Here is a 72089-nt window from a genome sequence, read left to right on the forward strand (position 1 = left end):
CATCTAGTACTTCAAATCTTCTGCAAATCTCTCATTCACTCTCATAACAGTCAAGCCCACTCTCTTAAGAGACCCAAATTTAAATTGCAACACACATATTTCACTTGTAAATGATATCTTCCAACATACAACATAAGGATCACACAAACTTCAGAACACCCGCAAGGGATAACCCACCTGCTTCGCCTCAAACTAACATCTCTTTATACCCTTCTACCATCATAAACATTACGTAGTCACTTAATATTCTTGAGTCTGAACTCATATTACAACATGAAATTTACTTCACTCCCCAACTAGAAAACATGAAAAGATTCTTCACACTTCCATAACTCGGGGCTATACATCAAATAAAGATGGAAATCGAGCACCAAATAGTTCTTTCTGTCCCCAGGGAGACCCTTCTCGTCTCATTCAATTCACATGAACACATCTTGCAGTCACATCATACTCATCGCATAGCTACCCAGTCATCACTTCCACTAATAGGGACACTATCGGACATACAAATCCACAAGCATGTGCTCACACAATCAACTCCTCAGTGCTCAAGCTGTAGGCAAGAACCCAGCCTCAAGTCCTCCAGACTTGCCCAAAATCAGCATACAGAGATCACATCTTGCCCCTCGATCAGGGAATCACAAGCCATCGATGCATATCTGATATCAAGCGCTCATGTGCGCATACAAATGCGTGGAAGGAATTCAAAGAGTTACATTTCAAGCTGAATCAAGGACGCACGATAAGAATTCAAGAATCTGAAGTTTTTCCTAAAAGTTTTTGCAGCCTCCTGAGGATAATTACATACGTCTCCGTACTGATCCACAAGACTCTACTAAACCTGCTTATGGCTCGTGATACCTATGTAATCAAGGCTCTGATACCAACTTGTCACGATCTTAAAACTGACCCAGTCATGATGGCGCCTGTCGTGAAACTACGCCAGCTGACACAACTCCCGAATCAACCATTATTCAATAAACGTTATTTTTATACCATTTGATAACCAATAATCTCATGATGTAAGTTTAAATGAATAGTGCAAAATAAATACACAAGCTCGGCACTATTGATGTCGCACCCCCTTTTTCTCGCGAAATCGGGTTTATGACATTTGAGAGGACAACTCGTTCCCTTTTGGGAATTGGGTTTGGATTGAAGAGTCTCCACCTAATGATTAAATTGCATTAGGACACTAAGAAGGATTTTGATTTAGAAAACTAGAGATTGGGTAAGGGCTAGAAATTATCTCGAGAGGTAGGTGTTAGGCATCCCTCGAAATCCACTAGTATGATTCCCGGCCATGCTACAACTGTGACTTTAAGTGTGAACAACAAATAGAAACGTAAGGGTTTCCAATACAAAGAGGGTTTACACATAATGGTTGCAAGTAGTTGAGGTTGAGAGAAAATAGAGAAAAGCTGAAGTTGATGTAGTTAAAAGAGTTCAGAAAATAAAGCAAACAAGTAAGAAAAAAGGAGGGGGGGTCCTATATTTACAAATAATATGGATCACATCAATGCAATACCCGATAATCCCTCCTCAAAAGTGGGGTTACACGTGGTATTAGCGCACCGATCATCATATGATATCTACCCTTTCCCACCCCGTTAAGGTAGCGCGGAATGGTTTCGTTACTTATTGGATGATATTACCCGCCCCGATACTATCAGTCCCGGAGGGATTTGGGACTACTAGTCCTAAAGGGAAGGGAGATTTGGGCTTTTGGGTTTAAAAGGACAAAATCTAAGGCGACAATCAAAAACATGTAGAGCAATTATGGGGAAACATATAACAGTTAAAGGCTCAAACAGGCCTCCTCAACTTAAATACAGATTGTTTAGCTTGTCTTGCACGTACTGATTATGGTCTAATTAAACTAAAAAGGGTGAGGCAGACAGATTTATTACATACTTCAAATAAGAAATCTGAATCGGACCTACCTGCTGGTTGTAAATAACGAAGTCTGATTCAGCTAGATAATTTACCTTATGGCTTGCTTAGGTGAAACCTATAGACATGATATCTATTATTGCAGAAGTATACTGATTCTAGAGAAGAGGACTTATTAATTATAGAAAACATAGGTTCTGCAAATATTAAGCAATGCTACTACTGATTTTTAGACTTATAAGCGAGATAGACTATTTAGATTTGGTCGATTACTCCTATAGGCATGCTTTCTAGGCGTTATTGATTTTTAAACGTTTATAGAAGTGCAGAAGTCCTATAGGCATGGTATTTAGAATGTTGATTGTTATTTAAACCTATAAACCGTTTTCCTAGTGATAGATGCATATGCAGAATTCAGGAAGTCTTATAGGCATGTTATCTATATGATATGCAACATTTGGGAATGCAGAACCTATAGACATGTTTTCTATATAAAATGCAGAACCTATGGACATGGTTTCTACGTGAAAATGCAGATCCTATAGACATAGAATCTATATGAAATGCAAAACCTATAGACATGATTTCTATGAAATGTAGAAGAGCAGAAACCTATAGACATGGTTTCTACATATGAAATACAGAAGCGACAGCTGTAAGCACGATATGAGTGCAGAAATATAACAACTCTATATGAACATGATATCTACCCCTTTTGCATGCATGATTGACCCTCCCATTTTCACTAAAACCCCCATAAGTTATTACAAATTATTACAGCCCAAGAAAATGAATAAAAATTACATCAGAAACTTAAAATTCCAACTAAGGAGAGCCTGATTCAGACTTCTGTCGGAAGCATGAAGTAAACCAACTCCGAAGATCAAATTTCCAAAGCCTTTCTCTTATTTGGGATGTGTCAGAGTTCCCTAAGAGTCTCAAGTGGACTCCGGGCAGTGCTTACACCCAAATATATTGCAGAATTGAGTTATAGTGCAGTGTGGAAGGGCCATCCCTCGAATGTCCAAGTTCAGGGGGAACTCAAGGTCCCAAGGCAAGGCTCATAGGAGGGGGCAGAACATAGAATCTAAGAGAGAGTGTAAGTGCAGAGAGGGGATTCTGGGGGAAAGCCAAGACAAGCTAGTGGTCATACCTAGCAATTGGAGTGTCGGCACACCCCAACCAGCTTGTTAGCCATATTGTTTGCGAGCTAGGATCCCCTAAGGGATCAAGTCCATACATGAGCAACAACTTGGATGTTGCCATGTTCTGAACTTCAACTCAAACACATAGAAGGGAACCGGGGTGCAGGGATTCATTGTAGAAACATATGCTAATTAACATTAAACATAGGCAGTAAGTAGACAGCGGTGTAAAAGCTGTAAAATAAACACATTGGGATGAGGTTGAAAATCAAACTAGAACATACCAGTTTTAGGGAAACAAGAAAAGAAAACAGTAGTCTTGTGAAGCCAAAGTGCAAGCAAATAGTCAGAATGCTATGATTAGAGAACTATGATACTTGAGTAGTATAAAAGTGTTAAATTGAGAGTGTCTCGTGAGAAAGGAGTCGTGCCCCTTTTATAGTGTAAAAGGCAAGCGGAATAAGGTATGAGAATAGTTTTAAAATCAATTACAAAAGTTCCCCTTTAATTGAGGGATTCTGATTTCAAACCGGTAAAATAATTAAGGAAAGCGATTGATCAAATCCTTTTTCCAAAGCAGTACAAGAAGGGTAAATACACAGAGATTTATTTAAGGCAAAAGTCTGGTAGCACACGATTTGTGCAAATAAGGAAAGGAAATCAATTAACAGCCAAGAAATCACAAAGTCTGAATTTTGGTATGAATGAATCCAGTCAGAAAAGGTGAAGAAAGGTTTTACTTAAAGAAGATCAGTAACAATCAATCAAACCTAAAATATGATTCTGAATCAATCATAAACTAGAAAACCTTCTCGGAAGAAATAATTCATCACACATATAAAAACATACATCCATACTTAAGCATGAAGAGCTGTCATGCTAATTTGTAGAAGAGTCTAGCATAGAAGAGAAAGTTCAGAGTCGTAAACAAAGAAATTCAAACTTAGTTCACAGGCTCAGGATGAGTCTGAGAGAGTCAAGGGTTCCAAAATATAACCCTAGTCCAAACACAAGATCAAAACTCGCCAAAACCCCCAAATTCTAGGGTTTCCCAACTCGAATCAGACACAGAGACGAGGAGGCAAACAATTGAAACAGGCTCAGAGGTCTCTTTCAGAGACTCATGAGAAAACAAAAAGATACAATAGAGAGTTTGAAGCAATAGAGTGAAGAATCTGATTCGAAGCATAGTGAGAGTACAGGGAACATATTTAAGAAAAACCTTTTAGAAGGGACTTAAACAGGGTTCAGAAGAGAAAAACGATAGTATAGCATTTAAGAAAATAGTAGAAGAAACATGTTTAAAGGGAACTCAAGCAAAGGTCTAGTAAAAGGCAAACAAAGAACTTAAGAACTCAGTAGGAAATATATTATGTAGGAGAACACAAAATACCAGAAAAGTAAATCAGCAAGACATATAGGAAAACACAACAGGATGAACATGCGAGCATGGTGTAGAAACGCAGTAGAAAGACAAGGCACAGAAGAACATATATAGTAGAAAAAACATAAGAAAGCAGTAGAAAAAACATAAGAATAAAAACACACAAAGAAAAAGGAATAGAAAAGTCGGAGAAACATTTTGAACTTTTCAGAAACCCTAAATCGAGGAGAAGTAATTTTTGAAAAAAAAATTGGGTTAAACGATTAAGAACTCAAGTAGAGCACAGGTATAGAACCGATTTAAAAAATAATCAAAGAAAACCTCGAATAGCTAAGATTTCAGAGGAACCCTAAAGCGAGAAAGGCTTGGAAAAGGTCTGATCTGAGTCGGATAAGTTAGACATAGGCTCATAATGCTTGGATATGCCGGAGCAAGGTCGGAGGGGCCATAGAACCTTGAATCGGAGAAGATCTGAACGGACACCATCGATGTTAGACCTCGAAACTTCGAACACCAAGCGTTTAAGAGCAGAGGGAGGTGAGTATAGGCCATCCATGGCTTGAGAGGCCATAGATTCAGGTGAGATTGAGGTTGAAAATGGTAGAAGACTATTAGGGTTTCAAGAACCTTCGAGAGAGCTTGAGAGAGGGAGGGTATTCAGAGGCTGCTGATAGAAATAAAATGAGGTAGGGTTAGGGGTGTGGGCGGATTAAAAAAGGAAAGGGGAATTCGTGGCCGTTGATCAAAATGATCAACGGCCTGGATTAAAAAGGGAGCCGAGCGGGTTGGATAAACGGGTCAGGGGTCGGGTTAAATAGAAATTGGGCCAGTCCGTTTGGTATTCAAAATTGGGTCAATTAGGGGGATCAATTTGGGCTATAATTTAAATGAAATAGGGCCAGATTTTAAATAGCTAGTTTTCACCTTTTATTTTATAAAAATAGTGAAAATGACTTCTGAAAATAAATTAAAAGTGCTGAGTCAATTAATAATATATAAATATTAATTTAAAAATATTGGAACCAATTTCATAATTATAAAATGCTATTAATCTTAAAATAGGCTAAAATTGCAATTATATGCAATTTAGCTTTTAAAATACCAAATAAATTTGTAAGAAATGTATAAAAATTACTCTAGCTATATTTTGGTATAAATATGAGAATAAAGTAAGTTATTCACCAAAATGATAATTTTGGCAATAATTATTGGTTTTTGTACTGCTAAAACGTGCATTAAATCTGTTTAAAAATCTTTTAGAATTTAGGAAAATTATTGAAACACTTGGACATACTTATATATGCATATATATGTTATTTTGTATGTATTTGCATATAAAAATATATAGGGAAAAATTGGGTATCAACAGCTGCCCCTCTTTACCGGGGAAGGATGAAAGAGTTGTCGGGTAAAGATATGATGGCTAATCTGACCGAACGAAACGGTTTGAAGAACTTGACCATGCTCTGGTTCCTGAGTTGCCTACATATCTCTGGTCTTACAGAAATCGGGCCATATGTAGTTCAGGATCCGTCGGCGGAATATGCCGATGGAGATTTTTTCAATGACGGACGCGATTTTTAGGTAGGGATGGATGGTTAAAGTCTAATAGGGCTACGGGAACTAGAGCGAGATCGCTCCTGCTGGGAAGACTGTTGCTAGCCGGTTTACCTGCAAATAATCAACACAAGTGTATGTTGTGCGAAAAATTAAACATGATGCAAGTTCCCGTCGGACCATGAATGCTGTCTTTGGACGGTTAGGATGACGTCCTCAGACCATGACCTCCTGGGCCATTAAGCGTATGAAAAGGATTCGCAGGCCATGAAATGATGTTCTCGCGCTATGAGAATGATGCCTCCGAACCATGATGCCTTTGAATAATGATATACAAAAGATAAAAGGGGTCCTCAGGCCATGAAATGGCGTTCTCGGGCTATGAAAATGGTGCCTCTGAACAATGACGCCTTTGGATAATTTGGCGATATTTCAGCCCATGAGATGCAACATGTGGCGATCTTTAAGCCAATGAAATTCAATAAGTGGCGATCTTTCAGCCGATGCAAGGTATAAATGAAGCGGCGATCTTTCAGCCATGCAGATGTAAATAAAGCACGCTTTTTCAGTCGATGCAAGGTGTAAATGAAGTGGCGATATTTCAGCCATGCAGATGTAAATAAAGCGGCGATCTTTCAGCCGATGCAAAGTGTAAATGAAGTGGCGATATTTCAACCATGCAAAATGAAGCAGCGATATTTCAGCCATGCAAGGTATAAATGAAGCGGCGATATTTCAGCCATGCAAGGTATAAATGAAGCGGCGATATTTCAGCCGATACAACGTATAAATGAAGCGGTGATATTTCAGCCATGCAAATGTAAATAAAGCGGCGATCTTTCAGCCGATGTAAAGTATAAATGAAGCGGCGATATTTCAGCCATGCAGATGTAAATGAAGTGGCGATATTTCAGCCATGCAAAGTGTAAATGAAGTGGCAATTTTTCAGCCATGCATATGGAGGTAGAGCTTAACCTCCGAAGGCAGAATGGTAGCCTTATATGATGCAGAGAATACAGATAGAGGTAGAGCTTAACCTCGGAAGGCAGAATGGTAGCCTTATGCAATGTAGAGAATGCAGATGGAGATAGAGCTTAGTGTCGAAAGGCAGAATGGTAGCCTTATGCAATACAGAGAATGAAGATAGTAGCTTTATGCAATGTAGAGAATGCAGATGGAGGCAGAGCTTAACCTCGGAAGGCAGAATGGTAGTCTTATGCAATGCAGAGAATGCAGATGGAGGTAGAGTTTAACCTCAAAAGGCAAAATGGTAGCCTTATGCAATGCAAAGAATGCAGATAGAGACAGAGCTTTGTCTCTGAAGGCAGAATGGTAGCCTTATGCAATGCAGAGAATGCAGATGGAGACAGAGCTTAGTGTCGGAAGGTAGAATAGTAGTCTTATGCAATGCAGAGAATGCGGATGGAGACAGAGCTTAGTCTCGGAAGGCAGAATGGTAGCCTTATGCAATGCAGAGAATGCAGGTGGAGGTAGAGCTTAACTTCGGAAGTCAGAATGGTAGCCTTATGCAGGAAGAAAAATGGCAAATGGCAATAGAGTTTTCTTAGCTGATAGCGGATTGCGATATTGCGACTGCTGGGGATACTGTGTCTGTTGGTGACACTACGTGCGAATAGCAGCTTTGAGTAAGTGCAACGGTTATAAGAGTAGTATTTCTGAGTAATGTGAGTCTTGTGAGTGTACAGTATATTTGATGATTTTGCAACTCAAGTGCCTGCATCCAAAGAAAATCATGACTTTTGTAAAGGGGGGAGGTTAGTTCGTATTTCCCGCTGGCTCTGCTTGACTTGCTCGGCTCTGTTCCGATGATATTGTGCGTAGCATTGCTAAACAAAGCAACTTTGGTAATAGACATGCATGATTTAGTAAAAAAATATAACATAAATACATAATCGAGAATAGTTTTCCTTAGATAAACCTATGACTGCGACGTGCTTCAATACATTACAACTTCTCTTGCTCCGGAATTTTAAGGGTCCTCCTCAAAATTATGCCCCAGTTTACTGGACTGCTACTTCTGATGGCTATTAATGATAAATGGCTGGAATCGGCTTTGGAATTTTGAGGGTCCTCCTCAAAATTCTACCTTAGTTTCCAATAGCGGGGAAATGGAAATTTTATTGCATTGTGACCGAACCCATACGGCTGCCTACGTATCCCCTCTTAAACGGAAATCAGGTCAGGTGTAGTTCAAGTTACATCATGAAGGAAAGCATAAAGGTTACATATAGTATCGCTTCACTATATCTGAATTAATCGGCTTCGACCAAACTTTTCCGTCCATTTCTGCAAGTATGAGGGCTCCTCCTGTTAGAACCTGGTGGACCATGTACGGACCCTACCAGTTGGGAGAGAACTTCCCTTTGGCCTCGTCCTGATGCGGGAAAATCTTCTTTAACACTAGCTGCCCCGGTGTGAATTGTCTCAGCTTGACTCTTTTGTTGAAGGCTCTGGACATTCTGTTCTGATAAAGTTGACCATGGCAAACTGCATTCATTCTTTTTCCATCTATAAGAGCTAGTTGCTCATAACGACTCTTCACCTATTCTACATTGTCAAGTTCTGCTTCATGTATGATCTTCAAGGAAGGAATTTCTACCTCGGTAGGAATGACCGCCTCTGTACCACAAACCAGCATATAGGGCATCACCCCAGTTGATGTGCGGACTGTGGTGTGATACCCCAATAAAGCAAATGATAACTTCTCGTGCCACTGCTTATGCTTCTCTATCATTTTCCTTAGTATCTTCTTGATATTCTTATTGGCGGCCTCTACGGCTCCGTTCATCTGAGGCCTATAGGTTGTATAATTCTTGTGTTTGATCATGAAGGTTTCACACATGGCTTTCATCAAATCACTATTGATATTGGAACCATTATCAGTAATGATTAATTCTGGAATTCCGAACCGACAAACAATAAGGTTGTGGACAAAGTCGGCCACAACTTTCTTAGTCATTGCCCTGTACGATGCTGCTTCAACCCATTTGGTAAAATAATCAATTGCCACTAGGATGAACCTGTGCCCATTTGACGCGGCAGGTTCGATTGGTTCGATAACATCCATTCCCCAAGCGGTGAACGGCCATGGTGAGCTTATTGTAAGCTCATTTGGAGGCACCTTTATCATATTTGCATGTATCTGACAGCGGTAGCACTTCCGGACATACTGGATGCAGTTTGTTTCCATAGACATCTAAAAATAACCAGCTCGGAGTATCTTCTTGGCTAAGACAAAGCCATTCATATGTGGTTCGCAGGTCCCAGCATGGATTTCTTCTAGTAATTTAGATGCTTCCTTTGTGTCGACACACCTTAGTAATCCCAAATCAGGAGTCCTCCTGTACAGGATTCCTCCGCTATGAAAGAAATTGTTGGATAACCTCTGAAGCGTGTGCTGCTGAATAGCGTTTGCAAGCTCTGGGTATTCCCCTTTTGCCAAGTATTCCTTTATATCATGAAACCAAGACTTTTCGTCTGCTTCTTCTTCGACATGAGCACAGTAAACTGGCTGATCATGGATATTTACCGGAATGGGATCAATAAAGTTCTTATCTGGATGTTGTATCATGGATGATAGGGTGGCCAATGCATCGGCAAATTCATTCTGGACCCTGGGGACATGCTGGAATTCTATCTTTTTGAATCTCTTTCTCAACTCCTGCATAGGATGTAGATAAGGGAGTATCTTAGAGTTCTTGGTCACCCATTCTTCTCAGACCTGATGTATAAGCAAGTCTGAAATCCTGATCACTAGTAACTCTTGGACGTTCATATCAATGGCCATCTTGAGTCCCAAGATGCAGGCCTCGTACTCAACCATGTTGTTGGTGCAAAGGAATCTGAGTTTGGCAGACACCGGATAATGCTGACCAGTTTCTGACACTAGGACTGCTCCTATGCCAACTCCTTTGAAATTTGCTGCTCCATCGAAAAACATTCTCCTACCGTCATCGAATTCTGCAATGTCTTCTCCTATGAATGATATCTTTTCATCAGGAAAATACGTCTTTAAGGGTTAGTATTCTTCGTCCACGGGATTCTCGGCAAGATGATCTGCCAAAGCTTGTCCCTTGATTGCTTTCTGAGTTACGTAGACAATGTCGAATTCACTCAGCAGGATTTGCCACATGGCTAGCTTGCCACTGGTCATGAGCTTCTGAAAGATGTACTTCAACGGATCTATCTTTGATATGAGATACGTGGTATAGGCACAGAAATAGTGCCTCAATTTCTGAGCTACCCAAGTTAGAGCACAGTAGGTGCATTCTAACAGAGAATACCGGGCCTCGTAAAGGGTGAACTTCTTGCTAAGATAGTAGATGGCCCGCTCCTGCCTACCTATTTCATCATGTTTCCCAACACAACCGAATGCTCCATCTAGCACTACAAGGTAGAGTAATAGGGGTCTACTTGGTTCGGGCAGGACTAAAACTGGCGGTGTTGACAGCTACTCCTTGATTCTGTCGAAGGCCCTTTGGCAGTCATCAGTCCATCTGGTAGCGGCGTCCTTCTTCAACATCTTAAATATTGGCTCACAGATGACAGTAGATTGAGATATGAACCGGCTGATGTAGTTGAGTCTTCCTAGGAAACTCATCACGTCCTTTTTATTCTTTGGCGGTGGTAATTATTGAATGGCTTTAACCTTTGATGGATCTAGTTCTATTCCTTAGTGACTTACAATGAACCCAAGTAGTTTTTCGGCAGGAACCCCAAATGCACATTTCGCAGGATTCAATTTCAGGTTGTACCTTCTTAGTCTGTTGAAGAACTTCCTCAAATCTTCCATGTCATTAGTGGCTTTCTTGGATTTGATAATGACATCATCTACATACACCTCGATCTCCTTATGTATCATATTATGGAAAATGGTAGTCATGGCCCTCAAGTAGGTGGCCCCTACATTTTTCAGGACGAACGGCATCATCCTGTAACAGTACATTCCCCATGGCATAATGAAAGCCGTTTTCTCAGCATCTTCTTCGTCCATCCAGATCTGATGATATCCAGCGAAGCAATCTACAAATGATTTCAACTCATTCTTGGTGCAATTGTCGATCAGGATGTGTATGTTCGGCAAGGGGAAGTCGTCTTTCAGACTGGCCCGGTTGAGATCCCGATAGTCGACAAAGACTTTGGCCTTCCCGTCCTTTTTTGGTACTGGCACAATGTTGGCTAACCATGTTGGGTATTCTACTACCCTGAGATCCTTGGCTTTGACTTGCTTAGTGACTTCTTCCTTGATTTTTAGACTCATGTCAGGCTTAAACTTTCTGAGCTTTTGCTTTACCGACGGACAGGTTGGATCGGTTGGTAGTTTGTGAGCCACAATAGATGTACTCAGACCAGTCATGTCATCATACGACCAAGCGAATATGTCTTCATATTCCCTTAAAAATTCCGTGTATTGCTTCTTTTCTGATGGCTATAAGTGAACACTGATTCTCGCTTCTTTGACATTCTCTGCATCTCCCAGGTTAACAATCTCGGTCTCATCCAGGTTGGACTTAGGTCTGTTCTCAAAGTTTTTTCAACCTCTTTAACAATCTCTTCTGGTATGTCATCTTTCTCTGAATCTATGTCTGTTTGTTGCATTGTCTCGTTGCATATTACAATCATTGGTTCATCAAGATAAGTAATAGTAATGTTGTATGAGTAAAGTAATTAGAGAAAAATAATAAGAGTAAGATTTATAGAGAAAATGTTTTGCTAAATTCCATAACTGTTTTTAATATTAAAGATTTTATTGCAAAAATTCAAAAATGCAAAAGGAAAATCAACTAGTTAAAATGAAAGATAGTGCATGATGCTTTGTTTAGCCTTGCTATCCCGAGGCTTTCCGGGCTCTGGTGGTTCTGATGGTCCAATTGTTGAGGCATGCTCCTCGGATTACAGCCTGTATGGAAGGGCCTTCCTCCCCCTCTTCCTTGAAAATGACACAACAATCCATGTCATCATATTCCAAGAATAAATTCCTCATTGTTGCCAGTGCTTCCTCTTCTTCCGACCCATATATAACATCGGCTGACTGGAAAGTCTGTTCCAAATAGGGTATCGGCTGCTCCAGTGGGTACCAGTTGTTGAACTCTTCCCAAGTGTACTCATATCCCAGATCGAAAGTGGTGCCATGCTTCTTCAGCTTGATAGGTTTGGCGATTCCTTGGAGGTTCTTGCCAAGTCCTTTGCTAGGTTCATATCCGCTCTAGTTCAATATGTTTTCGATTTTGTTGTCCCACCATTTGTCCTTATCAACGGCGTTGACTCGCTTGATGTGGTGATAGGTCTCTCCGCCTATCTTTCTTCTACCTCCGATCGCTGGGATGGTTTGGTGACTGTATATGGGATTGCTACTGTCGCCGTGAATGATCACCTCTTGGTGATTCCACTCAAACTTCACTGCCTGATGTAGGGTTGATGCTACAGCCCCAGCGGCATGAATCCAAGGCAGTCCCAAAAGCAAGTTGTAAGATGTCGCACGTCTATTACTTGAAATTCAACATCAAACCAAGTAGGCCCCATCTGTAAACACAAGCTAATTTCCCCAATAGTGGACCTTTGGGAACCATCGAAAGCTTTGACATTGATGGCCCCGTCCTTGATCTCATGCAGCCCCTTTCCCAATATCCTAAGTGTTACCAACGGACAAATGTTGAGGCTGGACCCTCCGTCAATCAAGATTCTGGTGATGAAATAATCCTCGCATTGCACAGTGATGTGCAGCGCCTTGTTGTGACTCAACCCTTCTGGTGGCAACTCATATTCATGAAAAGTGATCTTGTGACTCTCCAATATCTGCCCTACCATGTTTGACATTTCTCCTCCAGTGATGTTGCTTGGTACATATGTCTCGCTCAGCACCTTCAACAAGGCGTTCTTATGTGCATCGGAGCTTTGCAGCAAGGCTAGGATAGAGATATGTGCCGGTGTTTTGTTCAGATGATCAATGACTGAGTAATCCTTTGCTTGCAGTTTTCTCCAGAGATCATCGGGCCCAGCTTCAGTGATGGTCGGCCGTCCAGAGGCCTGCTTGCTTGATTCAGCCAAATGTTCTGGGGTGTACACTCTGCCGGTTCTTGTCATACCCTGTGCCGCAACTGCTTCTCTGGATTTGGATTTCCCTTTCCTTCTTGCCTCGGCTGTGTAGTCCCAAGGGATATCCTTTGTATGGAATGGTGTTATAGCCGACATTGCTACTGGAATGGGTGCCTTTACCCCAAATGGAGCATGTATTTTGGACGGTAAAACTGTAACTTCAAACGGCGCGGGTGTATTTGCTGGAGACCCAAACTCGACCTCAATTGGTGTTGGCATCTATGTGGGGGAAGGTGCTTCAAACTCAAGTGGTATGGACATATTCATCTCGGTGTCCCCAAAAGGCTGGATTTGGACTACAATCAGATTAAGGGTGTTTGTCAGTCTCTTTGGATTGTCAACTTCCGTGATCAAACCGATCAATCCCTTGGGGTCCCAATCATCTTCCATCTCAATCATGTGAACGCCTCCACCCTTATGGTCGGGCAGAGGGTTTTTGCGTACATTCGGAGCAGGCTCCTTTGCCACAATAATCTTGTTATCAATCAGTGCCTGAATCTTATCTTTTAGAGAACGACATTCATCAATGGCATGCCATTTCATGCCAGAATGCTATGCACAGGATTTATTTTGATTGACCCATTAGGAAGGGTTTTCAGGGGTTATAGCAGAGATGGGAGTGACATAACCAGCAGCTTTGATCCTTTCATACAGCTGATCAATTGGTTCAGCAATGAAGGTATATTATTTGGGAGGTCTGCGGTCGAAATTCGGTCGGGGTCTAGGAAAGTTTTAGCGAGTGGGAGGTGATTGATAGTGAGAGGGTTGAGCATTGTAGGCTTGGTAGACATGTGCGGGTTGGGAATATCTGGGTGAAGTAGGCTGATATGTGGGAGGTGGAGGTGATTGGTAAGTAGGTGGTGGAGTTTTGTAAGAGGGCGAGGGTGTTTGGTAATTTGGAGTAGGTTGATATGTGAGTGGAGGCATCGGGTAGGTTTGGTATTTGATAGGGGATTTGGTTCTCTGTACAACCATTACGGCACTCACGTCCCTTCTCTTGGACGTGCCACCAGACTGTAGAGCCTTGTTGGTAGCCTGCAAGGCTTCAAAGCTTGTGACTATACCACCCTTGATGCCTTCCTTGATCCTCTCACCTAGCTTGATGATGTCGGAAAATTTTTGTCTTTCAATCAGCATCAACCTTTCATAGTACTGTGGGTCTTGAGCTCGGATGAAAAACCTGTTCATTTGTTCTTCTTCTAAAGCCGGTCTGACCTTAGCAGCTTCTGATCTCCAGCGAGTAGCATACTAGCGTAATGTCTCTACGGGTTTCTTCTTTAGGTTCTGGATGTAGAACACATCTGGCGCATTTTCTGTGTTCAACCTGAACCTATCCATGAAATCGGATGTCATGCTTACCCAGTTCGATCACTTCTTCGGATCTTGGTTAATGTACCAAGATAGAGTATCTCCCTTCAGACTCCCCATGAAAAGTTTCATGCGGATCATTTCGTCCTTTCCTACTCCAACCAGCTTGTCGCAGTATGTTCTCAAATGAACTCTTGGATCTCCTGTACCATCGAACATCTCGAACTTTGGAAGTTTGTACCCCTCGGGTAGTTCAACATCGGGTTGTATGCAGAGATCTTTATAGTTTAGCCCCTCAATTCCTTTGCTTCCTTCGACACCCTTAATTCGGTTAGTCAACTTCTTAAGCTCTTCAGCCAGACTCCTGATGAGTGAGTCTTTATCATCAGACTCGGGTGTGCTTGCAATGGGTTGGGTGGAGTGTGGCATGGTTTCCACGTAGATGGGGGTGTTATGAGTATGGAAATGGTCATTTGTGGAGTTCACTGGTTCTGGGATGAGCAGTGGAGTATTGTTGGAAGTATGATAGGTGTTGCAGTGGTGGTGAGGAGCGGGATGGTTTTGTAGTTTTGGGATGTTTTGTGGAGGTGTGGGGTTCCGAGCATTTGGAAAATTGATATCTGGAGTGGTGAGGGAAAATGACAAGTTTGCCAGATTTCGAACCTGATTAAGTTCCTCCTGAAATCTCACCAGTTTCTACTCGAGTTGGGACGCACTTTCTTTGGAGACCTGAGCACCATGAGTGACCTCAACCCATTCAGTTGAGTTCTCCTTTCTGGTGTTGTTCAAATCTTCCATCTTTCCTTTGTTCCTGCTTCTGATAGAACTAGGAGGAGGAGTGGGTGGAGGGCCCTTTGTTCTTGTGGAACATGATGGCGATGCCATAGTGCACGAACTAACCTTTGGGGAGGGGAGTAAATAAACAAAAAGTAAAAACAAAAAGGTAACAAGTCAGTGGGGATTATAAGAAAGTGTTGCAATATTTAAACACATGGTGCAAGAATGTAAATCGCGTCCTAATTTGGGAGCCTCGTTGTGCCCGAAGTAGGCCTAGCGACAACTTGATTTGGAGAATTTAGAATGCTAAATTCCTCATTTTATTGATAAAAAGTAGACGAATCCCAAAACAACACTAAATAACAAGGAATAAAATGTCACTAGCGGCCATTGGCCTTATTACATTTCATAAAATAAAAGAAAACTCCTATCTATTTGGTCCCAGAAGGACCTTCCCCAGACTCGGCATCTTTGGCTCCATCGAACAGCTTCACTAGCGCCCGAAGTCCTAGCAGCAGGTAGGCTCTGGCCAGGTGTCCACCCTCATTTCCTTCAGCATTCTGGCAGTCCTCGATCATCTTGAGAAACTTCCTTTCCAGCTCCACTAAACCTCGTTCCAGGTATCCTAATCACTTGTTGGCACTGACAACCATGTCTTTCCACTCTTCAATCAATTTTTGGTGGGCTTCTTGAATCTCACGGTGCTCGCTTTCACATTCCTGAATCCTCTTGCGTAGTTGGTTGTATTTGACCTATGCTTCAGCCCTTTCATCGATGATGCTGTGACCTCGAACAAACCCTAGTTGGCCCAGACCATTGTGATTATCCTCCAGCCAGCCTGAATAGTATAGGGTACAACCAGCATGGTATCTGTCTGGTTCGATAGTATCTTTTCCCATGATGATCTTGCAATGCCACATATCCTGAGCTTGGCACTTATAAGGACTGTCATCGGCTTGGAAGTCAACCCGGAAGTGACTCGTCTTATCGACCCTTGGTATAACCTGCTTCCTACCAGCCTGTCTCATAACTCGGAGAGGGAAATAAGGGTAGGTTCCTCCCAAATCGATCAGTATCAGAAATGGAGCATCCCTGAATCGGGCGATGAACTCTTCAGTAGGGAAACACTCGAACATCTATTGTATTTGATCCTCAGTTTGATTTTCAAATAACTCCACCCACCCCTTGGCATCTTCTGACTGAGCAAACATGTTGGGCATGTAGTTCATTTGCCTTGGTTGATGGAAGGCTATATGATCGTCCTAGTCTCTACACTGAATCTCTTGCCGATATTTACCCCTTTGAAGATGCTCCATGAGCCAGAGCTGGAGTAGCAAGTTACAGCCCTCGAAGTGTGGGGATCCTTGTTGACACTTTTTAAAGGCTCGGTATATCTCTGCGATGATCATGGGCACTATGCTAAATGGCTGTCCACTAATTACCTCTATCAAAGTTTTGGTGACCATTGCTAGCCTGATGTGGATCCTTGCTTTCTTCATTGGAAACACTATCATCCCCAAGAAGCAGAACATGAAGACAAAGACCCTTCGGTGAATATGCCCCAATGATGTTAGGGTGAACTCATCCAGATATGTATGGTAGGATTTGTTGTGACCGTACCTCTCGTATAAATAATCAAAATGAATGTAAGACTTCTTCAAACATGTCAAGTCTGGATTCTTCTTTAGGCCCATCATTTTGAGAAAACCTCAACCCTTGCGATGTTCCGACATTAACAAACCCGGGGTCTCTCATGGTATACCAACCAATCCTCATATTTCCTCTAGCAGGGGTCATCTCAATCTCCCTGAAGCGAAACACGGACCTATCACAGTCCTAGAACAGAGTAGCAGCTTCTATGATTTTGTTGTTGGGTTGGACTTACAGGAGAGAAGGTAGATTTCCTAGGTATTTTCGGACAAGAGTCTGATCACTAGAAAGAAGATCCTCCCACTAGCTTAGCAACCTTGGGTGGATGCTTGTGACCACGCCGAATTTGGGGACTTCGTGCCTCATGTTTCTGCAAGACAAAAGGGTCAGCCCCTTACCCCCACCAGACTCGACTATTAAATACCAATAATTGGCATAAAAGTATTTAATTCTCCAAATAAATGCACAGAATGTGGTAGTGTCCGTTTGGGTTTTTTGGAAAACCTAGTGGACTTTGAACGAGGCTGTCTTAAAGAGTCATTATGCGAACAACATAACTGACTATGGGGTATTAGACTGGTACCCTTGAGCGGACAACTCAAGTGGGAAAGGCGCAGAACCGTCAACTACACTGTTGATCGACTGGTTTTACCGCAAATACGCCTTTGCCTGATGTAAAGGGTGAAAATATTGGAAGAGCACAACCACTCATTATAAGCGTTGCTATGGTATTTGTTTGGCACGAGTGGAATATGATGTTGAAAACATGTTTATGCAATGATTAAACAAGTTGTCACGTATTTGCACGTTCATAAAGTAATAATTATAATAATTTAAAACAGTCATAAAGGAGTGTAGTAGAGGAAAGCAGTAAAGGAGACAAGGGAAAGAAATAAGAAACGAGTCAGTTTTGCAATCGAAAAGAAAATTGAATGCTTAAAAGAAATAAACAAATAATTGCGCATAATGAAGCATAAATCCTAATAATAGTCTGAAATGGTAAAAGCCTAAATGTCCCCAGCAGAGTCTCCATGCTGTTGCGCCCCCTTTTTCTCGCGAAATTGGGTTTATGACATTCGAGAGGACAACTCGTTCCCTTTTGGGAATTGGGTTTGGATTGAAGAGTCGCCACCTAATGATTAAAGTGCATTAGGACACTAAGAAGGATTTTGATTTAGAAAACCAGAGATTGGGTAAGGGCTGGAAATTATCTCGAGAGGAAGGTGTTAGGTAGCCCTCGAGATCCACTAGTGTGGTTCCCGGCCATGCTACAATTGTGACTTTAAGTGCGAACAACAAATAGACACGTAAGGGTTTCCAATACAAATAGGGTTTTCACATAATGGTTGCAAGTAGTTGAAGTTGGGAGAAAATAGAGAAAAGCTGAAGTTGAAGTAGTTAAAAGAGTTCTGAAAATAAAGCAAACAAGTAAGAAAAAAGGAGGAGGTCCTAGGTTTAAAAATAATATGGATCACATCAATGCAATACCCGGTAATCACTCCTCAGAAGAGGGGTTACACGTGGTATTAGCACACCAGTCATCATATCCATATCTACCCTTTCCCACCCGTTAAGGTATTAAAGCGCGGAATGGTTTCGTTACTTATTGCATACTATTACCCGCCCCGATCCTATCAGTCCTAGAGGCATTTGGCACTACTAGTCCTAAAGGGAAGGGATATTTGGGCTTTTGGGTTTAAAAGGACAAAATCTAAGGTGACACTCAAAAACACGTAGAGCAGTTATGGGGAAACATATAACAGTTAAAGGCTCAAACAGGCCTCCTTAACTTAAATACAGATTGTTTAGCATGTCTTGCACGTACTGATTATGGTCTAATTAAACTAAAAAGGGTGAGGCAGACTTATTTATTACATACTTCAGATAAGAAATCCGCATCAGACCTGCCTGTTGGTTGTAATTAACGAAGTCTGATTTAGCTAGCTAATTTACCTTATGGCTTGCTTAGGTGAAACCTATAGGCATGATATCTATTAATGCAGAAGTATACTGATTCTAGAGAAGAGAACTTATTAGTTACAGAAAACATAGGTTCTGCAAATATTAAGCAATGCTACTACTGATTTTTAGACTTAGAAGCGAGATAGATGATTCAGATTTGGTTGATTACTTCTATAGGCATGCTTTCAAGATGTTATTGATTTTTAAACGTTTATAGAAGTGTAGAAGTCCTATGAGCATGGTATCTAGAATGTTGATTGTTATTTAAACCTATAAATCGTTTGCCTAGTGATAGATGCATATGCGGAATACAGGAAGTCCTATAGGCATGTTATCTATATGATATGCAGCGTTTGGGAATGCAGAACCTATAGACACGTTTTCTATATAAAATGCAGATCTTATAGACATGGTTTCTACGTGAAAATGCAGATCCTATAGACATGGTTTCTACGTGAAAATGCAGATCCTATTGACATAGAATCTATATGAAATGCAGAAACCTATAGACATGATTTCTATGATATGAAGAAGTGCAGAAACCTATAGACATGATTTCTACATATGAAATGCAGAAGCGACAGCTGTAAGCAGTATATGAGTGCAGAAATATAACAACTCCCTATGAACATGATATCTACCCCTTTTGCATGCATGATTGACCCTCCCATTTTCACTAAAACCCCCATAAGTTATTACAAATTATTACACCCCGAGAAAATGAATAAAAATTACATCAGAAACTTAAAATTCCAACCAAGGAGAGCCTGATTCAGACTTCTGTCTGAAGCATGAAGTAAACCAACTCTGAAGATCAAATTTCCAAAGCCTTTCTCTTATTTAGGATCTGTTAGAGTTCCCTAAGACTCTCAAGTGGACTCCGAGCAGTGCTTACACCCAAATATATAGCAGAATTGAGTTATAGTGCAGTGTGGAAGGGCCAGCCTTCGAATGTCCAAGTTCAGAGGGAACTCAAGGTCCCAAAGTAAGGATCATAGGAGGGGCAGAACTTAGAATCTAAGAGAGAGTGTAAGTGCAGAGAGGGGATTCTGAGGGAAAGCCAAGACAAGCTAGTGGTCATACCTAGTAATTGGAGTGTCGTCACACCCCAACCATCCTGTTAGCCACATTGTTTGGGAGTTAGGATCCCCTAAGGGATCAAGTCCAGACATGAGCAACAACTTGGATGTTGCCGTGTTCTGAACTTCAACTCAAACACATAGAAGGGGACAGGGGTGCAGGGATTCACAGTAGAAGCATATGTTAATTAACATTAAACATAGGCGGTAAAGCAGACAGGGGTGTAGAAGCTGTAAAATAAACACATTGGGATGAGGCTGAAAATCAAACTAGAACATATCAGTTTCAGGGAAACAAGAAAATCAAGCAGTAGTCTTGTGATGCCAAAGTGCAAGCAAATAGTCAGAATGTTATGATTAGAGAACTCTGATACTTGAGTAGTATAAAAGTATTAAATTGAGAGTGTCTGGTGAGAAAAGAGTCATGCCCCTTTTATAGTGTACAAGGCAAGAAGAATAAGGTAGGAGAATAGTTTTAAAATCAATTACAAAAGTTCCCCTTTAATTGAGGGATTCTGATTTCAAACCGGTAAAATAATTAAGGAAAGGGATTGATCAAAACCTTTTCCAAAGCAGAACAAGAAGGGTAAATACACAGAGGTTTATTTAAGGCAAAGTCTGGTAGCACGCGATTTGTGCAAATAAGGAAAGGAAATCAATTAACAGCCGGTAAACCACAAAGTCTGCATTTTGTTATGAATGAATCCAGTCAGAAAAGGTGAAGAAAGGTTTTACTTAAGGAAGATCAGTAACAATCAATCAAACCTAAAAAAGGATTCTGAATCAATCATAAGTTGGAAAACCTTTTCGGAAGAAAGAATTCATCACACATATAAAAACATACAGCCATGCTTAAGCACGAAGAGCTGTCATGCTCATTAGTAGAAGAGTCTAACATAGAAGAGAAAGTTCAGAGTCGTTAACAAAGAAATTCAAACTTAGTTCACAGACTCAGGATGAGTCTAAGAGAGTTAAGGGTTCCAAAATAGAACCCTAGTCTAAACACAAGATCAAAACTCGCCAAAACCCCCAAATTCTAGCGTTTCCCAACTCGAATCAGACACAGAGACGAGGAGGCAAATAATTGAAACAAGCTCAGAGGTCTCTTTCAGAGACTCATGAGAAAACAAACAGATACAATAGCTAGTTTGAAGCAACAGAGTGAAGAAACCGATTCGAAGCATAGTGAGAGTAGAGGGAACATGTTTAAGAAAAACCTTTTAGAAGGGACTTAAACAGGGTTCAGAAGAGAAAAAAGATAGTATAGCATTTAAGAAAATAGTAGAAGAAACATGTTTAAAGGGAACTCAAACAAAGGCCCAGTAAAAGGCAAACAAAGAACTTAAGAACTCAGTAGGAAATACATTATGTAGGAGAACACAAAATACCAGAAAAGTAAATCAGCAAGACATATAGGAAAACACAACAGGATGAACATGCGAGCATGGTGTAGAAACGCAGTATAAAGACAAGGCGCAAAAGAACATATATAGTAGAAAAAACATAAGAAAGCAGTAGAAGCACATGCTTGACAAATACACACAAAGAAAAAGGAATAGAAAAGTCGGAGAAACATTTTGAACTTTTCAGAAACCCTAAATCGAGGAGAAGTAATTTTTGAAAGAAAAATTTGGTTAAACGATTAAGAACTCAAGTAGAGCACAGATATAGAACCGATTTAAGAAAATAATCAGAGAAAACCTCGAATAGCTAGGATTTCAGAGGAACCCTAAAGAGAGAAAGGCATGGAAAAGGTCCGATCTGAGTCGGATAAGTCAGACATAGGCTCATAATGCTTGGATACACCGAAGCAAGGTCATATGGGCCATAGAACCTTGAATCGAAGAAGATCTGAATGGACACCATCGCGGTCAGACCTCGTAACTTCGAACACCAAGCGTTTAAGAGCAGAGGGAGTTGAGTATAGGCCATCCATGGCCTGAGAGGCCATAGATTCTGGTGAGATTGAGGTTGAAAATGGCAGAAGACGATTAGGGTTTCAAGAACCTTCAAGAGAGTTTGAGAGAGGGATGGTATTGATTGAAAGAAAATGAGGTAGGGTTAGGGGTGTGGGCGAATTAAAAAAGGAAAGGGGAATTCGTGGTCGTTGATCAAAATGATGAACGGCCTGGATTAAAAAGGGAGCTGGGTGGGTTGGATAAATGGGTTAAGGGTCAGGTTAAAAAGAAATTGGGACAGTCCGTTTGGGATTCAAAATTGGGTCAATTAGGGGGATCAATTTGGGCTATAATTGAAATGAAATAGGGCAGATTTTAAATAGCCAGTTTTTTTCCTTTTATTTTATAAAAATAGTAAACCTGACTTCTGAAAATAAATTAAAAATACTGAGCCAATTAATAATATATAAATATTAATTTAAAAATATTGGAACCAATTTCACAATTATAAAATGCTATTAATCTTAAAATAGGCTAAAATTTCAATTATATACAATTTAGCTTTTAAAATACCAAATAAATTTGTAAGAAATGTATAAAAATTACCCTAGCTATATTTTGGTATAAATATGAGAATAAAGTAAGTTATTCACCAAAATGATAACTTTGGGGAATAATTATTGGTTTTTGTACTGCTAAAATGGGCAATAAATCAGTTTAAAAATCTTTTAGACTTTAGGAAATTTATTGAAACACTTGAACATACTTATATATGCATATATATGCTATTTTGAAAGTATATATGTCTATAAAAAATACATAGGAAAAAATTGGGTATCAACAGTTGATACCCAATTTTTTTCTATATATTTTTTATAGACATATATACTTTCAAAATAGCATATATAAGCATATATAGGCATGCACAGGGTTTTTATAATTTTTTCTATAATTTTAAAGGCTTTAAAATGATTTAATTCTTTCCATTTTACTTAGACAATTTCCAATAATTATCCTTCAAATTATTGTTATGGCAATTTAGCCATCTAAATCCTATATGTATTCCAAAATAGTACTTAAGTATTATTAGAGCATTTTTTATAATTGCATTTGCATTTTTAAGCTAATTGGCATATAATTGCAACAATAGCCCTATTAAGGCACAATTATGTTATTAATGCATAAAATGATCCTCTATATTTTTAAAATGTTGAATAGCTATTTTAAATCATTTCAATATACAATTATTTTTAGAAATCATTTATTATTTATTATAAATTATATAGGGTTAAATTGGCTATTTAAAAATTAGACAAATTTTATTTCAATTTTAGCCTCAATTCAACCCAATACCCCAGCCCAATTTCGGATTAAACCACCCGACCCAGGCCCTAAATACACCTACCTGACCCATAACCCATCAGATCTTGGTCGTTGATCTGAAAGATTAACGGCCAATATTTGTTCTTTCCTTTTTAATTCCAAACGACCCCCTAACCCAAAATCACTTTTCTACATCCGCCGCCCTAAGATCCTCCTCTCCCAAAACACTCTCGACCTAACCCTAATCTTCAACCGCCGACCTCCTGTCTCCGGTCATCTCCGACGACCTCTCATCGTCTCTTAAGCCTCCAATGGCTTCTCTCATGCCATGCTTGCCTTCTCTAAGGTCTTCAAGGGCCCAGGGCCATGCCGACTTCCATCTAGGATTCATCTCCTGCCTGTTCTTGGCTATTCCAGTGCGATTTCAAGCAAAATCATTCAATATTTGCTACGATCCTTGGATTTCTGGACATGTTTCTTCATCTCTATATGGGTTCTTTCGAACCCCTAATTTATTTTCTATACCTCCTAGATCTGTACAGATCTAGGATGATTTGAGTTTGTTTCTTGAATGATTTACACTATCCTCAAGGTTCTTTACAAGAATAATGTGATTTCAAGTGCTTTCTTCTTCTCCTAAAACTAGTGTTTTCAGAACTTCTTTTTAAAACCTTGTTTAACTGATTCTTTGTGTTTAAACTTCTATTCCTTGCATATTTTGACTGATTCTATGAGTCTCCTACATCTTTAACTTGTCTATGTTGAAAGCCCTAATTTTTAAAGGGTTCTTCATTTGGTTCTATGTATCAGCATGACTGACCGGTTCACACTTTTGAGTTTCTATGATTTTTCGTGACTGTCTCACCTTGATATGATTCTACTGAGTTTCTTAGTCTAAGTTACACTGATTCTATGTGCTTGTGTTCATCTTGGCTTTTCAAGCTTTGCCTCTTTCTCATTTAATCAATATTGTTTAAACTTCTTTGCTTGCTAGAGTTGAATGTCGACTCTTGACTATCCATGTCTTACTTTATTTTTAAGTTGAACACTGACTCATGACTTTCTCTTTGATTGATTCTGAATTCCCTGTTTCTTGGTTTGATTTGAAAACTTCCTTTAAACCTTCGATTCTTTCTGTTTCAACTTGGCTTATTTTCTTATTCATGGAAACCTATGTTATTTTCTTTAAATCAGTGTTACCTCGAGTCCTTGATTCACTGATTTGCTATGGTAATACCTATATGCTGATTATTTCCATATTTGTGCAACCTTATTTAGTTCTCTTACCTTATTTGATTAACCGTGTTATTTATTGATTCTTCACTAAATATTTTCTTAGTTGAACCCTTGTATATTTACCCCTAATTGTCTACTCTGTACCTAAGTCTTACTTGATTTTCTTTCCTTAAATATGTCATGCTCTTTACCGTTGGTTAATTACCCCATAATTAAGGGAAGACTTGATGATTTTGTGCCTGACTGATTATGTGGCTTCCTTAATTGTTGAAGATTGATTTCCTTTACACTATTTTACTCTGCTCTCAACTACTATATATACTCTCCTCTATTCTCACTTCCATACACAGACATTAGTTCAATAACTCTCTTTTACACTTAAAGGCTCTCTGCTCTTTTTTGTTACTTGCTACTTCTATTGAACTAGCCGGCTGTAAGCCAAGGCTAGTTATTGCACTACACCTGCTCTATACTCTGTGTTGGATCTCCTTGACCGGTATGTCCTAATTCAATTTCAAGTCCAAAACCATATGTGTTCTGTTATTACTTTAGTTCATTGATTTCCAGCCTTTTTCTGCTCACTACTTGTTTGTTCAATGTGTAACTAGCATGTCTAAATCATTGTTTCACCTAGCATGCCTAAACTACACTAATTAATCACTAGTTGTATGCATTCTGTCCTATTAACTTATGATTAGTATGTCTAAGGATCTGCCTATCGCTTTATCTAGCATGCCTCAACCTGAGTTGTCCTATGTGTGCCAGCATGCTTTAATCAATCAATTTACTTAGGTTTAGGTTTAGTCTGTTTTGCTAAGTTGCCTAATATCTCTAGGTAACTCTGTTTATATGTTTAATTTATCCAAGTGTAATATGTTTCACATGGTTGTTCTATGATTCATGCTCCATGTCCCTGCTTCTAGTTGTATGACTAATTCCTTAAAACTCTAGAAAAGCTTCTGTGCTCTTGTTGTTATGTGCTTCACTATGACATTGATGTGTTCTGTATGTCCCCAATTCTCACTACCCCTGTGTGAATTCTGTTGTTAAGTGATGCTGGACCTGTTTGTTCTGTAGCCAGCCAGTTCGCTTGCTGATTTTTGGAAAAATGTTTACATTGTTTTCAAACTATTTTACTACTGATCAGTCCTTATTTTCAGAAAACTTCTTTACTTATTGAATTAATCCATTATTGTTTTCTTGTCAAAACCTTATCAAAACTATGTCGAGCACTCCCACTTTACTCCTAAGTCCCTAGGTTCTGCCCCCTCCAGTGTGTGTACTGCTTTGGGATCCTTCTGAGATCCCTCTGAACTCTGGCATACTGAGGCTAGTCCTTCCACACTACACTTACTCAATCCTTGTTATGGAAAGTCTAGGAGTGATCACTTCCTGGTATCCTTGAGATCCTTAGGGAACTCTAACGCACCTAGACAATGATATTGTCTATGGAATTTGGCATTTGAGGCTATTGGAGGCTTGGGAAAATCATTTCGGCCTGTGTCAGGCTCCCTATAGTGTAACTTCTTCTTTTATTTTATCTACTTATGTAATTCATTCATTTGGTTTGTAATAATTATTTGTAAACGAATATTGGGGTGATTAGTAAAAAAGGGTGGGTAGTTACATATCTGTGGGGTAATATGGGTAGAAACCATGCCTGTAGGGTTTTATGCTTGCTATATCTGTTGTACCATGCTAGAAACCATGCCTATAGGATCATATTAATATACTTGCTATGTTTTCCTTACCATGCTAGAAATCATGCCTATTGGGTTTAAGTGGTTCCAACGATAGAAATCATGTCTATAGGTCTTTAAAAAAGAATCAACTTCATAAGTAGATACCGTGCCTATAGAATGTGATCAAGTTCAGTTTCTATTACAACGGGTATTTGTTCTCATTAGATATCATGCCTATAAGTTTCTAACAGCAGTTCTTAACAATTAGATACCATGTTTATAGGGAACAAAATCAGAAATTTTACCTATAGAATAAAATCAATAAGTCAGTTCAATTCATGTTAGTTTACTTCGAAACTGGCCTAATCAATGGTTTGTTTTCCTTAAATGAATTCTTTTAAATACTACCTTCACTATCACTAGATGGCATGCCTATAGGAACTCAAGAGTCCGTTTTAAAACTGTTCACTGTTTTACTACATCAGACATAGTTATCATAGGACATCACTATTCTGCTTTAGGCAAGCCTATAGGGCGTTTTCAAATCCTGCAACTCTGAAACTGCATTTCTGCTACTTAAAGTTGTTCAGATTTAATGGGTTTAATTAGTAGGCAAATTAAATAGGATCCTTCAAATATTGGCTTTATAACCCCTGCTTACTTAGATATCATGTTCTAAGATTTGTTCTCTTTGAATATTGTTTGAAGACGTGCATTTATGTGGTATGTTTGAGGAGGTAACTGTGAGCCTCTAGTTTGCTTTATATGCAGTCCTAACTGTTCTTGCATGTCGCCTAGAATTTTCTTCTTTTAAAACACCTTAGGGGTTATCTAGAGCTGCCTAAATGTAGAGGTCCTAAAATACATCCATGACCACAAGGAAGGGACGGGTAATGCACACATAGGACATTGTCAAGGTTATTAAAACGCTTTAGGCTATGACCAAGGGGAGGGACTTGGGTAGAATGGGATATGATGACGACGCGCTAATGTACGTGTAGCCCCTCATTGAGGAGTGTTTACCGGGCATTGCGTGGGGTGATCCTATAGGTTAACCAACCTAGGACCCCTCTTCCCAAATCCCCTTCGCTTAAATAACTTTACTTTATTTTTATGCACACAACTTGTCCAAATTCTATGTCTTATCATTTGAGTCATACAATGCCCAACATGCTTTACTTATATGTTTCACCCACTTATCTTGTAGATAATTAATTCATAAGTATAAGTTCGGTTGGGACCCACAGTTGTGGACCAAGAGGGGTGCCTAATACCTTCCTCTCAAGGTTATCTCGAGCCCTTACCATAAATCTCTGGTAACGCAAACCAATCCAAGAGTTAATCGCTCTAGGTTCCCTAATGCACCATAATTCGTTCGGTGGCGACTCTTCAAAATACCCACTTCCCAAAAGGAAATGAGTTACTACCCCCATAAATGTCGAAACCCGGACCTCTCTTCCCCATAAAAAAGGGAAGGAAAAAAAGGGGGTGCGACAGCATGGCGACTCTGCTGGGGATACCTTTAGGCTTTTACTATGACGAACTTATTTTTTTTTATTAATTAGTCCAAGCATGCTTTATCATGTACCCTTGTCCCTTATTTGAATTTAACTGTTCATTTTCTTTTAAGTATTTATGATCCTTTATCCCTGAAACTGACTTGTCTTTTTGTTTCTTTTTCCTGTAACTGTCTTTTAATTATTTAGAAACTATATTTATTTTTCCTACGTGCAAATACTTTACTACATATTATTAATTGCTTCATAAATCATGCTCCACATCATATTCCACTCGTGCATATCAAATCCTATAGCAACGCTTAAATGAGTGATCGCGCTCTTCCTATTTATTACCCTTAAATTCGGAAAGGCGTATTGTGACGACCCGACCAGTTGTCTCATTAGTTTCTGCTCTGTTTTTTCCATTTCTACTTCTTATTTCTTTGTCTATCGGTTCTATATGTGATCGGGTTGGTTGGCTTAGGTTCGAAAAGGATTTGGTAAGATTTGAGACACTTATTCTCTTTTGAGGAAGCATAAGTTGGAAAAGTCAACCGGATGTTGACTTATGTATTAGAGGGCTCGTATGTGAGTTTCGATAGTTCAGATAGCTTTGGGAGGCGATTTGGGACATAAGAGTGTGATCGGAATGTGATTGGAAGTCCGGAGTAGATTTAGGCTTGAATTGGCGAAATTGGATTTTTGGCGATTTCCAGTTGATAGATGAGATTTTGATATAGGGTCGGAATGGAATTCCGAGAGTTGCAATAGTTCTGTTGTGTCATTTGGAATGTGTGCGAAAAATTGTAGGTCATTCGGACGTGGTTTGGTTGGGATTTTTATGAAAAGCGTAATTTAGAAGATTTTGGACTTCTTAGGCTTGAATCTGATGCGAATTTGGTGTTTTGATGTTGTTTTGAGCGTTCTGAAAGTTGGAACAAGTTTGAATGAGGTTATGGGATATGTTGGCATGTTTGGATGAGGTCCCGGAGGCCTCGGGTGAGTTTTAGGTAGTCAATCGGACCATTTCATGTTGTTTGGAATTGCAAAAAAACTGTTGTGTATTGCAGAGAATTTAGACCTTCGCGTTCGCGATTGGGTCCTTGCATTCGCAAAGGGTTAGTTGGTGAAGGCTGGGAATTAAGCCTTCGTGTTTGTGAGGAAGGCTCCGCGTTCGCGAAGGGCTGGGTGATTGGTCATCGCATTCGCGTGAAGTGGACCGCGTTCACATAGAGGAATTGGGCAGCCGAGCTTCAGGGTATTTTATTCACTGCGTTCGCGAGTGAGGTAACGCGATCGCGAAGGGTCAAGCGGAAGAAGTATCGTGTTCGCGATAGGCAGGTCGCGATCGCGAAGAGTAATTTTTGTCAAAGTTGATTTGTGCTTCGCGAACGCAAGGCGTTGACCGTATTCGCGAAGAAGGAAATGAGGCCTAGGCAGAATGTTTAAATAGTCATCTTGTCCGCAATGTTTGGGTTTATTTCCACCATTTTTGAGCGTTTTTGGAGCTTTTTGAAGAGGATTGAAGAGGGATTCAAGGGAAACACTTGGAGGTAAGATTCATGGACTTAATACTCGATTCTAAAGTGAAATCTACCTAATTAATCATGGAAATTAAGCCTAAAATTGAAGAACTAGGCTTGAAATTGGAGACCTAGAATCTGGGATTTGAGGGGTCATTTGTGGTTGGATTTTGATGCTTTTGGTATGAATGAACTCGGGGAGTGATAAGGAATTCATTGATGTGAATTTTATCGGGATCTGGGACGTGGGCCCGAGGGGAGGGTTTTGATAATTTCGGGATTTGTTTTGTAAATTGAATATTTTCGCTTGGGCTTTGTTCCCTTAGCATATTTTGACATCGTGATTCTGATTTTGGATGGATTCGACGCGAGTGGAGGCCGATTCGAGGGGCAAAGGCGTCGCGGGCTAGAGTTTGGACCGGATTGTGGTGAGTAATGATTGTAAATAATGTCCTGAGGGTATGAAACCTCGGATTTGCACATCGTAGTGCTATATTAAGGTGACGCACACGCTAGATGATGAGCATGGGGTCGTGCACTATTGAGGATTGTGACTTAGTCCATCCCGAATGACTATTTTACCGCTGAAATCTATTTGTGAACATCATGTTTTGGGCTGAATGCCATATTTGGGGCTCGTGCCAACTATTTGACCCTTAGGGGATTTTTATTGATATTCTATCATTGTTTTGACTTTATACTTGAACTCAGTCATGCTATATTCAACGTGTTTTCATAACTCAACCATGTTTACTCTACTTTAACACTTAAATGATATTTTGGGCTGAGTATTATATTTCACTGTTGCCCGATTGGCTTGTGAGGATTTTGACTGAGTAAGGCCGACGGCCTATGTTGTGAGGAAACACCTGATTATGATTATGAGGCCGAGGGCCTGAGATTGTACACCACGAGGTGGCTTGTTGATATGAGGCCGAGAGCCTAGTCATGATGCCACGAGATGGCTTGATATTGCGCTTGGGCCGTAAGGGGCCCCTCTAGGAGTCTGCACACCCCCAGCGAGCACGGGTACCCATTGTGATGTGAAATATAGCCCGAGGGGCTGGTATTATTCTGAGACATTGCCCGAGGGGTAAATCTGTTGATATTGTGCCCGAGAGGGGAACCTTTATGTGTTTATCTTTCTTATTGCTTGTCATTTACCTACTTAATTGTTGAAAAGGCATTTCATGAAGTTTAACTGAACTAAAATGATTTTTACATATCTTTACTAATTCACTGTCTACCGACTTTTACTACTTTATTATAACCTGTAATGTGCCTTACGTGATTTCTTGCTTTCAGTCTTTATTTATAATTATTATTCACCGAGTTGGAGTACTCACTTTACTCCTTACACCCCGTGTGCAGATTCAGGCGTTGTTGATCCTGCTAGCGAGAGTTGGAGCTCCCGGGCACTTCGGAGTTCACGAGGTAGATGCTTGGCGTCCGCAGTCCCGTGTTTCTCCCCCTTTATCTCATTTCTATCTCTTTTTAGTTATTCTGTAATAGCTTGGTAGGCATTTCAGACTTGTAGTATATTGATAGATGCTCATGACTAGTGACACCCCGATATCGGACTGTGTTGGGTTTATTTTCCGTAATCTATTCGGTTAACTACTTACCTTTGGGTTATTTATTACGTTTTAGACTTAATTCTTATTGTTTAATTGCTTAAAACTGGAATGGGAAATTGTCAGCTGGCCTTGTCTTCATGAGAGGCATCATCACGACCGGGTCTAGGTTTAGGGTCGTGACAAGTTGGTATTAGAGCCTAGGTTACATAGGTCTCACAAGTCATGAGTAGGTTTAGTAGAGTCTCGCAGATCGGTACGGAGACGTCTGTATTTATCCTCGAGACGCTGTAGAACCTTTAGGACAAACTTCATATTCTTGAAATTCTTGTCGTGCAAATTTGTTGATCCGAGTACTTAACTTTTGTTATTTTATTCTCTCGCAAATGGTGAAGACACGCACTACCGATCAGGATGGACGACCACCAGTACCACTAGCTGTGGCCACTAGAGGCCAAGGACGCGGTCGTGGTTGCGGTAGGGGCAGGGGTGTGGCTAGCACAATAGCTAGGGCAGCACCTGCAGATCCACCAGCCGCCCCAACCCAGGATCAAGTCCCGGTTATGGACGATCCAGCAGTACCAGCTGTGCCCATTGTGATTCCGGGTCTTCAAGAGGCCTTGGCTTAGATCCTATCAGTTTGCACTAGCCTAGCTCGGGCGGTCTCAGCTACTAAAGCTGCAACTACTTCTCAGGCCGGGGGAGACAATCACACTCCCGCCGCTCGCACACCTGAGCAGGTCGTGCAGGGACTTCAGACACCGGGGGCACATCCAGCCCAGCCAGTTGCAGCTGCTCAGGAATATGTAGTTCTTACCATGCTAGAGGACGAGCAGTGTAGGTTGGAGAGGTTTTGGTAGACTTTAGCCTGGGACCTTCAGTGATGCAAAGGGAGAGGATGCCCGGGGTTTCTTGGATAAGTGTCAGAGGATGCTTCGTACAACGGGTATTCTAGAGACCAGCGCGGTCGCTTTCACTACTTATCAGTTTTCTAGAGCTGCCTTCACTTGGTGGGAGACTTTGGAGAGGCGTAGGCCTGTTGGTGCAGCACCCCTTACCTGGCAGCAGTTCTCTGTTCTCTTTCTGGAGAAGTATGTGTCGTTGTCTCACATAAAGGAGCTACGCATGCAGTTTAAGTGGTTGCTCTAGGGAGAGATGACTGTAACGCAGTATGATATGAGGTTCTTCGAGTTAGCTCGTCATGCTATTTGGTTGGTTTCGAAAGAGAGAGAGAGGATTAGGAGGTTTGTTGATGGCCTCACTTATCAGCTTCGTATTCTTATGACTAGGGAGAGGGTGACTGGGGCTACTTTAGAGGAGGTTGTGGATATTTCCCGTGAGATTGAGTCTGTTCGTCGCCAGGAGTGAGAGGAGAGGGAGGCTAAAAAGTCTCGAGGATCTAGTAGTTACAGCGGTACGCCTTCGAGAGGTCAGGTTCAGTATTGTAGAGGCTGTCCATTCAGGCATGCTCAGCCAACTCGCCCAGGTTATCATGGGATGTCATTGGGCCATGGTTCTCACAGTTCTTATCAGGGCCAGTCATCACTTAGTGCCCTTCCAGCTTAGAATTTGTCTCGTGCTCCATCAGTTCAGGGCTATTCTATGCCGAGTGCATCTGCTAGTCATTCCAATGCTAGGGGTTCCCTTCAGTCCCCTTCTCCAGCACCTATGAGCTGCTATGAGTGTGGAGAGATGGGTCATATGTGGAGGCAGTGTCCTCGTCGTCTTACGATTTCATCTGAGAAGAGGGGTCAGTCATCAGCTTCATCGCCAGTTACTTCACCACCATCGCCAGTTCATCTGAGTCTCTCACTTTACTTGTTCATGTATCTACCCCGGTGGGCAATGCTGTTGTTTTAGACCATGTGTAGCGGTACTGTGTGGTGACTATTGGGGGTCTGTACACCCGAGTGAATCTTTTATTATTGTGTATGGTGGATTTCGATGTCATTTTGGGCATGGATTGGCTATCTCCGTGTCATGCTATTTTTTACTGTCATGCTAAGACAGTCACATTGGCTATACCGGGTGTGCCACGGAATGAGTAGCGAGGTGTGACTGATTATGTTCCCAGTAGAGTGATTTCATTCTTGAAGGCCCAACGTATGGTTGGGAAGGGTTGTCTTTCGTATCTAGCCTTTGTGAGGGATGTCGATGCAGAGACTCCCAATATTGATTATGTTCCTGTTGTGAGGGATTTTCCCGATGTATTTCCTGCAGACCTGCCGGCCATGCCACCGGATAGGGATATTGATTTTGGTATTGACCGGGTGTCGGGCACTTTGCCCATTTCTATTCCGCCGTATCGTATGGCACCAGCGGAGTTGAAGGAGTTAAAGGATCAGCTTCAGGAACTCCTCGATAAGGGGGTTCATTCGGCCTAGTGTGTCACCTTGGGGTGCGCCGGTTCTATTCGTGAAGAAGAAGCACTACTAGAAAAAAGGCTTATGGCAACCCTTCTAAAACTGTTGCAATAAATACACTAACCGACCCTATAGAGATACTAGGATGGTTTAGCACTCGTTCCCGGATTTGCTGTTACCATAGGTCTATTAGAATGGTTATATGGGTTATGTGGAACGGTTATGAAACCGTTACATCAATCTGTGGAACAGTTTTATTTTGGTGGGACGGTTATAAACCGTTCTGATATATTTGTGCGAACGATATTTTACGACTATCGCAACGGTTTTTATAATATATTGTAATGGTTTTTGTGATCTATTGCAACAATTATCTATAGCCTATTGTAACAGTTATTAGGGGCTGCTATTATTGTTTGCTAGGTCTATTGCAACGGTTATATGGTATATTTCAATGGTTATATATATTTATAGCTAGGAATATTTCCCTTGCAACAAAATTTTATACACCATAACTTATATAACAAAATTTTATACACCATAACTTATATAAACTACAAAATAACATTGAAATATCAAACTAGCATTATCCATACACAAAAATAAAATATGCAATATTGTTTGATCAACAATATCTAAGTTGAAATAGATGAGTTTGCGTACAAAAAGTTCTAAACTAAAATATCCTGGAACATAATGAGAAAGTCTAGCAACGATCAACAACACTCAGGTAAGGTCTTCATCACTGCTTTCATCTGCAATCGTTGCACCTACAAATGACGATCAATAAATGATTAAACAAAGAAAATTTTAAGATGTTTGAATCACAAAGTAATTGATTCAAAGCCTGAATGTCAAACAAGAAGATAAATATTTTCTAACTTCCAATATTTCCATAAGACAACTAAAAGGTTTTACATTTTCAAATGACATTAGTATGCAAAGCCTCAACTCCATTTCAAAGCCAATCAATTCCAACAGCAGACCAAAGTAACGAAGGAACACTCTAGCTCCTGTCAATTTACACTGCAGAATCTAACATTTGACAATTAAAAATAGAGGAACACAAACGCAGATTCTAACTGACATAATGCGTACAGATACAGCAACCAAAAGTCACTTCACTATGCTAATTGACACATAAAACAATCTGCCCAAATTCCAGAATCAGCAATAGACAAATGATAGAATTCAACTCTCTAGATATTACTACATGAACAGATTATTTCAACAACCTAAGGCATCGGAAACTCACAAAAATTATTAAATTGTCAATGAGTTAATACCTGTAATGAGCTGGCCTCCTTTGATGCTACCAATAGATGGACGATGAATTGGTTGCAAAGTTGTTTGTTGTGAAGATGAAACTTCTCTTGGTGAATTATCACCCAATGCTGCTAGAATAATATTAGCATCAATGTTAATTCCAGAACGTTGAAGTCGTGCAAGAACATCCGCAATAACTTCTTGACAAATAGTTGCCTTTTGTTCCTCAATTTTTTCTTCCATTCTCTGTATTTTTTCCTCCATTTTTTGCAAACAATTTGTGGAATGTGAAGAGTGTTCAGAACATCCTACTTTTCCTCTCAAAGAAGTTCTTGTAACCCCCCGTCCATACAATCTCAAACGCCTTGGATGTTCCTGTCCCATGACAGCTGCAAATGCCTCTATGGGCTCATTGCCATTTTCAGTTTGTTATGCTTTTATATCCTCCATTTCAGCCTACAAAGCAAATTCAAAAATATAGAATTCAAGTAAATAACAAGTAAACGAACAGAAATATACGATTTATCTCGGTATAACAATAGTTAAGTATAATTCGCACAATTTTACTAGTTGTGTCTTCATCCAAGAACATGTATGATCGTCCAGCTTTCCTTTTTCTTGCAGCTACAAAGACTTCCTTTGGTGTTAAAGGATCCGAAATTTCCTTATCATTTTCCTAGTCACGTGGAAATGTGTTAGTATTCCTAATGACCTGCCATAAACTAAACATGAGCCAAAACTTAGAAATATTTTTTCATGATTTGCGAGTTACACACCAACTTAGAGCGAACTAAAGCAAAACTTCTTTTTCCAGCAGTGTAAGGATTCTTCAACTTTTCCCGGTTTTCAATATTAGTTTTGGACATTTTCTGCAGGAAGAAAGAAGCACCAAATAACAACTTACAAATAGAACTTGAGAAGTATACAGTAAACACAATAGAAGAGAAAATATAGATAGATAAAGATGAGATCAAGTAACCAGAGCAATCCACAGAAGCACATAATAAAATAAAATATGCAGTCCATATGGGCCAGACTTTTCACATTTAAAAGTTTCTGTAAAATCAGTAGCTCTATGTAATAAGCAGTGTCTTAAGAACCCAATTGATGAAGATGACAGATATGCCACATCAAATACTGTACAGTTTTAAGAAGAGCACATAAAGGAATTGCTGAAATGCTATAGAGATAATAAGTACGTGCATAAGCACATGTCAAATTGCAGTTGGACCAACAACAGATGGAATGGAACACCATCACTGTGTAAGACTCCAGAAACAGCACTTAGATCAATGAAAGAAGGCATAAAATACCAACCATGTGTAATGAGAAACATATTTGTCACAAGGAAAATCACAACAAATATGCTTCCAAAGTATGTGTGAGCTTGAAAATAAAACTAAGTACCAACGGAAAAAATAATTGCAATAATTACAACATGTTTAAGGCATGATGGTGCCAACATTGCAATTTTGTACAAACAATTAAAATATATTCCTAGGATCATAATTAAGTTTACATGTCATTGCACTCCAAAATGCCTCCTCCTTCCTTTGATTTGCCACAATAATATGACACATTAACAATACTGTCTACCAGTTTCAAAATTCAAGATCTTATATTAATTTATTATTTCATAATATTTGACTTTCATGTGATATTCAATTTCATATTCACATCTTCTTAAGCTGCTGAAGCAGCTTTCTCCAGAGGCTCATTGTTACATAGGCTTGTATTTGGTCAAGATCACATTTTTAAGAAGAAGAAGAAGAAGACAAAAATGGAGGAAATATCTCCGGGAGGAGGAGGAGGAAGAGGAGGAGGAGGAGGAGGAAGAAGTTCTAGAAGAAGAATAAGAACAAGTAGAAAGAACTAGACTTACCTGGAGATTTTCAGAGTTCCAATACCTAAGGAGTTCCTTAAACTGAGAAGCTAGAACATCTTCAGGGACATTTTTCATTCGAGTTTCATCATTTTGATAGGCGTCAAAGTGAAATTTTTTCAATCTACTCTTGTGCTTTCTCCAGGTAGCTTGGACTATTTCCAAAGTATATTTTTTATCATATTTATCCTACAATTGGTGTCAAATCTGTTAATGCAGAAAATATGAAAGATTTTCAACTAAAAATTGAAAATGAAGATCTTCTGACCTTGGTATATTCCCATACATCCTCTTTTGTATCCATCTTCCTCCAATCCAAAATATCAAGAGGACATAGAGTCGCATTCCTTGCCAATGTGCCGAGGAAACTTCCAAACTCTAGCACAACAGCTTCAGTAGGACCAACAGGTTGATTTAAGTAGTTAATTAAAATCAATTTACGCTCTTGCCGTCCATGTACACTTTTCATCTTTGTTCAACCTCTTTTTCTCCTTTGAATGGAAGGGCCTACAACCATACAAACCAAAGAAAACCACCAAATTACTATTGTTGATGCATTGTGTATGACTGAAATAGGATGTCAGCATTCTAGATAAAGTCTATACGGTCTTACCTTGTTCTTCACATTGTTCATCTGTGATAGGAATTGCCAAATCCAACTGGACTTGTTCCTCTACTACTTCTGTTGCAGGAGTGGTTGATCTAGTGTGTACATTGACTGCTACTTCTGGATATTGGGGTATTAGCTGATTCTCTTCAATGATATTCGACTCTCTTTGTTAGATGGACGCTCTTTGTTAGATGGACGTGCAGGAACAACATATTTTTGGCTAAACGAACTCCTTATTTGGTTTGCCAAAGATGCCATTGTTCCAGCTTTTATGTATGTGACGTTTGTCTTTCTTTTGGCTTTTGAAGGTCTTTCTTGATTCATATTTATCAGAACCTGATGAAGAATACAAATTAAATTAGCTCTAACAGGTATTATATAAAAGACGACAGTTGAATTCAAAGGATCAGACTATTACCTTTACCTCCACAGTAGACCTCTTCTTATGAGTTTCCTCTTTTCTTATTCACCTGTCAAAGATAAATAAGGGGTTGTCAACTTTTTTTTCTACATAAATCCACACAACATATATTACTGGTGGTACAAGGGTCTTTTGTTGATTGGATGCATGGTTGCAAGTGTTGTTATATTTGGGGGTCTCGTGATCGCTTTATGGTATCTTTGGGAAAGGAAAACCTCACTGAAGGAGGAGCCAGAGGACAACATAAAGAAGGTTGACATCCTACAGCAAAATTTTGAGGCCTCTTTACACAAGAATCTGGAAGAGGCTCGATCTGTTAATACTATCCGACATGGTGAAAGACCAGATTTCTAAGGTACATTTGGAGAAACATTTTAATGTGTACTACTATATTTTCATGACAATGTGTTTTAACTTCTTTTTCTGCAGAGATATTTGGATCACATGCAAAGAGTTGGGGAAGTGTAGATATTGGTGTGATAGTATGTGGTCCTCCTACTCTACAGTCTAGTGTTTCTAAAGAGTGCAGAAGGCAGAACTTGCAAAGAAGAGGCCATCAGGCTATTTTCCATTTCAACAGCCACAGTTTTGACCTCTAAATCACCCCAGTAAGCATGTGATAGCTCGTATAAGGAAGACTTGTTACTGCTCGAATGGGAACAAATTGTGGAAACCACAGGTTAAATCACATGTTCATGAACCAACAACCTTGGAAAATTAACAAAACAAAACACTGTTGTGCAAACTAAGCCAAAAAAATTTCTAGCACTGTCCAAAACTATCCAAATTTGCAAAAAAAAACACTGCCATAAACAACATTGTCCAAAACTGTCCAGATTTGCAAAAGAAAACTCTGCTATAAATAACACTGTCCAGATTTGCAAAAAAAAACTGTCCAGATTTGCAAAATAAAATACTGTTGTAAACAACACTGTCTAACAGTGTCTAGATTTGCATAAAAAAAAACACTGTCCAGATCTGCAAAACACTGCTGTAAACAACACTAATCTCTGTCTTAACAACAGTCAATGACTGATTTCTTAACACAGCAGAGCTCTGTTTTTTACATCAAAAAGCAAATCAAAGACAAATGGCCAAAGGAGTGCAAATCGAGCTTCAACACTTTGCAACATTAAAAAATTAAAATTCCAAAAAAGATAGAAAAAAGTATAACAAAATGCTGAAAAACAATCAACCAAAAGCACTAACTAGTATATGAAGTTATAACAATAGAACACAGAGGTATTAGAAGCTAAGCCACAGTCTGTTATCAGCCTCATGTGCTTTCCAGTAATTCAGGTGCAGCAGAATTCAGATAGTGTTGGTGCAATGACTCTCAGTCTTGAAAATTGTTCATGCTCCCAAACTACCTACACCATTTAGTAGCTTTAGTACAGTAAAAGGACTAAACATTGCATACAAAGACATTTAAACAAGTAAAGATGGTATATATGACTGCTATATTAACCAGCAAAAACAAGCTTAATATACAAGGAACAGATACAAACTAAAATAATGGAATGATCCTGAAGCTTATTAAAATGAAACAACCACAAATACATGCATGCGTTATATCATCATCCTACATGACTGCTATATTAACCGGCAAAAACAAGCTTAATATACAAGGAACTGATACAAACTAGACCATCTATGCAGAGTTATTAACAGGGACCCTTTGGAGTTGGTACCGGGAGGCAGTTTTAGCAATCAATACTTAAAAATGGTTTTATATAATCCCTTTTCTAGGTGACATAGGTGGAGTTCATCTTTGCTTCTAGATGGAAATGTGTAGAAAAAATTACTATAATAAAACTGAGGTTATACCAGATAAAAGAGAAACAAGGCATGATAGAAAAGAAGAAATAACAAAAATATAAAGGAAAGAGAAAAGATGAGAGGAGTCGAACAGTAGCAGAGAAATCAGAAGAGGGAGAGAAGAGAAAAAAGAGAAGAAGCAGAAGAAGAGAAGAAGAGAAGAAGAGAAATTTACCTGCTTCAGGGCAGAAAAGCGTAGACCCCTCGCCTCGCTTTGATTTTGCGCTTTAAGCGAGAAGCGCTCGCTTTTAATAACATTGCTTTAAACATGAAACTTCTAGGAGCTTTCAGGATTAATATAGCATTCAAGAAGCATAAATATTTAAATCAACTACATACAACTATCACACAAGAAACTAAGAAATGGCATAGAACGCTACTACTTTACACATAACTAAAGCATAGGAAGCAAAAAACAGTATCGACGAGAAACTGACCAATTTGCGAAGCTCCGAATTATTAAGAAAACCATAAATATAAATACCAATAAACGAACAGAGCTTGGGAATTAGTAAATAAGCCAAATAAACTTCAGAATACTCGTATCGAGTGAAATAAAAGAAACCAAACTTTGCAGTGGTAGTTTCAACATGTGTTTTCTTTAGGAGCAATTCGCTCATGCAAAAGGTCCAACAAGCTGATTCTGGTTACAAGGTATTGCCATAATGATTACAAACTGAATTATCATTTACTTCTCATGACCAATATTACAAAAATTGTGATTTTAAATCTTAAATAATAAATACACATTTTGTATAAGCCAAGCCAACTGCCCTAGCATCTCGAGCCAATCATCGTATAGTTCATTTAAAATCATAACTGCTAAATGACTATATACCCACCTAATGAAAAATTACTCAGGAAAAGTCCATACTAAATAACTTGGCCAAAAAATTATAGAGAACAAAATTGTAACAAACCTTTAGTAAGAGAGATGTCCAAAGCAAATTAAAACGGAAAATAGATGGCAGGATTCTAAAATCCCTTCCCTCGCAAAATCTTCCCGTATGAACTTAAAATCCAACTTCAGAAATTACCCCTTAGAGAGAGGAGAAATATTATATACAATTAGGATGGTATCACTTCACAGCAAGATTAATTTAACATCTCATAATAACTGGAATTTTGACCTTGTTCCAGCAGCTTTGTCAACAAATAACTCAATATTTCACGAGAATGACTAGAAAACAATGTAGTGATGATAAACTTTTCAGCCATGTAAATTATGATACTAACTCCAAACCATATCATGGAACTCTTCCTCCATTCTGATCAACACTACAATAGGGAGCATTCACTATGGCATCATACTATCATCGAACATCGAACATCGATAGCAAACATCAAATCTCATGGTTTCTAACACAAAATCAAAACCTAATAAATAAATCCCCCAATTTCGCAAACTAAAAATCACAAAATATAACGTATAATACAGACAAAACAGAAGTAAAATGGGTTTATCAGAAATATTATCAAAGAAAGAAAATAAAAGAAACAATGAAATAATTTTTTAGACTAGGGAAGAAGAAAGCGAAAATCGAACAGGGTAAAAAACCAAACGCCTACCTTGGAGATTATGGTATGTTAGCCGATAATGGTCGTTCTTCACCGGAAATTATCGTCCTTCACCAGAGTTGGTCGACAGAGTTCGTCGGTGTATTCTAGGTTGAAGAACAGAGAAAGCTAAGGGGTGTCTGAGATTTTGGGGGAGTCTGGTTGAAAGTCGATGTGTTCTAGGTTAGTTTTACATTTTAGAGTTATTAAAATATTAGTGGGGTCCACTATTTTAGTTTTTTAATAAATACCTAGGAGGGAAATTAGACCGTTCCTATAGCTTTTTATTTCACAAAATCGTTCCCACAAACAACCCTATTGTATCGCATATCAAAACCGTCTCAATATCTTTACTTATGGTGACAGTTACTAAACTATTGGAACGATTACTGTTCAGAAGTGTGCCAAAAGCCTTTTAACTCTATTGGGACGGTTAAACTGTTCCAAAATATGATCTACTGTAACAATTACAGAACCGTTGCCTAAAAACTGTTCCAATAAATTCATTTTCTAGTAGTGAAGGATAACACTATGAGGATGTGCATTGATCATAGGCAATTGAACAAGGTAACAATTAAGAACAAGTATCCTTTGCCTTGCATTGATGATTTACTCAACCAGCTTTAGGGAGCGAGAGTTTTCTCCAAGATTGATCTCCGTTCAGGTTATAACCAGTAGAAGATCAGGGACTTAGATATTCTTAAGACAACTTTTAGGACCCGATATGGTCATTATGATTTCTTGGTGATGTCTTTTGGGCTGACCAATGCCCCAGCAGCATTCATGCATTTGACGAATAACGTATTCCGGCCTTATCTCGACTTTTTTGTTATAGTCTTCATTGATGATATTCTGGTGTATTCGCATAGTTAGGAGGAGCACGCAGAGCATTTGAGAGTTGTGTTGCAGAGATTGAGGGAGGAGAAGCGTTATGCAAAATTCTCCAAGTGTGTGTTTTGGCTCAGTTCAGTGACTTTCTTGGGGCACGTGGTGTCTAGTGAGGGTATTCAGGTTGATCCGAAGAAGATAGAGGCAGCTCAGAGTTGGCCCAAACCGTCCTCAACCACAGAGATTCACTGCTTCCTTGGTTTGGCGGGTTATTATCACCGATTTGTTCAGGGATTCTCATCTATCGCATCACCCTTGACCAAGTTGACTTAGAATGGTGCTTCATTTGTATGGTCGGATGAGTTTGAGGAGAGCTTCCAGAAGCTCAAGACAACTTTGACCACAACTCCAGTATTAGTTTTGCCATCAGCTTCAGGGTTTATATACCGTGTATTGTGATGCTTCAGGAGTTGGTATTGGTTGTGTGTTGATGCAGGAGGGTAGGGTTATTGCTTATGCTTCTCGTCAGTTGACGCTCCATGAGAAAAACTACCTCGTTCATGATTTGTAGTTAGCTGCCATAGTTCATGCATTGAAGATTTGGAGGCACTACTTGTATGGTGTGTCTTCGGAGGTGTTTACTGATCATCGTAGCCTCCAACACATGTTCAATCATAAGGATCTTAATTTGAGGCATCGGAGATGGTTGAAGTTGCTAAAGGATTATAATATCACTATATTGTACCATCCGGGAAAGGCCAATGTGGTGGCCGATGCTTTGAGCCGAAAGGCGGTGAGTATGTGGAGTTTGGCACTTATTTCAGTTGGGGAGAGACCTCTTACAGTTGATGTTCAGGCCTTGGCCAATCGGTTCGTGAGATTAGATATTTCGGAGCCCAGTCGGGTATTGGCTTGTATGGTTTCTCGGTCTTCCTTATATGATCGCATCAGAGAGTGCCAGTATGATTATCCTCATTTTCTTGTCCTTAAGGACAGAGTTCAGCACGATGATTCCAGGGATGTGACCATTGGTGACGATGGTGTGTTAAGGATGTAGGGCCGAATTTGTGTGCCCAATGTGGATGGGCTTCGGGAGTTGATTCTTGAGGAGGCCCATAGCTCGCAGTATTCTATTCATCCGGGTGCCGTGAAGATGTATCAGGATCTGAGACAACATTATTGGTGGAGAATAATGAAGAAAGACATTGTGGGATTTGTGGCTCGGTATCTCAATTGTCAGCACGCGAAATATGAGCATCAGAGGCCGGGTGGCTTGCTTCAGCGGATGGATATTCCAAAGTGGAAGTGGGAGCGGATCACCATGAACATTGAAGTTGGACTTCTACGGACTTTGAAGAAGTTCGATGCTATTTAGGCGATTGTGGATCGACTAACCAAGTCCGCGCACTTTATTCATGTATGTACTACCTATTCTTCAGAGCGGTTGGCAGATATCTATATCCGGGAGATTGTTTGTTTGCATGATGTCCCAGTTTCCATCATTTTAGATAGGGCCACTCAGTTTACTTCACAGTTTTGGAGGTTTGTGTAGCGAGAGTTGGGTACTCAGGTTGAGTTGACCACAACTTTTCACCCTCAGACGGACGGACAGTCCAAGCGCACTATTACGATATTGGAGGACACGTTGCGTGCTTGTGTCATTGATTTCGGAGGGTCATGGGATCAGTTTCTACTGCTTGTAGGGTTTGCTTATAATAACAGCTACCAGTCGAGTATTCAGATGGCTCAATATGAGGCTTTGTATGGGAGATGGTGTAGATCTCCAGTTGGTTGGTTTGAGCCAGGTGAGGCTAGGATATTGGGGACAGACTTGGTGTAAGATGCATTAGAAAAGGTGAAGGTGATTCAGGAGAGGTTTCGTACAGCGCAGTCGAGACAAAAGAGTTATATTGACCGGAAGGTTCGAGATGTGTCCTACATGGTTGGTGAGAAGGTTCTGTTGAAGGTTTCACCCATGAAGGGTGTTATGAGGTTGGGAAGAAGGGTAAATTGAGTCCTCGGTTCATTGGGCCTTTTGAGGTGATTCGGAGGATTGGGGATATGGCTTATGAGCTTGCTTTGCCACCCAGCTTGTCTAGTGTGCATCCGGTATTTCATGTTTCTATGCTCCGGAAGTATATTGGGGATCCGTCTCATGTTCTGGATTTAAAGACGGTTCGGTTTGATGGTGATTTGACTTATGATGTGGAGCCAACAGCTATTTTGGAGCGTCAGGTTCGCAAGTTGAGATCAAAGGATATAGCTTCAGTGAAAGTGCAGTAGAGAGGTCGGCCCGTAGTAGAGGCTACCTGGGAGGCCAAACGAGAGATGCGGAGCAGATATCCTCACCTGTTTGAGACATCAAGTATGTTTCTTGACTCGTTCGAGGACAAACGTTTATTTAAGTTGGTGAGGATGTGACGACCCGGCCAATCGTCTCATGAGTTGCCACTCTGTTTCCCACATTTCTTCTTCTTATTGGCTTGTCTATCGGTTCTATATGTGATCGGATTGGTTGGCTCAGGTTCGGAAAGGATTTGGTAAGATTTGAGACACTTAGTCTCTTTTGAGGAAGCTTAAGTTGGAAAAGTCAACCGAATATTGACTTATGTGTTAGAGGGTTCGAATGTGAGCTATGACGGTTCGGATAGTTTCGGGAGGTGATTTAGGACTTAGGAGTGTGATCGGAATGTGTTTTGGATGTCCAGAGTAGATTTAGGCTTGAACTCGCGAAATTGGATTTTTTGCAATTTCTGGTTGATAGGTGAGATTTTGATAGAGGTCATAATGGAATTTCGAGACTTGAAATAGTTCTGTTGTGTTATTTTTTATATGTGTGCAAAATTTCAGGTCATTCGGATGTGGTTTGGTTGGGTATTTGATCAAAAGTGTAATTTAAAAGATTTTGGAATTCTTAGGCTTGAATCTGATGCCAATTTGGTGTTTTGATGTTGTTTTGAGTATTTTGAATGTTGGAACAAGTTTGAATGAAGTTATGGGCATGTTTGTTGAAGTCTCAGTGGCCTCGGGTGAGTTTCGGGTGGTCAATCGAACCAGTTCATGTTTTTTGGAATTGCAGGAAACTGCTATGTGTTGCAGAGAATTTAGACCTTCGCGTTCACGAAGGGTTAGTTGGTGAAGGCTGGGAATTAAGCATTCGCATTCGCTAGGAAGGCTCCATGTTCACGAAGGCCTGGGTGATTGGTCATCGCGTTCGCGTGAAGCGGACCGTGTTCGCATAGAGAAATTGGGCAGCTGAGCTTCAGGGTATTTTATTCATCTCGTTCGCGAGTGAGGTAACGTGATCGCAAAAGGTCAAGCAGAAGAAGCATCGCGTTCACGATGGGCAGGTCACAATCGCGAAGAGTAATTTTTGGTCAAAGTTGATTTGTGCTTCTCGAACGCGAGGCGTTGACCGCGTTCGTGAAGAACGAAATGAGGCCTGGGCAGAATGCATAAATAGTCGTCTTGTCCGCGATTTTGGGGTTTATTTCCACAATGTTTGAGCGTTTTTGGAGCTTTTTGAAGAGGATTGAAGAGAGATTCAAGAGGGAAATTAAGATTCATGGACTTAATACTCGATTCTAATGTGAATTCTACCTAATTAATCATGGAAATTAAGCATAAAATTAAAGAACTAGGGCTTGAAATTGGAGACCTAGAATTTTGGATTTGAGGGGCCATTTATGGTAGGATTTTGATGTTTTTGGTATGAATGAACTCGGGGAGTGATAAGGAATCCATTGATGTGAATTTTATCGGGATCCGAGATGTGGGCCTGGGGGGAGGGTTTTGGTAATTTCGAGATTTGTTTTGGAAATTTAATATTTTTCGTTTGGGCTTCGTTCCCTTAGCATATTTTGACGATGTGATTCTGATTTTGGTTTGTTTCGATGCGAGTGGAGGCCAATTCGAGGGGCAAAGGCATCGCGGGCTAGAGTTTGGACCGGATTAAGGTGAGTAATGATTGCAAATGATGTCCTGAGGGTATGAAAACCCGGATTTGCACATCGTAGTGCTATATTGAGGTGACGCACATGCTAGATGATGAGCGTGGGGTCGTGCACTCTTAGGGATTGTCACTTAGTCCATCCCGAATGACTATTTTACCGCGTATTGACTGAAATCTATTTGTGAACATCATGTTTTGGGTTTAATACCATATTTGGGCCTCGTGCCAACTATTTGAACCCTTAAGGTATTTTTATTGATATTCTATCATTGTTTTGACTTTATACTTGAACTCAGTCATGCTGTATTCAACTGTTTTTCATAACTCGATCATGTTTACTCTGTTATGATATTTTAAATGATATTTTGGGTTTAGCACTATATTTCACTGTTGTCCGAGTGGCTTGTGAGGATTTTGGCTGAGTAAGGCCGAGGGCTTATGTTGTGAAGAAACACCTGATTATGATTTTGAGGTTGAGGGCGTGAGATTGTACGCCATGAGGTGGCTTGTTGATATGAGGCCGAGAGCCTATTGATGATTCCACGAGATGGCTTGATATTACGCTTGGGCCGTAAGGGCGCCTCCAGGAGTCTGCACATCCCTAGTGAGCGCGGGTACCCATTTTGATGTGAGATATAGTCCGAGGGGCTGGTATTGTTCTGAGACATTGCTCGAGGGGCGAATTTGTTGATATTTTGCTCTAGGAGCGAACCTTTATGTGTTCATCTTTCTTATTGCCGGTCATTTACCTGCTTAATTGTTGAAAAGGCATTTCATGAAGTTTAACTGAACTAAAATGATTTTTAAATATCTTTACTAATTCACAGTCTACTGGCTTTTCCTATTTCATTATAGTCTGTAATGTGTGTTACATAATTTATTGCTTTCAGTCTTTATTTATGATTATTACTCACTAAGTTGGAGTACTCACTTTACTCCCTACAGCCCGTGTGCAGATTCAGGCATTGCTGATCCTGCTAGCGAGAGTTGATAGCTCCCGACAGACTTCGGAGTTCACGAGGTAGTTGTTTGGCGTCTGTAGTCCCGTGTTTCTCCCCCTTTATCTCATTTCTATCGCTTTTCATTTATTCTATAATAGCTTGGTAGGCATTTCAGACTTGTAGTGTATTGATAGATGCTCTTGACTGGTGACACCCTGGTATCGTGTTGTGTTGGATTTATTTTCCACAAAATGTTCGGTTGACTGCTTACCTTTGGGTTATTTATTACGATTTAGACTTAATTCTTATTGTTTTATTACTTAAAACTGGAATGGGAAAGTGTCGGCTGGCCTTGTCTTCATGAGAGGTGTCATCATGACCGGGTTCGGGTTTAGGGTCGTGACAAGTTGGTATCAAAGCCTAGGTTATATAGGTCTCACGAGTCATGAGTAGGTTTAGTAGAGTCTTGCAGATCGGTACAGAGACGTCTGTATTTATCCTCGATAGGCTGCAGAACCTTTAGGAAAAACTTCATATTCTTGAAATTCTTGTCGTGCGAATTTGTTGATCCGAGTACTAAACTTTTATTATTCTATTCTCTCACAGATGCTGAGGACACGCGCTATCGGTCAGGATAGATGACCACCAGTACCACCAGCTGTGGCCACTAGAGGCCGAGGACACGGTCGTGGTTGTGGTAAAGGCAGGAGTGTGGCCCGCACAATAGCTAGGGCGGCACCTGCAGATCCACCAGCTGCCCCAGTTCAGGATCAGGTCCCATTTATGGATGCTCCTGCAGCACCAGCTCAGGCACTAGCTGTGCCCATTGTGATTCCGAGTCTAGGAGGCCTTGGCTGAGATCGTATTAGTTTGCACTTGCCTAGCTCAGGCGGGCTCAGCTACTACAGCCGCAGCTATTTCTCAAGCCGGGGGAGGCAATCAGACTCCTGCCGCTCGCACGCCTTAGCAGGTCGTGCAGGGGCACATCCAGCCTAGCCGGTTGCATCTGCTCAGGACCATGTAGTTCCTGCCATGCCAGAGGACGAGCAACGTTGGTTAGAGAGGTTTGGTAGACTTTAGCCTCCGACCTTCAGTGGTGCAGAGGGCGAGGATGCCCAGGGTTTCTTGGATAAGTGTTAGAGGATTCTTCGTACAGCAGGTATTCTGGAGACTAGCGGGGTCGCTTTCACTACTTATCAGTTTTCTAGAGCTGCCTTCACTTGGTGTGAGACTTTTGAGAGGCATAGGCCTGTTGGTGCAGCACCCCTTACTTGGCAGCAGTTCTCCGTTCTCTTTCTGGAGAAGTATGTGCCGTAGTCTCGTAGAAAAGAGCTGCGTAGGCAGTTTGAGTGGTTGTGTCAAGGAGAGACTGTGATGCAGTATGAGATGAGGTTCTTCGAGTTAGCTCGTCATGCTATTTGGTTGGTTCCGATAGATAGAGAGAGGATTAGGAGGTTTGTTGATGGCCTCACTTATCAGCTTCGTATTTTCATGTCCAGGGAGAGGCTGACTGGTGCTACTTTCGAGGATGTTATGGATATTTCCCGTGAGATTGAGTCTATTCGTCACTAGGAGTGAAAGGAGAGGGAGGCCAAGAGGCCTCGAGGATCTAGTAGTTACAGTGGTACTCCTCTGAGAGGTCAGTTTCAGCACGATAGAGGTCGTCCATTCAGGCATGCTCGACCAGCTCGCCCAGGTTATTGTGGGGCGTCATCGGGTCATAGTTCTCACAGTTCTCATCAGGGCCAATCATCACTTAGTGCCCTTCCAGCTCAGAGTTTGTCCTGTGCTCCTTCAGTTTAGGGCTCTTCTATGCCGAGTGCATCTGCTAGTCATTCTAGTGCTAGGGGTTCCCTTCAGTCCCCTTCTCCAGCACCAGGGAGTTGCTAAGAGTGTGGAGAGATAGGTCATATGTGGAGGCAGTGTTCTCGTCGTCTTGCGTGTTCATCTCAGTAGAGGGGTCACTCATTAGCTTTAGCGCTAGTTACTTCACCACCACCCACCCACCCAACTAGGGGTGGAGGTCAGTCAGCTAGGGGTCGCCCTAGAGGGGGAGGTCACTCAGGTGGCAGTTAGGCCTATTTCTATGCACTTCCAGCTAGGCCCGATGCTATTTCTTCTAATGCTGTTATTATAGGTATTGTTTCAGTCTGCCACAGAGATGCCTTTGTATTATTTCATCTCGGTTCCATCTTTTCTTATGTTTCATCATACTTCGCTCGTTATTTGGGTATACCTCGTGAGTTTCTTGCTTTACTTGTTCATGTATCTACCCCGGTGGGCGATACTGTTGTAGACCATGTGTACTGGTCGTGTGTGGTGACTATTGGGGGTATAGAGACCCGAATGGATCTTTTATTATTGTGTATGGTGGATTTCGATGTCATTTTGGGCATGGATTGGTTATCTCCGTGTCGTACTATTTTGGACTGTCATGCTAAGATAGTCACATTGGCTATACCGGGTGTGCCATGTATTGAGTGGCGAGGTGTGACTGATTATGTTTGCAGTAGAGTGATTTCATTCTTGAAGTCCCAACGTATGGTTGGGAAGGGTTGTCTTTCGTATCTAGCCTTTGTGAGGGATGTCGGTGCAGAGACTCCCAGTATTGATTATGTTCCTATTGTGAGGGATTTTCCCGATGTATTTCCTGCAGACGTGTCGGGCATGACACCGGACATGGATATTGATTTTGGTATTGACCTGGTGCCGGACACTCAACCCATTTCTATTCCACTGTATCGTATGGCACCAGCGGAGTTGAAGGAGTTAAAGGAGAAACTTCAGGAACTCCTCGATAAAGGGGTTCATTCGGCCTAGTGTGTCACCTTGGGGTACGCTGGTTCTATTCGTGAAGAAAAAAGATGACACTATGAGGATGTGCATTGATTATAGGCAATTGAACAAGGTAACAATTAAGAACAAGTATCATTTGCCTCGCATTGATGATTTATTCGACCAACTTCAGGGAGCGAGAGTGTTCTCCATGATTGATCTCCGTTTAGGTTATCACCAGTTGAAGATCAGGGACTCAGATATTCTTAAGACAGCTTTCAGGACCCGATATGGTCATTATGATTTCTTGGTGAAGTCTTTTGGGCTGACCAATGCCCCAGCAGCATTCATGCATTTGATGAACAACGTATTCCGGACTTATCTCGACTCGTTTGTTATAGTCTTCATTGATGATATTCTGGTGTATTCGCGTAGTCAGGAGGAGCACGCGGAGCATCTGAGAGTTGTGTTGCAGAGATTGAGGGAGGAGAAACTTTATGCAAAATTCTCCAAGTGTGAGTTTTGGCTAAGTTAAGAGGCTTTCTTGGGGCACATAGTGTCCAGTGAGGGTATGCAGGTTGATCTGAAGAAGATAGAGGCAGTTCAGAGTTAGCCTAGACCATCCTCAGCCATAGAGATTCACAGCTTCCTTGGTTTGGCGGGTTATTATTGCCACACCTCCTTTTTTACCTACACCCCCCGCTAGGGTATAGGGGAGTTTTTCCAATTAAAGGACAATCGAAACAGGATTATTATTAAAGATTCAGAGTCGCCACTTGGGAGATTTATGGTGTCCCAAGACACCGGTTGAATCTCGAATCGAGGAAAATATTGACTCTGTTTAACAGTCCGCAAACCAAAAATCCGGGTAAGGAATTCTGTTAACCCGGGAGAAGGTATTAGGCATTCCCGGGTTCCGTGGTTCTAGCGCGGTCGCTCAACTGTTATATTCGGCTTGAATTATCTGATTTTAAACAATTATGAACCTATGTGCAAATTTTAACTTTAACCGCTTTTATTCATTTTTAAAAGAATTGCAACGCCATCAAAACACGTCTCTAACCACGTCACATAAATGCACCAGTGATTCTTGACGTATTTCAGTATCGTTGAGATTTTGATTTGGGTCACATAAATGCGCACCCGAGTTTAGGAAAGTAATATTATTAAATAACGTGCCTAAAGCAACTACGCATTCTTCAACATTGCGGGGGCCATGAAAATTTAACTAAATGGCATGCCTCGGTTTCTAAGGATTAAAATTAATTACATAAGGGCCATGGATTATTTAATGAAAATGGCGCACATCAAGTTTTCTAAAAAAAGCTGACTAGCTTTGTGAGGGTCATTGATTATAGAAGGTCAATATGGATAGATGTGTAAAGATTAATTTTGACGTGTACATCAAATGGATTCTCCCAACATGGATCCTGAATTCCAAAAAAAAATCCTTATACACTTTGTATTTTTTAAATCAAACTAAAAAGAAACTGATGATATCATGAAACAATTGTATAGCAATATTACATGAGCCAGAATACACAAATGACTTATACAAGAACTAATACCCAGTTCAACATTTGATAGGTGCATGAATAGTCGACTTAAATGATTATACTGCCAATTCACGCAATACACTTTCAATGCTTGAAATTAAAAAAAAACTCATGTGCTATTGACACATACCGCTTCAACTGACTTTTCGCTAGAATTCCAATTTTTATACACTACCTGCTAGTTATACGAGAACTCATGTAGATCTTTGAATACAAATGAGATCGCAGCTAATCATGAGAAGCCTATCAAATATTCGTACAGGGAAACAAGAATAAGAAAATAAACCATCAGACAATTTGAATCACTTAGCATGAGTACATGCTTGTCAATTTACAAATGTGACCAACTAGTGATTACAGCTGCTAAATGATCAATCCCCTACATTGACTAAACTCCACAATGCCATACAAATACACTTCTATTCTGATTAGCATGACTCAATTTTAAAGAATTAACTGACAGCAGGATTCCATGAACTAAGATTCAATTCCAGTATCAAAACAAATCATATTATCATAAAAGTCCATACATTTCAGAAACTCATAAGAGAGTAGGAAGCAAAATACTTATTTCCTTCGACAAATAAACCTTGGAACAATCTTAACTAGTACATATTTATCAATCCAAAAGATCCTAAGTTAGCTATATTCAACCAGGCTCAAATCCAAACCTTAAAGCAAAAACAAGCAACCAACCGGATATATTTAAAAGGCTTCAACTAGAAGAGATAACCATCCAAACTATCATGTAATCTACAATATTCAGAAAGTTATTATCTTGATCACATATTCAGGGGTGGAGGGGTGACGATCAAAACTACCTAAATGAAACAGAAACAAACAAGTAAACTAACACAACACAAATCCTATTCAAAGCTCCATAAATCCATCTTTTATATATTCCAAGCCAAGCTTTACATTAGGTGGAAATAGAAGCGTATACCTGGAAAAGAGGGTAAACAATGAAGAAATGAGATTCAGCAAGCTCAAACAATCATCACTACAACAGATAAACCTCAGATTCAAGCCAACAATAACAGCAACAAACACAGCCCAGTCTTGGTAAATGAACCCAAGAGATTAACCCCAAAAGACCAATGGATCAGTAGTTTCAACAGTTTTATCAGAAATTAACCAAAATATTTCGATGGAACAGTACTTTTCTTATTGATCCTTTGGGCAGTTTTGATCTCAGGAGGGCTAAACTCTCACTCTCACAGAAATGTCTATCTCTCAGTCTTCCTCACCCTTTCTACTCTATCCATGTGTCCATTTAAAGACTAGGACCAACTCCCTTTTCTTCAAATCTTTTATCTTTCCAGCTTGTGTATTCCCTCCCATGTGCACCCCTTTAAACTTTTATCATTAGCCCATGTTCTCTCTTATTTCCCCCACCTCTAAAAGTTTTTAAAAGGGTGTCAGTCTTACTGTCATCTTCAATTTTTAAACCTACCCTTTGTTCTTCTCTGAATTCCCACCTCTAAAGGTACTTAAGGGCTGTTACTTCCCACTACTGATCCTTCTTTTCAATTTTTTAATTAAACCTCTAAAGATGTTGACAAATTGTCATGTCCATTACCAATCCCTTTGTTTCTTAATTAACTCCAACTAACCACATTACCCTTATGAGGACTATTTACATGTTAAAGTTTCAAAATAAATCCAAAAGAGATGTAGAGATTTTGAAAATGAACTGAACCTGAGTCAAACATACAAACATTTATAGAATCATGTAAACCAAAATTCAAACAGAAATTGCAAACAAATTATCATATTTAACTAAGCAGTAGCTTGATATGCAATGTTCATATTTGTTGTACTCAGCAAATTAAGACACAAACAGACTGAAACTTCATATAATAAAAGGACAAGAACATGATAAGACCTTGAATTTCAGCCTATGGGAAAGGGATGAGGAGGAAGATACATAAAAGAAAAACATTGAAAAACACAGAAACACTTACCAGAATCGAACCCTTTATTCCGCTCCAAAGATCTTCCTACTCTTTTGGTTGAGACGGGCTCTAATCGTGTGTTTTTGTTCGATTGAAAACACACGATTATAGCCTATTTCAACCTAAAAATCTTGAAATCTTTAATAAGCAGTGTTTTTGGGGACTCAAGGTTCAACTTTTTGATCTGAAATTCGAAAGGCTCTACGGTGATTCAAGAAAAACTATCATGGGATTTATTACGAGGGAAGCCTGGTGGTTCAGGGGTGTGATATTTGGGGTTGATTGGGTAAGCTAGAGTTTTTGACTGAACTTCGATTGAAGATTTGAGGCGTTTGGCTATGATTTGAAGAGAGGTGTTTGGATATTTGGAATGGGGAGGTTGAGGGGGATCTGTGGTGTGAAGATGAGGATGAACGGAGCCGGCGCCGCCACCCTGAGGCGGTGAGGGTACGGTGGCGGCGTCTCTAGGGTTTGGTTAGAGACGAAAGGGTTGAGGGGTTCTGAAGGGGGCGGGTTTGGTTGGACACATATATAATGGGGGTGGAACTGGATCCAGACCGTTCGATCAAATGAGATCAACGGCCTGTATCATCTGACTAAATGGAACGACACCGTTTTAGACTCTTTTGAGACCGGATCGGTCTCTGAAAAACGGGTCGGGGTTGGATTCGGGCGATGGGGTGTGTTCTAGACCGTTGGATGAACAATTCTTTAACGGCTCGGATTGAGGCGAGTCCAAACGACGTCGTTTGGTTCAGTATAGGGCCGGACTGGTTGGGAGGGGTTTTTTTGGTTAATTTAGGGCGGGTTTGGGTGTATTTGATTTGGGCTTTGGTGGTTAGATTGAATTTGGCCCAATTTTATTTTCTTCTCTTTTATTAATTCTCTTTCTTCCTAAATTATTTTCAAAATTAAAAACCAAAAATCCTAACTCAAATTATAAAACCAAAATTGACTAAAAATACTAATCCACTTTAAATAATATTTATCACAAGTGATTACATACTAAAAAGAAAATAATCACACAGTTTGATATTAAACACTAAAATGCGAAGTACGTTATTTTGTGATTTTTTTCATTTTTGTAAAACAAATATTTACTTGGCTAATCCTAATTGTAAAATTAAATCCTAGATGCAAATGCGACATATTTTTGTATTTTCACTAATTTAACAAATAAGCATGCATAGACAAAAATGCAAATAATAATAGAAAATACTACAAAAAATCCAATAAATTGCAAACAACGGAAAAATTATTTTATTTTGAATTTTTTGGGAGTAATTCTCATAGGGAAAAAATCACGTGCTCACAGCTGCCCCTCTTTGCCCGAAAACACAAAGAGTTTTTGTGCAAAGATAAAGTGAGCAGATACGAGTGATTTTTGCCCGTTTTGAATACTCTGTGGGAAGCATTTTGAAAGATTTGACCGAACCACTGCTTCAAAGGTTTCCTACATATCCTTGGCTATAAAGGAATCAGGTCAATGTAGTTCGGGAAGTTTTGGTAGCTGGGACTACCATGAGCTGTGGTTTAATTGTTACTGCTACTGCTGCTGATACTGCTTGCTGACCTCCTTATTACACCATGAAAAAAATGAAGAAGCTAGACTAAGCTATAATCTATGCTTTACAATGATTTATTTTCAAACTTGGTCTTGTGACTATTGTTGCCTTGTTGATTTGTATTTCCCTCAGTTGTTCCTTTGCAGCTGACTCGAATTGTATTCTTGAGATGCTTTCCCTCTCCTTCAGGGGGGTACCTGATTGTTGAATCTTTAAACTTCTTTCTTTGACCATTGTTGCCTATCCTCTATTCTACAGGTGAGCTCCTGATTACTCGAACCTGAATTGCTTGTTCCCTTCGTTCTCTATTTGGGTGCCTGACTGCTGAAATTGAATTGTATTCCCTTGTTTTCCAGGTGGACGCCTGATTGCTGAATCTTGAATTGCTTCTTCCCCTCGTTTTTCAGGCGGGTTCCTGATTACTTGAAATTTGAATGGTATTCCCTTGTTCTCCAGGTGGGCTCCTGACTGCTGCGCTTGAAAGTATTCCCTGCTCTCCAGGCGGGCTCCTGACTTCAAAATAGACAAACCAAGAATTTGAAAGCTAAAACTTAAATTATACTCCCTTGTTCTCCAGGCGGGTTCCTGACTGCTGTGCTTGAAAGTATTCCCTGCTCTCCAGGCGGGCTCCTGACTTCCAAATAGACAAACCAAGAATTTGAAAGCTAAAACTTAAATTATACTCCCATGTTCTCCAGGCGGGTTCCTGACTGCTGCACTTGAAAGTATTCTGTGCTCTCCAGGCGGGCTCTTGACTTCAAAATAGACAAAACAAAGAAAATGTTATGCCCCAGTTTAGGTATCTGGGCACATATGTAAGTGTAAAACGAACCACATTACCAAATATTAATAAGCATTTAAAAACTAGGTTACGTTATCCTGGGGGTCCCGACAACTCTTGACAATTTTAAATCTAAGTTATATCTTTTAAATGTGTGACTTCCGCTAAATCTTTTTAATGAAAACTCTCAAAGCTAGGTCCCATTGTTCAGGAGGGTCCTGAGAATTCCTAATTGAATCCTATCTAAAACATGCAAACTTTGAAATTAACTTATGTTCCTTTGGGGTACACTTATGCTAGATCTTGGGTTTTCACGATTGTTTCGATTTTTTTTTTTAAACTAGGTCCCATTTTCCAGGAGGGTCCTAAAAATTTCCGACTAAATTGGGAAAAAGAGGAAAAAGATGGTGTTTCTGCTTGGGGAAAACATTGAGGAAATAGAAAATCATAATCATTAATCTGGGGAAGAAGAGAAGTCAGAATCTTTGTTCTCATGGGGTAATGTCCAAAGTGTATCTCAAACATACAAACTTCAAAGTTCCACTTATAATCTTCTAGGGTGCATTCATGCCAAATTCCGCTACTCGTGATTATTTTGAATTTTAAACTAAGTCCTATTTTCTAGGAGGTTCCTGAGAATTTCCGCGATCAAATCTGCCTAGTACTTACTCTCCCTACGGATGATTTCCTGAAACAAATGCCATTTTTGCCCCTGTTTCAAATCAAAGAAAATTTTGTCAGTTTAAAAACGTGGTGGTTCATCGTGGCATTCTTGCTGGAGGCGGTTTTCTCTTTACCATTCTTTGCTTCGTCCAACCGCCTTGAACTGATCGAAAAGATTATTTTGACCTTCTGACTGATCCTTAACTGCAAGATCCCCAACTGCTATTCTCCCCTCCTGACCTTTCTGCCTGAAGCCGTACATCTCCCATGACATTACTGAACCATTCCACAGTTTTAACTTTTGCTTACACCATAGGTCCTATTTTTCGTCTTTGGCATGTTCTAGCTGCATTTTGCTTTGTGCAATTCCAAAACTGGTAGTAAGCTTTGAAATTCCTTCTTAAAAGGCTAAACTTGGAAGAGCTTTAGAGAAGTAAAATTAACAGCAATGAAATACAAGGATTTTAAGAATAAAGAAAAGAATTCAAATTCGGATGACTGTTGGAGATAGGAAAAGGGACTTATCTGAGCGGAATCACTGGTACCAATGATCATGGTATACATTTGGATTAATCAGCCCAGTCTATTTAACCAATCTACTTTCCAAATGTTTTACTTTGTTCTTCAAGATTTCCACAACCCAATTTTACTTTCCGCCAACTTACGGACCTTGTTCAACTTGTAGTGCCCTGAAGAGTTTTCACCGACAAACCTCTCTCATTTGTTTTCTCTTAGCTTTCATCGCCTCATGTTGCCCACGAAGGTTTTCACCAATAAGAATCTCTCATTTTTATTTTCTCTCAGCTTTCGTTGCCTCATGGTGCCCATGAGGGTTTTCACCAATAAAACTCTCTCATTTTTTTGATTTTTCTTACTTAAACTGGAGTGTTGCCCCTGATATGAATTCTCTTTACATTGCTCGACCTGGCATCTCTCGAAGACTGATCGGAAGGTCTTTCTTTGGACCGTAATGTGGGCTTTTGGATGGGGTTAGAAAGAAAGGGTATCAAAGGCTCAAAACAATTTTGACACGGGTTTAAAATTACAACTCTTGGAATCATATTTCTTATTACAAGTACAACTTCTGCCCCAGTTTCTTGCTTGGGGATCTTTTGATATTTTATTTTACTATGACCGAGCCGGGAAGCCGCCTATGTATCATTAACAGGAATCAGGTCAAACGTAGTTCACACATGAATTTCCTTGCTGTTATACTTTTTACTTCTTTTCTTTTCTTTCTTTTTCTCTATTTTCGTTATTGATTCCAAAAGAGGGGTATGAAAGAAATAAATAAGGCTCAAAAGGGGAACAAAAGGTGAAGTGTTTAGATAGCAGAACAAATTGCCTTCGTCATTCCAATCTTCGAAATAATGCCAAATACAAACAATCAACAGTTATAACAAAGAAATCATACATAATATCTTTTTACTGCATCAGAATTGATAGCCATGTCTATGCATTTTCCTTCGATATCTGTTAAACATAAAGCACCATTGGACAATACTCTGGTCACAACGAATGGCCCTTGCCAATTTGGGGCGAACTTGCCTTTCGCTTCAGCCTGGTGTGGAAGGATACGTTTCAGCACCTGCTGGTCCACTTCAAACTTCCAGGGACGTACCTTTTTGTTGTATGCTCTTGCCATTCTCTTTTGATATAACTGGCCATGACAAACTGCTGCCAATCTTTTTTCATCAATCAAATTCAACTACTCCAAACGGGTTTTGACCCACTCATTATCATCAATTTCAGCCTCAGCGACAATCCGAAGGGACAAGATTTCAACTTCCGCAGGTATCACTGCTTCAGTTCCATATACCAACAAATAAGGAGTTGCACCTACTGAAGTACGGACAGTAGTGCGATAACCCAGCAACGCAAACGGTAATTTTTCATGCCATTGCCTGGAACTTTCTACCATTTTCCGAAGTATCTTCTTTATGTTTTTGTTGGATGCCTCAACTGCTCCATTCGCCTTGGGACGATATGGGGTAGAATTGCGATGTGTAATCTTAAACTGTTGGCATACCTCTTCCATCAATTTACTGTTAAGATTAGCACCATTATCTGTGATGATCACCTTTGGGATTCCGAATCGACAGATGATATTTGAGTGAACAAAATCGACCACTGCTTTCTTGGTCACTGATTTGAAAGTTTTGGCCTCAACCCACTTGGTGAAATAATCAATGGCTACCAGAATGAACCTGTGCCCGTTGGATGCTGCTAGCTCAATTGGTCCAATGACATCCACGCCCCAGGCAACGAAGGGCCATGGTGCCGACATTGTGTGCAAATCCGATGGTGGAGAATGAATCAAATCTCCGTGGATCTGGCACTGGTGACATTTGTGCACAAAATTGATACAATCTCGCTCCATGGTGAGCCAATAATAACCTGCTCGGAGAATTTTCTTTGCCAGCACATATCCGCTCATATGTGGTCCGCAGACTACTGAATGTACTTCGGACATGACAATCATAGCTTGTCTAGCATCTATGCATCTTAACAATCCAAGGTCTGGTGTTCTTTTATACAAAACTCCCCCACTCAAGAAGAATCCACTTGCCAACCGTCGAATTGTTCTCTTCTGATCCCTCGTGGCTTGCACTGGATATATCCCCATTCTGATGCATTCCTTGATATCATGAAACCATGGTTCGCCATCAAGTTCTTCTTCAATCATGTTGCAGTAAGCATGCTGATCTCGTACTTGAATGTGCAAAGGATTGACATAGGCTTTGTTTGGATGGTGCAACATTGACGCTAGGGTAGCCAAAACATCGACGACCTCATTATGGACCCTAGGAATATGCCTAAACTACATTGATCGAAACTGTTGACAAAGATCATGCAAACATTGTCGGTATGGTATAAGCTTCAAATCTCGTGTTTCCCATTCTCCTTGAATTTGATGTACCAGAAGATCCGAGTCTCCCAAGACCAAAACTTCCTGGACATCCATGTCTGCAGCTAGCCTCAAACCCAAAATGCATGCTTCGTACTCAGCCATATTGTTGGTACAATAGAAACGAAGTTGAGCTGTAACAGGATAGTGATGCCCTATTTCAGAAATAAACACGGCTCTTATCCCACTCCTTTCATGTTAGCAGCCCCATCGAAGAAACGTTTCCAACCTAGTTTTTCGGCCTGTTCTAGCTCGTCAATATGCATTACCTCTTTATCCGGAAAATAAGTCCTCAGTGGCTCATACTCATCATCAACCGGATTCTCCGCCAAATGATCGGCCAATGCTTGGGCTTTCATCGCAGTCCGAGTCACATAGATTATGTCAAACTCTGTGAGCAAAATCTGCCACTTCGCAAGTCTTCCTGTCGGCATTGGCTTTTGAAATATATACTTCAATTGATCTAAGCGAGAAATGAGGTAAGTAGTGTATGATGACAAATAATGTTTCAATTTTTGTGCCACCCAAGTTAGGGCGCAACATGTCCTTTCCAGGTGAGTGTACTTAACCTCATAAGTCGTGAACTTCTTGCTAAGATAGTAGATGGCATGTTCTTTCCTGCCGGTGACGTTATGCTGCCCCAATACACAGCCAAATGAATTTTCCATGACAGTTAAGTAAAGAATCAAAGGACTCCCTGATTCTGGTGGTACCAGCACAGGCGGGTTAGACAAGTAACCCTTTATCTCGTCGAATGCTTCTTGACACTCATCAGTCCACTTGATTGCAGCGTCCTTCTTCAACAACTTGAAAATAGGCTCACAAGTTGTCGTGAGCTGAGCAATAAACCTGTTGATGTAGTTCAACCTTCCTAACAGACTCATCACTTCAGTCTTGTTCCTCGGAGATGGCAATTCTTGTATAGTGTTGATATTTGATGGGTCTAACTCGATGCCTCGCCGGCTGACTATGAATCCCAATAGTTTTCCCGATGGAACACCAAATGCACACTTGGCAGGGTTAAGCTTGAGGTTGTACCTGCGAAGCCTCTGGAAGAATTTCTTCAAATCCCCGACGTGGTCGGCCTGATGCTTTGATTTTATGATCACATCATCTACGTATACCTCAATCTCCTTGTGTATCATATCATGAAACACAGTATTCATTTCTCTCATATAAGTTGCCCCAGCATTCTTCAACCCAAATGGCATTACCCGGTAGCAATAAGTTCCCCATGGCGTGATGAAGGCTGTCTTTTCCGCATCTTCTTCGTCCATTAGAATCTGATGATACCCGGCATAGCAATCCACAAAGATCCAATCTCGCGCTTGGCACAATTGTCAATCAGAATGTGGATATTGGGTAGTGGGAAGTTATCCTTCGGACTTGCTTTGTTGAGATTGTGGTAATCGACGCATACTCTGATCTTGCTGTCCTTCTTCGGTACAGACACAACATTAGCCAACCAAATAGGATATCGAGTGACCCGGATAACCTTTGCATCAAACTGCTTGGTAACTTCTTCTTTGATCTTCACACTCATATCAGTTTTGAATTTCCTCAACTTTTGCTTGATGGGAGGGAACACTGGATCAGTGGGCAATTTGTGGACCACTAAATCAGTGCTTAAACCCGGCATGTCATCATATGACCACACAAAAACATCTTTATATTCGATGAGTGTTTTGATTAACTCCTCCCGGATTTTTGGCTCGAGGTGCACACTTATTTTAGTCTCTCGGACATTGTCCGTGTCCCCTAAATTGACGGCTTCTGTGTCATTCAGGTTGGGTTTGGATTTTTCTTTGAAGTGAATTAACTCCTTACTAATCTCTTCGAAGGCTTCATCCTCATCATCGTATTCTGATTCATAATCACAATCTACTTCTTGTACTAATATTTCGGAATCAGATTAATTTTTAAGACTGGGCTGAGGATTCCTTATGCATGCCATGTCATTAGAACTAGCGTAAAAAGAACTGTGTAAAAAAGAAGATAAAACAAAAAGGAAAACCATCAGGAATGATGAAGAAAGGGAAATTGTATTTTATTGAATGATAAAAGATAACAAGGTTTGCACACTCAAACAGACTGAAAAATGAAAAATGGATTACAACCCTGGAATAATCCGTACAAACTTAAAGAAAAATCAAAGCAAACTACCAAGACTCCTTCCGAGTAGGGAGAAGAGTAGCCTTCCAATTATTAAGCTTTGTTGTTGGCCCGACAAATTGCACTTCCGCGTTTCTAGAACCTTCTCCAATTTCCACTATGTTCACACTGTCGAACAACTTCTCAAATCTTTCAATTAACTCTTTGTCCGGATCAATCACAGAACTGGGAATTGCTGTCACTAGGTGACTCCTCGTACCGGACATGACAAATGATCTGGAAAGACGTGGGACCGACTTTGGAAGGACCCATGCCCTCTGTTTCAATTTCCTGGCTCTTTTTATGTCTGCGGCTGTGGGCTTGAATCCTAGACCAAATGTTCCCAAGTTTTCAAGAAGAGACACGGGCTGCCTTGCAGAGCTGATCCCAAACCCTTTCCTGGTACAAAACCATTCTTCAAGATTTCATACGCTACCATGACTGATGCGGCGGTTATTTTTGGATTTGGGATACACTTCCCTTCTAGAACTTTCTCGACTGACATTGCGTCAAAAACTTGGTAGACCCATGGTCCCTTGTCATCTTCCACTTCAATGAATGTCACAATGGTGTTGCTATGAGAGCACAAATTATCTTCGTCGTGCACAACTATTTCCTGTCTGTCCCATTCAAACTTGACCATCTGATGGAGTGTTGATGGTACTTCTTTAGCGGCGTGGATCCATGGTTTCCCTAATAGCAAATTGTAGGAAACAGCTATATCCAGCACTTGGAATTCCATTGTGAATTCTACTGGACCTATAGTCAGCTCCAACATTATGTCCCCGACTGAGTCTTTGCCTCCGCCGTCAAATCCTCGCACACAGATACTGTTCTTATGGATCATCTCATCTTCTACTTTCAGCTTGCTTAGAGTGGAGAGAGGACATATGTTCGCACTTGAACCATTGTCAACCAATACCCGGGTAACCACGGAATCCTTGCATTTTACTCTCAGGTAAAGGGCTTTGTTGTGCTCAGTACCCTCTACGGGCAATTCATCATCGGAAAAAGTTACTCCGTTTACTTCAAAATCCTTGTTGGCTATCTTTTCCAGATGGTTTACCGAGATCTTGTCGGGGACATGGGCCTCATTCAAGATTTTCATCAGCAACTGACGGTGCTCATCTGAATGGATTAGAAATGAGAGCAATAAGATCTGAGCGGGCGTTTTCCTTAACTATTCTACAACAGAATAGTCAAGCACTTTCATTTTCCTTAAAAAATCCTCTGCCTCTTCTTTAGTTACAGCTTTCTTTACCGGCGTTGGATTATCTTTAGTTCTTCTTAACTCCTCGGGAGTAAAACACCTTCCTGAGCGAGTCAAACCTTGTGCTTCACAAACTTCTTCTTTGATTTCTTTCCCTTTGTAAATCACTGTCACTCGTTCATAATTCCAAGGAACAGCCTTGTTGTTGATCACTGGAAGCTGAGTTACTAGTTTTATAATAACAGGCTCTGTACGAGCACTCTTCACGACCACAACAGGTTTACTTGCAACCCCTATTACTACCACTTTAGCTTTCTCTGGTTTTACTGCAACAATGCTTGACGACCCTTTCTCGGCTACCACAGCGGGCTTATCGACTACCCCTTTCAATTGGACCATTGATTTCCTACTAGTTACCTTTTCCTTTGAGCTGGTTTTGCTGGAACGGATCATCATTACCGTCTGCGAGGGCTTCTTGGGATCCCCTCCTTTGTGTATCAACTCAATCATATGGGTCTCATGGTGAGCTGGAAGTGGATTCTTATTAATATTCGGTGCTTCTGGAGCCTGAACCTCGATCCGATGAGTATCAATAAGCTCTTGCACAGCTGTTTTCAGTTTCCAACACTTCTCTGTATCATGCCCCAGGGCTCCTGAACAGTACTCACAACTCACCGAGTGGTCAATATTTCTAGGAGGGGGATTTGGCATTTTAGGCTCAATTGGATTCAGCATGCCCAACTGCCTCAACCTGTGGAAAAGACTGGTATATGATTCCCCCAGTAGAGTGAATGTCTTTTGCTTCTGTAACCTCTCATTCTTTAAGGCTTGGTTTGGTCGGAAACCCATTCTGAGGGGATTTCTGTAGGCTCTTGGGGGTGGATATGTGTTTTGTGGAGCTGGGTATGGATTTTGTGGAGCCGGCGCACGCCATTGTGTGTGCACCGGGGTTTGGGTATAGGTTTGTGCATGATGGACAGAAAAACGAGGATCTGGAGGTAGGTAGTAATGTTGTGGAGGGATATATGGAGCGTGGGGGTAATTTTGGTGGTAGGGTCGGGGTTGGTTATAGTAGGGTGATGGGCCTTTAGATCTGAACCAGGCTCTGAACTCAACTATCGCGACATCTTCTTTCTTCTTTTTCCCAATCACAACCCCAGTGCCGTTTTGAATGGCTTGGGTGGTTGCCTTGATTGCTGAATAACTCATGATTTTGTTGGACTTAAGCCCCTCCTCGACCATGCCTCCCATTTTCACAACCTCATTAAAAGACTTGCCAATTACGGACACCAAATGACCAAAGTAAGTCGGCTCCAAAGCTTGCAAAAACTAATCAACCATCTCGCTTTCTTTCATTGGGGGATCTACCCTTGCTGCTTGCTCCCTCCACCGGAAACCATACTCTCTAAAGCTTTCACTGTGTTTCTTCTCCAGTTTAGTCAAGGATAGTCGATTTGGATTGATCTCAAGATTATACAGAAAGTGACAAGCGAATACTTGTGCCAGATCATCCCATATGTACCATCTTCCGTGATCTTGGCGGGTGTACCACTCCAATTCTGATTCGCTCAAGCTCTGACTGAAGTATGCCATTAGAAATTCATCCTTTCCTCTGGCTCCCCTCATCTTACTGCAAAAACCTCTCAAATGATCCACCGGATCACCGTGTCCATTGTACAAGTTGAATTTGGGCATTTTGAACCCTGCCGGTAGTTGTACATTTGGGAATAAACACAGGTCTTTGTAAGCCACACTTACCTGACCTCCTAACCCTCTCATATCCCTGAAGGATTGTTCTATGCTTTTCATTTTTCTGAACATCTCTTCATGTTCGGGATTTTTGGCTAGTCTCTCAGCTTCTCTCGGGAGATCAGAGCGTGGATCATAGGGGTAGGTTTCGGGAACTTTTAAGGTGGGCTCCGGGGGATAATACTGGTTGCCCTGAGCTTGGAACATAGGTTTACTCGGGGATCTATGGAGTGCAGCTGGTGGAGATGCCACAAAGACATGGGTGACTGGCGGAGGAGGGTATGAAATTGATTTTGGTGGTGGAGCTTGTAGCATATGAGGAGTAGTGCCATGGTAGTGTTGATAAATGGAAAAACCTGGATCGGTGGCGGGATGATCCTGATACTGGGCTAATAGTGGGGTAAAAGCCGGGTTAGCTGGGTAAGACGGCGGTGATTGCCCTTTGGACTAGGCCTGGTACATTTCGACCATCTGTTGCTTAAGCTTGAGCATTTCCTCTTTCATTTTATTGACGTCCAACTCCTCTACCTCAACACTAGTGTCATCCGGGATAGACATGATTTCTGGTATTGGTCCCTTTGATCTGGTTTGGTAATGATAATGTGCCAGTATCCTCTAAATAAACTAACTACTTGAATTCTCTGGAAAACAACCAACTTGTTAGTTCTTAGAGTTTAACACATATGCAATTATACATTGGGATGCAATGCACCTAGGCATTTAACCATTTTCTATCATGCATTTGCTTCGGTTGCGTGCGTCATTCTGGCCTCTCATAATTGTGCCCCTTCTTTTAAGCTTCTTTTATTCTATCCTTCTTTATTTATTTTTCATTTACCCCTTTTCCTTTTTAGTGGTGGTAGAATCCTATAGAGATTGCCTACGTATCATGTCCCCGCATAAATCAGACCATGCGTAGTTCTGTCAGATAAGTGTGAAAGTAAATAAAATATTTTTGGGATTTTCAGCTTTTATAAAAACAGATGCTTCGATCACAAAGACTCAATACTAAAAAATTTCAAAAGACTAATAGACTCTGATGCAAAGACAAAGTACAGACTCTGAAATTAAGCTATCATACTTTAAAGAAATACAGACTCAAAAATAGAGAGAAGATATAAACCCAAGATGCCTTACAGACTCTGACAGAAAAGGAAATACAGACTCAAACTGAAAATCATGAGTACATCAATGCTCCTAGTGTCCGTGGGATATAATTCGGTCTCGCCACGGGCCTATGTGCAAGATCCCTTTGAAGTCGGTCCAAGCTGTTCATTATTTGTTTAACAAAGGTCATCACCGCTGCAAATAATGTAGTGTGAGCCATATCCTCACAAATGTGGCACTTCATAACGATGTAGTCAGCGATGTTTCTAATTCTCTCTCTTATGACGCCCATTTCTTGTAACAAATGCCCAATCTGCTGGGCCCTGGCCTCCAAAGTTTGCTTGGCTGCACAGTTTTGTTCCTGAAGTTGTTGCAAGTCTGTTTCTAACTACGCCAATGTCGTGTAACAGTGTTCCCTTTCAACCTTGAAGTCTTTTGCCTGCTTGATCATTTTGTTTTCTGTGGCGATGACCCTTTTCTTCAACCCCGCGACCTCATCGTCGTACCTTTCTCTTAACTGCTTAACCAGGCATACTCGTTCATCTGCATTTTTAGCTAATTGTTTTTTAGCCCTGGCCAGATCACTTTCTGCTTTGTTCAAATAGAAACTATAGTTACTCACTTTCTGCCTTAGGTTAGCTACGAGATTTTCATCTCTGTTACTTCGGACTGGATTTTTTGCTGCTACTTTCAGTTTCTGAATTTGAGCTCGAAGGGCCTTATTTTCTTTGGCTATCATTTTCTTTTCACCCTCATACGCCGCTGCTTGTAAGCCATTCTTGAATTGAAGGTCTTTGACTTGCTTCTCCAGCTTTCCTATTGGGGCCCTGTACTCGTGTTCTTTAGCCAACCAAGCCCACGGTTCTTGCGATGCCTCGATAAATTCCTGAATGTGCGGTTTTTTGGCCGAACTTTCTGATTCGGTACTTGCAGTGTTCTTCTTTCTATACCAGGCAAGGTAGGCGGGTGAGACCTCGCCTTTAGATAGGTTCCTCAGTCGGGTGCTTGCCATCAAATACTGGCACTCGTTCCAAATAGAACGAACTGTTTCTTCGTGAAATTGGCCGTCAGAGCTAACCTCAACCACGTGGATACTGAGATCTTCATCTGGATGCATCACCTGACACCTTCCTAATTGTCTCATCATTCGGTAGGGAGCGTAAGGCTAAATACCTCGAAGACCCATTAGGAGGAAGTAAGGACCTGTGGCGGGTACATACACAATTTCTTCAACAGGAAGCCAACCTAGTGCCCATTCTATTTGTCCCGTAGTGATGGCGCGAAGGCGGGCTATCCATTCTCTGAACCCCTCCGGTAACTTGAACCCTGAAACCCTTGTGTTGAATTCTTCAATGCAGCTTTTCTCTGCGGATCCATAACTCATATAATGAGGGTGGTGGCACAAGTGCTCGATCATCCACATTTGTAATAGCAAATTGCATCCCTCGAAGATGTCTGCCCCAGCTTTACAAGCTGTGAGAGCTCGGTATATCTAAAATACTATCATAGGGGCGAGAGTACTCTTGGCGTTGGCAACCAGGACCTTGACGACTCCAGCCACCCGCAAATCGATATTCCAGTCTTTTCGGGGAAATACCACAAGGCCTAAGAATGCTACCATGAAAGCGAAACGCCTATGCTCGTCCCATTTTGTTCGGTTCCCTTTACTACAAACCCCTCTTTACGGATCATTGAACCCTCCTACATGCCCGAATTTCTGGTATATAAAACGTAGAGTGGAAAAAACCCCTTCCAACTCGGAATATGGGATTCCCTTGCTTATCTTTAGCAAATCCATGAATTTGTGAGAGTTAACGGACCTTGGAGCAATCAGATACTTATGCCTCAAACCTGTAGTACTTTTCATATAACCTGCTATCTCTTCCAAGGTTGGGGTAAGTTCAAAATCCGAGAAGTGAAATATGTTATGGGTCGGGTCCCAGAACGTAACCAAAGCCTTTATGATGTCTCCTCTAGGTTCGATCTTTAATAACCCGGTGAGATCCCCAAATGCAGATTGACCTTATCTTGCTCTGACCTGCCCAGATCTTCCCACCACATGTGCAACTCCAAAGGGATCTTGTTCATAACTGCTATCGGCAAACTTGGACTCGTGCTCATTCTGGACATTTATTAGGGTGATAAGCAAAAATCAAGACTCATTTGACTCGAAGATAAAATTGACACACTTTTTCTTTTCCCTTTTTTCCAAAAAATAAAATCCGGTTTTGCAAATACGGTCTTTCAGCACTTCGAAGACGAAGATTTGAAGGCTGTGTTGGCTAACAGGTGAAAACCTTGAAAAATGACCACATGCAGCTGTTTTTGCAAAAACAGCCTTCTAGCGCCCTTTTAGGGACATTCGGCTATTTCTGACAAGAATGGAATCACCCTAACTGTTTTCAAATAAAAGTAAAATTTTTGTTCTTTTGGATTATTTTTGCAAAAAGGAAGTTGGACCCGATTGGGGTCGCCTACGTATCTCACACCCTGTGAGAATAAAATTGCCGTAGTTCGGGCAAATAAAACGAACTATTTTCGAAAACAAAACTCCTTTCTCATTTTTAATTCATTTTCTCTTCTTTTTTTTTCAAAAATTCGGCAGAGTTTCAGTGCTATTTTGACACTACTTTTTCTTTAAACATGTGATTCACTCTCTTAACCCTCTACACTGCTATTTCTTTCCCAAATTCTCTCCCTTCATTCCAAAGCCGGTCAACATGCAAATCCGAAGCAAATAAATGCGCAAGTAGCAAGTAAGATGCATCAGGATGGTCTTTTTATTTCGGGTGCACCTGTCCTAGACAGACTCAATCCCTGTGTTGAGTCTCCAAAGTCAAAATGCACATAATGCAAACAAACGTTCCTACTAGGGATCCGGTATGAAGTATTGTTATACTAGGTTTAAAACCCTAGGTTTATTTGTTCTAGACCTGGCTTACCCGAGCGGACAACTCGAGCCGAGGGGCTGCATACCGGTAACCAAAAGATCATCCGGCTTTGCAACTTGTCCGAACCTCGTTCTATTTGGGATTTGACACTAATAGAAAGAAGTCACGACCAGCGTGCACTCCTTAGGAGGGAGAAGAGAGGGGTTTCATAGCAGTTTATATATACAGTTCGGATAATATCAAAGCGGTAAAAAGCAACAATTAGCACATCAGGCCCAAATATGTAATAAAATCAGATAATAAATAAAGCCAAATAATAAAAATTATTCTAAGGTCAATTTCTGAACCCTGAACCAGAGATTCTGGGTTCGCTCCCCAGCAGAGTCGCCAGAGCTGTCACACCTCCTTTTTTACCTACACACCCCCGTAAGGGTATAGAGGAGTTTTTCCAATTAAAGGACAATCGAAACAGGATTATTATTAAAGATTCAGAGTCGCCACTTGGGAGATTTATGGTGTCCCAAGACACCGGTTGAATCCCGAATCGAGGAAAATATTGACTCTGTTTAACAGTCCGCAAACCAAAAATCCGGGTAAGGAATTCTGTTAACCCGGGAGAAGGTATTAGGCATTCCCGGGTTCCTTGGTTCTAGCGCGGTTGCTCAACTGTTATATTCGGCTTGAATTATCTGATTTTAAACAATTATGAACCTATGTGCAAATTTTAACTTTAACCGCTTTTATTCATTTTTAAGAGAATTGCAACGCCATCAAAACACGTCTCTAACCACGTCACATAAATGCACCCGTGATTCTTGACGTATTTCAATATCGTTGAGATTTTTATTTGGGTCACATAAATGCGCACCCGAGTTTAGGAAAGTAATATTATTAAATAACGTGCCTAAAGCAACTACGCATTCTTCAACATTGCGGGGGCCATGGAAATTTAACTAAATGGCATGCCTCGGTTTCTAAGGATTAAAATTAAATACATAAGGGCCATGGATTATTTAATGAAAATGGCGCACTTCAAGTTTTCTAAAAAAGCTGACTAGCTTTGTGAGGGTCATTGATTATGGAAGGTCAATATGGATAGATGTGTAAAGATTAATTTTGAGGTGTACATCAAATGGATTCTACCAACATGGATCCTGAATTCCAAAAAAAAATCCTTATACACTTTGTATTTTTTAAATCAAACTAAAAAGAAACTGATGATATCATGAAACAATTGTATAGCAATATTACATGAGCCAGAATACACAAATGACTTATACAAGAACTAATACCCAGTTCAACATTTATTAGGTGCATGAATAGTCGACTTAAATGATTATACTGCCAATTCACGCAATACACTTTCAATGCTTGAAATTAAAAAATACTCATGTGCTATTGACACATACCGCTTCAACTGACTTTTCGCTAGAATTCCAATTTTTATACACTACCTGCTAGTTATACGAGAACTCATGTAGATCTTTGAATACAAATGAGATCGCAGCTAATCATGAGAAGCCTATCAAATATTCGTACAGGGAAACAAGAATAAGAAAATAAACCATCGGACAATTTGAATCACTTAGCATGAGTACATGCTTGTCAATTTACAAATGTGACCAACTAGTGATTACAGCTGCTAAATGATCAATCCCCTGCATTGACTAAACTCCACAATGCCATACAAATACACTTCTATTCTGATTAGCATGACTCAATTTTAAAGAATTAACTGACAGCAGGATTTCATGAACTAAGATTCAATTCCAGCATCAAAACAAATCATATTATCATAAAAGTCCATACATTTCAGAAACTCATAAGAGAGTAGGAAGCAAAATACTTATTTCCTTCGACAAATAAACCTTGGAACAATCTTAACTAGTACATATTTATCAATCCAAAAGATCCTGAGTTAGCTATATTCAACCAGGCTCAAATCCAAACCTTAAAGCAAAAACAAGCAACCAACCGGATATATTTAAAAGGCTTCAACTAGAAGAGATACCCATCCAAACTATCATGTAATCTACAATATTCAGAAAGTTATTCTCTTGATCACATATTCAAGGGTGGAGGGGTGACGATCAAAACTACCTAAATGAAACAGAAACAAACAAGTAAACTAACACAACACAAATCCTATTCAAAGCTCCATAAATCCATCTTTTATATATTCCAAGCCAAGTTTTACATTAGGTGGAAATAGAAGCGTATACCTGGAAAAGAGAGTACAATGAAGAAATGAGATTCAGCAAGCTCAAACAATCATCACTACAACAGATAAACCTCAGATTCAAGCCAACAATAACAACAACAAACACAGCCTAGTCTTGGTAAATGAACCCAAGAGATTAACCCCAAAAGACCAATGGATCAGTAGTTTCAACAGTTTTATCAGAAATTAACCAAAAGATTTCGATGGAACAGTACTTTTCTTATTGATCCTTTGGGCAGTTTTGATCTCAGGAGGACTAAACTCTCACTCTCACAGAAATGTCTATCTCTCAGTCTTCCTCCCCCTTTCTAATCTATCCGTGTGTCCATTTAAAGACTAGGACCAACTCCCTTTTCTTCAAATCTTTTATCTTTCCAGCTTGTGTATTCCCTCCCATGTGCACCCCTTTAAACTTTTATCATTAGCCCATGTTCTCTCTGATTTCGCCCACCTCTAAAAGTTTTTAAAAGGGTGTCAGCCTTACTGTCATCTTCAATTTTGAAACCTACCCTTTGTTCTTCTTTGAATTCCCACCTCTAAAGGTACTTAAGGGCTGTTACTTCCCACTACTGATCCTTCTTTTCAATTTTTTAATTAAACCTCTAAAGATGTTGATAAACTGTCATATCCATTACCAATCCCTTTGTTTCTTAATTAACTCCAACTAACCACATTACCCTTATAAGGACTATTTACATGTTAAGGTTTCAAAATAAATCAAAAAGAGATGTAGAAATTTTGAAAATGAACTGAACCTGAGTCAAACATACAAACATTTATAGAATATGTAAACCAAAATTCAAACAGAAATTGCAAACAAATTATCGTATTTAACTAAGCAGTAACTTGACATGCAATGTTCATATTGTTGTACTCAGCAAAGTAAGACACAAATAGACTGAAACTTCATATAATAAAAGGACAAGAACATGATAAGACCTTGAATTTCAACCTATGGGAAAGGGATGAGGAGGAAGATACATAAAAGAAAAACATTGAAAAACACATAAACACTTACCAGAATCGAACCCTTTATTCCGCTCCAAAGATCTTCCTACTCTTTTGGTTGAGACGGGCTCTAATCGTATGTTTTTATTCGATTGAAAACACACGATTACAGCCTATTTCAACCTAAAATTCTTGAAATCTTTAATAAACAGTGTTTTTGGGGACTCAAGGTTCAACTTTTCGATCTGAAATTTGAAAGGCTCTACGGTGATTCAAGGAAACCTATCATGGGATTTAGGACGAGGGAAGCCTCGTGGTTCAGGGGTGTGATTTTTGGGGTTGATTAGGTAAGCTAGAGTTTTTGACTAAACTTCGATTGAAGATTCGAGGTGTTTGGCTATGATTCGAAGAGAGGTGTTTGGATATTTGGAATGGGGAGGTTGAGGGGGATCCGTGGTGCGAAGATGAGGGTGAACGGAGTCGGCGCCGCCATCCTAAGGCGGTGAGGGTACGGTGGCCGTGTCTCTAGGGTTTGGTTAGAGACGAAAGGGTTGAGGGGTTCTGAAGGGGGCGGGTTTGGTTGGACACATGTATACTGGGGGTGGAACTGGACCCAGACAGTTCGATCAAACGAGATCAACGGCCTGGATCATCTGACTAAATGGAATGACACTGTTTTAGACTCTTTTGAGACCAAATCGGTCTCTGAAAAACGGGTCGGGGTTGGATACGGGCGATGGGGTGTGTTCTAGATTGTTGGATGAACAATTCTTTAACGGCTCGGATTCAGGCGAGTCCAAACGACGTCGTTTGGTTCAATATAGGGCCGAACTGGTTGGGACGAGTTTTTTGGGCTGATTTAGGGTGGGTTTGGGTGTATTTGATTTGGGCTTCGGTGGTTAAATTGAATTTGGCCCAATTTGATTTTCTTCTCTTTTATTAATTCTCTTTCTTCCTAAATTATTTTCAAAATTAAAAACCAAAAATCCTAACTCAAATTATAAAACCAAAATTGACTAAAAATACTAATACACTTTAAATAATATTTATTACAAGTGATTACATACTAAAAATAAAATAATCACACAGTTTGACATTAAACACTAAAATGCGAAGTACGTTATTTTGTGATTTTTTTTCATTTTTGTAAAACAAATATTTACTTGGCTAATCCTAATTGTAAAATTAAATCCTAGATGCAAATGCGACATATTTTTGTATTTTCACTAATTTAACAAATAAACATGCACAGACAAAAATACAAATAATAACAGAAAATACTACAAAAAATCTAATAAATTGCAAACAACAGAAAATTTATTTTATTTTGAATTTTTTTGGAGTAATTCTCATAGGGCAAAAATC

General features: G+C 40.3%; 2 protein-coding genes across 15 annotated transcripts; both read right to left on the minus strand.

Moving 5' to 3' along the window:
* Window positions 1-33514: 33514 nt before the first annotated feature.
* On the minus strand, window positions 33515-34619 carry LOC138868139 (uncharacterized). Its single transcript, XM_070171008.1, has 2 exons — window positions 34256-34619; window positions 33515-33739 (listed from the first exon to the last, which is right to left on the minus strand). Exons 1-2 carry the CDS (start codon window positions 34617-34619, stop codon window positions 33696-33698), a joined length of 408 nt encoding a protein of 135 aa, XP_070027109.1. The 3' UTR covers window positions 33515-33695.
* On the minus strand, window positions 34553-40704 carry LOC104244866 (uncharacterized). 14 transcript variants are annotated; one of them, XM_070171006.1, is made up of 10 exons: window positions 40536-40704; window positions 39142-39240; window positions 38358-38518; window positions 37146-37197; window positions 36731-37063; window positions 36386-36624; window positions 36118-36306; window positions 35012-35104; window positions 34795-34911; window positions 34553-34691 (listed from the first exon to the last, which is right to left on the minus strand). In XM_070171006.1, the coding sequence occupies exons 6-10, from the start codon at window positions 36584-36586 to the stop codon at window positions 34665-34667; spliced, it is 627 nt and encodes a 208-aa protein (XP_070027107.1). In that variant the 5' UTR covers window positions 36587-36624; window positions 36731-37063; window positions 37146-37197; window positions 38358-38518; window positions 39142-39240; window positions 40536-40704; the 3' UTR covers window positions 34553-34664. The 14 variants fall into 14 exon arrangements, with proteins under 14 accessions (XP_070027107.1, XP_070027104.1, XP_070027106.1 ...); XM_070171003.1 differs by having other exon boundaries at window positions 37146-38518; XM_070171005.1 differs by having other exon boundaries at window positions 37146-38514; window positions 39142-39226; window positions 40536-40691.
* Between the last annotated feature and the right edge of the window lie 31385 nt (window positions 40705-72089).

This window comes from Nicotiana sylvestris, chromosome 3, assembly GCF_000393655.2.
Source record: "Nicotiana sylvestris chromosome 3, ASM39365v2, whole genome shotgun sequence".
Taxonomy (NCBI): domain Eukaryota; kingdom Viridiplantae; phylum Streptophyta; class Magnoliopsida; order Solanales; family Solanaceae; genus Nicotiana; species Nicotiana sylvestris.

Bases quoted from the DNA above. Each gene is read 5' to 3' on its own strand.
- LOC104244866 (XM_070171006.1), bottom strand. From the start codon at position 36,586: ATGAAAAGTGTACATGGACGGCAAGAGCGTAAATTGATTTTAATTAAC. The intron at 36,307-36,385 runs GTCAGAAGATCT...CACCAATTGTAG, and splicing joins ATGTATGGGAATATACCAAG to GATAAATATGATAAAAAATA. The intron at 34,692-34,794 runs GTGCGAATTATA...TTTGCTTTGTAG, and splicing joins AAGACACAACTAGTAAAATT to GCTGAAATGGAGGATATAAA.
- LOC138868139 (XM_070171008.1), bottom strand. From the start codon at position 34,619: ATGGGACAGGAACATCCAAGGCGTTTGAGATTGTATGGACGGGGGGTT. The intron at 33,740-34,255 runs GTATTAACTCAT...CGTCATTTGTAG, and splicing joins AGGAGGCCAGCTCATTACAG to GTGCAACGATTGCAGATGAA.